The sequence below is a fragment of the Triticum aestivum genome, chromosome 6B (genome assembly GCF_018294505.1).
Source record: "Triticum aestivum cultivar Chinese Spring chromosome 6B, IWGSC CS RefSeq v2.1, whole genome shotgun sequence".
Taxonomy (NCBI): domain Eukaryota; kingdom Viridiplantae; phylum Streptophyta; class Magnoliopsida; order Poales; family Poaceae; genus Triticum; species Triticum aestivum.
This window is the reverse complement of record NC_057810.1, coordinates 31,919,777-31,987,456: the sequence shown is the minus strand read 5'-3', so window position 1 is coordinate 31,987,456 and position 67,680 is coordinate 31,919,777. Positions and strand designations below refer to the sequence as shown.

General features: G+C 45.5%; 3 protein-coding genes, 2 long non-coding RNA genes and 3 pseudogenes across 6 annotated transcripts; 2 read left to right on the top strand and 6 right to left on the bottom strand.

Moving 5' to 3' along the window:
• Window positions 1–5,246: 5,246 nt before the first annotated feature.
• Window positions 5,247–6,059, bottom strand: LOC123134569 (putative germin-like protein 2-2). Its single transcript, XM_044553796.1, has 2 exons — window positions 5,883–6,059; window positions 5,247–5,782 (listed from the first exon to the last, which is right to left on the bottom strand). Exons 1-2 carry the CDS (start codon window positions 6,007–6,009, stop codon window positions 5,247–5,249), a joined length of 663 nt encoding a protein of 220 aa, XP_044409731.1. The 5' UTR covers window positions 6,010–6,059.
• A 6,085-nt stretch (window positions 6,060–12,144) lies between these two features.
• LOC123133297 (uncharacterized) lies at window positions 12,145–15,314 on the bottom strand. Its single transcript, XR_006465213.1, has 5 exons — window positions 14,616–15,314; window positions 14,269–14,324; window positions 13,172–13,379; window positions 12,426–12,551; window positions 12,145–12,321 (listed from the first exon to the last, which is right to left on the bottom strand). It is a non-coding gene; the product is annotated as an uncharacterized lncRNA (long non-coding RNA).
• A 168-nt stretch (window positions 15,315–15,482) lies between these two features.
• LOC123133296 (TATA box-binding protein-associated factor RNA polymerase I subunit B-like) lies at window positions 15,483–19,662 on the bottom strand (annotated as a pseudogene).
• Window positions 19,663–22,017: 2,355 nt separating this feature from the next.
• On the top strand, window positions 22,018–23,217 carry LOC123135551 (probable NADPH:quinone oxidoreductase 2). The gene is made up of 3 exons (XM_044554659.1): window positions 22,018–22,330; window positions 22,411–22,602; window positions 22,721–23,217. Exons 1-3 carry the CDS (start codon window positions 22,234–22,236, stop codon window positions 23,035–23,037), a joined length of 606 nt encoding a protein of 201 aa, XP_044410594.1. The 5' UTR covers window positions 22,018–22,233; the 3' UTR covers window positions 23,038–23,217.
• Window positions 23,218–23,283: 66 nt separating this feature from the next.
• On the bottom strand, window positions 23,284–26,301 carry LOC123135550 (TATA box-binding protein-associated factor RNA polymerase I subunit B). 2 transcript variants are annotated; one of them, XM_044554658.1, is made up of 6 exons: window positions 26,021–26,301; window positions 25,666–25,859; window positions 25,113–25,405; window positions 24,873–25,029; window positions 24,290–24,414; window positions 23,284–23,676 (listed from the first exon to the last, which is right to left on the bottom strand). In XM_044554658.1, the coding sequence occupies exons 3-6, from the start codon at window positions 25,236–25,238 to the stop codon at window positions 23,284–23,286; spliced, it is 801 nt and encodes a 266-aa protein (XP_044410593.1). In that variant the 5' UTR covers window positions 25,239–25,405; window positions 25,666–25,859; window positions 26,021–26,301. The 2 variants fall into 2 exon arrangements, with proteins under 2 accessions (XP_044410593.1, XP_044410592.1); XM_044554657.1 differs by having other exon boundaries at window positions 25,113–25,859.
• LOC123138715 (TATA box-binding protein-associated factor RNA polymerase I subunit B-like) lies at window positions 25,874–27,187 on the bottom strand (annotated as a pseudogene).
• Window positions 27,188–29,570: 2,383 nt separating this feature from the next.
• Window positions 29,571–30,612, top strand: LOC123138714 (ervatamin-C-like; annotated as a pseudogene).
• Window positions 30,613–41,303: 10,691 nt separating this feature from the next.
• On the bottom strand, window positions 41,304–44,160 carry LOC123133295 (uncharacterized). The gene is made up of 3 exons (XR_006465212.1): window positions 42,134–44,160; window positions 41,901–42,026; window positions 41,304–41,707 (listed from the first exon to the last, which is right to left on the bottom strand). It is a non-coding gene; the product is annotated as an uncharacterized lncRNA (long non-coding RNA).
• Window positions 44,161–67,680: the final 23,520 nt, after the last annotated feature.

The following is a 67,680-nucleotide window of genomic DNA, read 5'->3' as shown; positions in this document are numbered from 1 at the left end:
ACAATGGACTGGGGTCATAAGTTATCATGTCTGCGAGATGTGAGTGCACATAAGTTATCATGTCTGCAATGTGTGAGTTATCATGCTATTCACACAAAAGATACCGGGGGGATATTTAATCAACACCCACTCCCCATACCAAAGTTATCAGGATCACGATACATAACTTATTAGGTTGTGATGTGTGAGTCACCAACTTAACATGCTATTCACATAAAAGTTACCACGGGGATATTTTATCACCCCCCTCCCGACGCCAAAGTTACCAGGACAGGGTACATAAGTTATCAGGTATGCGATGTGTGAGTTACCGTGCTGTTAGGCTTTGCTAACTTCCAATCGTTCCGCTTTTAGTAAACGGATCCGAACGACATGTAGTCAAACAATGCGTATATTACCATGTTATTTACACAGAAATTATCGAGGGATGTTATCAACATTTTTTCATTGGATCAAATTTACCGTGGTGTTTGCACAAAACTTATAAGGTCTACAGTGCATAAATTAGCATGTTATATGCACAAAAGTTATTGGAAGGTGTGTTTTCGGGTCTGCGATGTGTAAGTTAGCATGTTATTTACACATAAATTCCTCCGATCAAAGATACCACGACGTCTGTAAGTCATTTAACAGGCATGAGTTGCATAAATTGTCGTGCTATTTACACACAAATTACGAGGGGGCAAAAAATCACACGTGAAAAATCATGTACATATGAGTTTGTCGTTTATGTGTACCTATTTTATAGCCAGAAGGGTCAATGAAAACATAGGTTGATGAGTTTTTTTTTTCAAGTTTGTATTTGAAATGGTGTACAAAAAGTACCTATACCTAGTCATAAGAGAGAATTAGTCAAGCTGATCGCGGTCCTGGAACGTCATCTAGTAGGCTCAAATCCCACTAGCTGTTTTTTTCCTTTTCTTTTTCACTCGCATTTAGTTTTGATACAAGGTCAAATAACGTACTTGGATTAAATAAGACGCAAACGAATAGTTGGCTGGGTGGTTATTGACCTTGTGTTCAAGCGAAGCGGCCACGGTCCGAATCCTATGGGGGGCATTTATTTTTGCAGACGAGGAGATGTGTTTGGTCCCTGACAATAGAATCCACTCAGGACGTGCAATCGATATCTGACCGCTCTGAGACCGTACGCGCCTATTGCTAAAATACAGTCGACTGTAATTTAGCTTTACCGTTATCTAACAAACGGGGCAAATAGCCTTTTTCAATAAAATATAGAACACGCAAAGAGAGACAAGAGAGAGGAGAAGGCCAGTGAGCAGCACCAGCGTGGGTGTCGTTAACAAGTAGCAAAAGCACCAGGAGAAACCAAAGAGTAGGGTTCCCCTCCATCTGTAGATTGCATAAAACTTGTGGGACCATTAATGCCTCGATACTCCACACGACGCGCTTAAGAGTAGGTTTCCCCTCCAAAGAGTAGGCACCATAAATGCCAACCGCCTGCCTCATGTGGACCATTAATATCTCGACACTCCACAGGCATTAATGTCAACCGCCTGCCTCGACACTCCATAGGCATTAATGTCAACTGCCTGCCTCGATCCTTCCCCGTCTTTCCTTTATGTTCATGTGCTAATCATATCAACAATGTGCACACGGCAGCTAGATGGAATAGGTTGAAATAGAGGTTCTGCTTGCACGTCCTCCATCTTGCTGCTCCGCCACAACTTTCCCCGACTCCGATTCCCCTGCCGCCCTCCAGTGCCCCTACTACCACTCCTATCGGCCCCCTCCGACGCACATTGTGCCCCTACCCCAACCGTCCCATTGGTTGTGGTTCTTGTCACAATGAAGATGGCGTTTACCTTCAAGATGTAGCACTCTGGGAGGCAGCAACTCCACCTTGCATCATTTGCTTGCCTATTTCAGCAGCAGCGACATAAAACTGCACGAACTCAACCAAGCGGCGGCTTGCATGCTGTCACCCACCCCTCCCGACCTAGCCTAGGGCCTGTTATGTGACACTCACGCATGACCAAACCGCTGGGGCTATTTCCTGCCCGCTGCGACAAAGAGCACAGTCTCGGCTCCGGCCCATTACTGTAGCAGTGTCATGAGCTCTTCTGTGTAGTATTTTTTTTTTTTACCATTTGCAGCGGTTTTCTTTGTCTTTCTCTGGGTTTCTTTATTTTATTTGTCTTTGATTTTGATTTTGTTTTGCCGAAAAAGGGTTTCCCCCGCTTTGTATACAAAGCAACCAACCGAACATCCAACGGTAGGTGCTGGGGCGGAAGCAGCACAGTCACGCCCAAAAGAAAAGAAAGAAAAAATACAAGAGAAACTAATGCCAACAACGGCGGATCGACAAAAAAACGAAGAAGCCTCGTGGCCGCTGCACCCACCGGAGATCGCCCACCAAGCGCCGAGCCTCCGAAGCACCGGTACCAATCAGCACCTCCAAGAAGGGACGCGATGATGACGATGCTGCTGCCAAGGGTTTCCCCCGGTACGCTGTGAGGAGAGAGGAAGGGTAGCCCCGACGCCCTTCAGGAAGGTCAGGCGGTACCCACAAGCGCCACCGCGTCGGTGTCGGCCAAGCCAACAGGGATTTCTCCCGATCCCAACCTCCACCTCAGGCACTTCAGAGCTCGCCACCAAACAGACCCTCACCCAGCGCCAACCCGGTCACGAAGCTTCCCACGCCGTCTCACCACGGCACCGTGAAGCATGGTCCGCACAAAGAGGGAGAGGAGCCGGGACTAGGGCAGCAGCACCGTCGGCACGCGGGAGGGCCCCACCTCCACCGTCGAAGACGGTAGCTGACCGGACGTAATAGCAGGAACATACCAGGCCGTGGCCGCACAGGCCCGGCCAGGATCTCCGAGGCTTGTAAAGTTCCCGCCTTCGCGCTACAGCCGGCACGCCGTCGACGCCGCCGCCCCTGACCAAGCCGCTCCCCTGCCTCCCTGCACAGAAAGCCGCCAAGTGGAAGCACCACCACCACGCGCACCGCCGGCCACCACCACCAGGTCGCCGGACCGCCATCGGCCGAGCCGCACCACCACCACACGCCCGCGACGAAGAGGAACCAACGCAGCCGCCGGGGGCCCGAAGCCGGACCCCAGCCGCCGCCCACGCCGCCCGCAGCCCGCGCCACCTGCCGGACGGATCCGGCCGCCACGTCGAGGCACGCACCACCGCGCAGCCGGCCACGCCACGCCACGCCCACCTGGAGGCCGCGCGCCGCCACGCCGCAGTGCCCCGCGTCCACACCCGAAGAAGCAGCCCGCGCCGCCACATCGCGCCGGGGGAAGGACAAGCCCCGCCGCCGCCGGCGACGGTCGGGCTTCGCCCGGCCGCGCCCCCTGGCGGCGGCGAGGAAGGAGGGAGGAGGAGGGGAGGCTCGCGGCGAGCAGATCTGGGGGCCCTCGCCGGCCGCCTCACGGGTGACGACGCGGGGAGGGAAGGGTTTCGGGAGGGGGGCTGTAATGGTGGTTTAGGCCTCACTATCTTGATTTTGTTTTCATGGTTCCCACTGGGTTTCTTCAAAGAAAATTCTTTTTCTCTTTTATTTTCCCGTTTTATTCAACACATGTCTACATTTTTCGCACACATTGTACATCATTCTTACATCAGGAACATTCTTTTGCATGTTTACATATTTCAAATACACAATTAAAAATTTTTAAATATATGTTTTCATATCTTTTTTTTCATACACATTCTACATTTTTGGTATACATATAAAATATTATGCATGCTTAACTTTTTAAAATATACTATTAAAATTTTCTTAAATACATGTTTTTGAACATTTTTTTGAATACGTGTTAAAAAATCAAATGCATGTTAAAAAATGAACATTTTTTACATTGTATAAATATATTTTTAAATGTCACAAACATTTTATTGAAATGCGTGATTATGGGCCAACCTGTTTAAGTTGTCCTTGACGCTGGACGGGCTTGTATCTTGCTGCAGGTGAGACACATCAGCGCCCTGACTCCCCTCAAAATTTTCTCAAAAGAAAAAAAAAACAGCCCCCTGACCAAACTTGCCGTGTTCACAGCTTCCCTAATCTGCACGCACTTATTGCCAACGAGACTCACTTTCAGCTTGCATGTACGCACATAATCACTTCTTCTTTTTTTTGCGGAAAAAACTTTCAATATATTCATATTCAATCATGGTAGTACAACGAACACTGAAAATAATAAAAAATTACATCCAGATCCGTAGGCCACGTAGCGACGACTACAAGCACTGAAGCGAACCGAAGGCGCGCCGCTGTCATCGCCCCTCCCTCGCCGGAGCCGGGCAAACCTTGTTGTAGTAGACAGTCGGAAAGTCGTCGTGCTAAGGCTCCATAGAACCAACGCACCAGAACAGCAACCGCCGTAGATGAAGAGTGTAGATCAAAAGGATCCAACTTGAGGACACACAAACGAACACGAACGACGAACAGATTCGAGCAAATCCACCAAAGACAGATCCGCCAGAGACACACCTACACATGCCCACCGATGATGCTAAACGCATCATTGGAACAGGGGCTAGGCGGGGAGACATTTATTTCATCTTCAGGGAGCCGCCGCCGTCTCGCCTTCCTGAGTAGGATACAAACCCTAACAAAGCTTGAAAAAAGATCTAAAAACGGAGCCATCCCACCGGCAAGGGCTGAGATCCACTCCGTCTCCATGGCCCTAAGGCCACCGGAGACGGGATGGACCGGCGTCGGCGCCGGCGGGAGGCAGAAAACCTTAGGTTTTGGAGGTGGTGGCTGCCTAGGTCAAAGGTGGATGGGCGGTGATGCTTTTTTTTTAACACACATAATCACTTTGCTATGCATGCACACGGTAACATGACCCAAACTCAAAGCAAGGAAAACCAAAGATGATGAACAGCATACACAGCAAGGTTAGCTCTAACAAGAAGCTCTAACATTGGATTTGTGTCCCACAAGTACATGTGGGCAGTGTAAAGTACGTGAATCGCCGGAAGTAGTTATTCACTAACGGTCTTATATTTGTTCACATAGGGAGTACCAAACCAAAGCAAAGGAAAATAATGACAAATTTAACAAATAATTTACCTTTGCAATACACAAATAGGGGTGTGTACCACAACACATCAATGTTATACAGGTGAAAAAACATACACATGAGAATTAAAAATCCTCAACTTACAATACTATGGAGAACATGCAATGCAATCCAAATGAAGCTAAAGATCAAATAGTACTTCAACAAACAATTAAACAAACAAACACAATCGGGGACACAGACTTAGAATTGTGCTTGGATCCAATCGACGGTGTTCTTCTCCACCTGAAATGCCTTGGTAATAACATCATCTGAGATGGCAGGCTCCGATCCAAACACCGCGTTGGCTACCGTGATCACTCCGGGGTTCTGGCTGCTCAGCGCCGCGATGGCCACAGCATGAGTATTCCCATTATTGAACTGGTAATGGACGAGGCCCTTGGGGAATACAAACACGTCTCCCTTGGTGAGAACCTTGGTGAAGTGTCTGTTCTCAGGGTTCGAGGTGATGAAGCCCACATGGAGACAACCCTCTAGCACGGTCAAGATCTCGGTGGAGCGCGGGTGGGTGTGGGGAGGGTTGAGGCCGTTCGGCGCATAGTCGATGCGGACGAGGGAGATGCCCATGGTGTTGAGACCACCAATCTGCGCGACGTTGACGGCAGTCACTGCGGAGCCCTGCTTGTTGGCCGTGTTGCCGGCCACATGAAGGCCGGAGAAGAAGAAGTCCTCGGCGACGACTTCCGTCGCATCTTTGCAAGGCAGCCCGTTGACACGCACTGCATGGATTGGATGCATCCATGTGAGATAGCCAAGATGGGTGATTGCTCGACTACAATTCTATGGAGTATATGAATCAGTAATCCAGTATGCATGTACCTTGGGACGTCTTGTCAGCGACGCAGAAGTCCTGGAGAAGGCTGGGGTCGGAGGCGGCGACGCCATGCTGTGAGCACGCAAAGGCCAAGAGAGCTCCTGCAAGGAGCAGCACACGAATGGCCACCATGTCTCTGTTTTCACCTCACTAAAACAAGATACCAAGCCGTGATGGCACTGGTAGGAACGTGCTCGCTGTCGAGCTTTTGAATTGGTTGCTGTGCTGCTTGAACCGTGCGATGTCTAAACAACAATGGAGGCTGGTATTTATAGGGAGATCCTGACATAGTGTCATGTATATGCCTACATGGTTGGGTAGGACTAAGTCTTGTGATGTGGGCAGCCTGCAGAGCGTGTGCTTTTAATTTTTTGCGAGCACGGAGCGTGTGCTTAGATCTGGACAGCCTGCTACTCATATGTATATATTGTATGTAGTATGTTGGACGGCAGCATCGAATTAATATCTATGCTTGAACAAGTCACCTGTACATATACCAAGAATCCAAGGAGGCTAATACAGAACCATAACCTCCTTGACCATGGCCCCCCTCAGGATGGCGTTGCGTCGGGCGCTGATTCGGTTTACACGAAGCAGAAGGACACATCTTACATGACGGATTGTAAAATTTATTTATGATTATCTTCTTCGAGAGACCTGCATCTATTGGTGTCCGTTCATGCACTTCTGCTTGTATAAACTGAATTCGACGCCAATAGATAAAAAGCGGAGCAACACATGTTCATGACAGATTATAAACCGAATTTAGCAGTTTCTACATGCCTTTCGGTCTACAATACTGTGATTGTAGAGCAATACATGTAATAGTATCTACATGCATTTCCGTCTGGAATGGTCCGTCAGGTTACGGAGAAGCATCAAGATGAACAACACCAGATTAGAATTAACCCATTCTTATGTACAACAGTACAAGTGAAGACGCAGGTTGATATATAAACTATACTAGCAAGATGCCCCTGCATTGCACGGAACATCAAAGATGCATTTTTTTTACAAAACACCTGTTGTGATTAAACCATGCGGGAGTAATCACATGTGTAAAAACTAATGATATCTCAAGAAAGAGGAGAGATAAGGCGAGGAGGAGTCGGGCGTGGTGGTGATTGATGGTCGGACTGAGCGGAGGCATGGGGATGGACGACGCCGACCGTGGCCACCATGCTAGATTGTTCCAAAGACTTCCTTTTTTAATTGCTCAACAATGAGGTTGTGGGAGATAAGGATGAACGAGGAAACGCCTTATCTGCAAATGTGGAGAGAGGTGCGGGTATCTTTTTGCAAAATTGTCACAGTTTGCTTTCTATCCGTCAGATATAGATCGAATGGTATATATTGCAAGATGGTGGCAGGCACACCATCATCACCAACTCAGTTTTTATAAGAGTAGAGAAATTGCAGACTAGCTCTACTTATCAGTTCTCAGTACTCCATAGAGGGGTCCATCAGTGAGCTGTGATGTTCTCAGCACAAGAAGCAACCAACCCTAGAGCAGTTCGTCAACAGAGAACAGAAGCCAGCAACACGATTGGGCTCCAGGCCAATAATTCTCACCAGACGGAACATAGGCAAGATCCAAAGAGCAAGTGTGACCAAGCCTTCACCCTTCAGTAAACACACCAAAATATCATCCATCATGAACTTACAGTAAATACAATCATAGCGACAGGCGACCGCATGTGGGGGTTCAAGTCAGCATTACAAAGAGCGCAAGTTACCATATCAAAGCCATGGCGTCAAGCAGGAAGGTAATGGCTATCAACAGGATGGATGAGATATACTCCCTCCGTTCCTAAATATAAGTCTTTATAGAGATTCCGCTATGAACTACATACGAATGTATATAGATGCATTTTAAGTGTGGGTTCATTCATTTTGCTCCGTATGTAGTCCACCTAGTGAAATCTCTACAAAGACTTACATTTAGGAACGGAGGGAGTACTTGGTTACACTCACTGAAGCGGCATTTACAAAAGACATTTTAATGTGTTCTATTCTAATAGCAACATCGCAACGACAGAAAATCATCGTGGAGTGGGTACAAACAACGGCCGAGTCCAAGTTAATGAAGAGGAAAACAGGTACAATCACACCTATATATACCTTTGATTTTTCGTGGACGGCATACAGTAGACAGAACCCTTTTGTCAGATATCTCTGTTTTCTGATGCGGAGATATGATGCTCTTTTCGTGATATATTTCGTGTGTCCTACACAGACTTCTCTCTATCTTTTTTCATCTTTTCTACTTCTTGGTAGGGGGTATGACAGCATTTCAGCCTGCAAAGACGAAAGTAGAACTTGGATCAGAACTTGAAATGAGAAGAGACCAGATATCAAACTGGAAACGCTTCTTACATAACTGCATTGGCACAAGGGGCAATTGTGTAGCAGGTTTCAAAACAAGCATTTGGTGGTGTGCAGCTAAGAGTTTTTGGAACAAACTTGCCTGGTTTCTGACATGATCAATTTCGAAGAACTACGTCTTCTGCACGGCTGCCTCATGATCCCAGCTCCTGGAACACAAATCAGTACTGCCGCAGCTGCTCGGTACCAGGCTCAGGCTTCTAGTTGCGCACCCTGAGGACACCGAGGACACCATTGTAGTGGAATGGCTCTCGGAGCGTCCACTCCAGGTGCTCCAGAGTGTAGCCAGATAAGAGTGCAGCCACCCACGAGAGCCACCAACAGCCTCTACGTCCTCCTTGCCAGAGTTGTCGACGCAAAGTCATGGGCGCAGACGCAGCAGAACATCCCCTGCTGCAACAGCACGGGGGGCTGAGCGAGCAACCCCAAGATCACCAGCTCCACCTCTGGTAGAGAGGGCGCAGATGGCACAGGGACCTTCAACCCAAAAACCAAACCTTCTGCATGCTTTTTAGACGAAGCACTGGCCCCCAGGGAAGCATGAACAGCTGCAGCCTCCGCCGCACGCTTCCTGTCAGACTCTCCTAATGATGAGGCCCTCCGGGAGATGCTGCTGTGGCGAGAAAATGGCGACCAGGACGAGCGAGGGGGGGCGGGAGCTACGGCAAAGGACCTTAATGCAACAGATCAGCATGGTCGAAGCGATGATGACGATAGCGATAATGGCGATGCTGGCACCTACGGATGATGAGGGTGCAGCTGAGGGTGACGCGCTCGGCACAGCGGGATATCCCATAAGAAGAGGTGGTTGCGGTCCTGGAAGCATATCTGGAGAAACACAATAACAGAAATCAGATTCCTCTACTAGGTCAACCGAACAAATTGATGACAAAAGGATGAGCATGTAACAAGGAAACTAGTAGACAACTTTGCAAAATCAACTGAGACTATAGCTACTGAAAAGAAAGTCAATGATCTAATTACTTCTTCCTCTGAAAAGCAGAAACCTGGTAAAGTTTCCCTCCCCCTTTTACAATTGTTCTGTGTTATGGTGCAACATCATTTGTATTAAGATATCATATAGCTGATGGAAAGTTGGATAGGGAGGCAAAGATAAATATATTTATTGTCAGACATTCAACCCTGCTTATTGCCATTTGTCAGTTTTCTTGTAGTCCAAACTATTTTGGCAAATGTGTGTTTCCGTGATTATTCCTTCAGTTGACTGTAAGCAGTTGATCCGGGACAATGTAATATTATGAACTTTTAGGAAGTTGGCTACCTCGTATCTACTTCTAGAGATGTCTTACTTCTGTACTGACATTGCTCTAATTGTTAACTCTGCAGCCAGAGGCCGTTAAAACTTAGAAGAACCAAGTTCTCAGACGTCTAGGAAAATTGGGGCCTCTATCTGATTCTACAGATACTGAAAGTGAAGTTGCTGGTGTGACAAATAGCAGTATGCTTCTGCACAAGGTACGGTTCATTGCACATGCATGCATATAGTGAATAACAAGTGCTGAATGTTCCCGTTGTAAGATAGCTTGACACGCTTATGCAGTTCATATGCAAGCAAAATGTGGAAATACGAACCGTGAAGAAATGAATTCAGTGAATTGGGTGGTAACTGGTAAGCCTTTCTCCCCAAGTGTAAGGTGAATCGGATCGGCGAATCCTACCCAATGAATCAGGTGACAAATCCAAATTAAGCCTCAAGGGGAGTGGAAGGCATGTAAGAGGTACCTCCTGATGCATCGGTGGTGGAGGGGACGACGAGCGAGACGAGGCCGGCGGGCGACCCGGCGGTGGCGACGCTGCGGCTTGAGGTCGGGGGCGCCTTCGTGGGAACCTGGAGCTGGCGGAGGAGGAGGGACGAGCTAGGGTTAGGCTCCGCGGCGGCGAGGGTTCTCGCGTGCGCGCGCGGGGGGCGGAGGAATCGAAGCGCGCGGGTGAGCGAGCCTTACCTCAGGGGGCGCGATGGCGACGGGAGGAGAGGCTGACGGAGCGGATCACCGGTGCCGGAGCCCTCGCCGGCGGGAGAGATCGCGTGCGCGGTGGCGGTGGGGATGGGAGAGGAGAAGCCGAGGTGAGGTGGGAGGGGAAGGAAGGTTTTGGTGGGGGATTGGCGCTTGAGCGGGAGGAAACGGCGATTAGAAAGAATTATTATTATTATATTTTTTTGCAGGCGAGAAAGAATCAGTTCTATGGCCCACAGGTCAGCCTAACAGGCTATTGGTCTTTTTTCCCTCGTCGAGTTTTTTTTTTGGCGGGGTCGTCGGGTTTTCTTTACATCATGCCAATAGAAAAGAACACCAAAAGTTAAAAAAAATCACCCATATCGGTAGACCACCTAATGACAATTACGAGCACGGGAGCAAGTGAAGGCACGCTGTTGTCATCGCCCTCCCTCATTGGAGCGGAGTAAACCTTGTTGTACTAAATAGTCAAAAAGCCGTCGTGCTAAGGCCCTAAGGAGCCAGCGCATCAGAATAACACCCGTCGCGGATGAAAGAAAAGTGTAAATCAAAAGGGTCCAACCTATAGACACGAGAATGCAGACGAACAAAGACTGGATTAGAACAGATCCACCGAAAAGAAACACCGACCGTATCCCACGAGATCCGCCAGAGTCATACCTCCACATGCCCTACGGAGACGCTAGCCCCAAGTGGGGAAGAATCTTATTCCATCTTCAGGGCGCCGGCGCGGGCTCATCCTTCTAAGCAAAACATAAACGCTAAACAAGATTGAAGAAAAACACCTAAAAGCTGGTGTATCTAGTGCACAAGTGCTTATGGTGCTACTGAATGCCCGTTGCGCATTTTAAAATGTTCAACTTTTTTTGAAAAATAGTGCATTCAGACGACATCGCCGTATGTTGTCGCAAAATTTCAAATCAAAATCCAAAACATTGCTCGAGGTACAAAAATAGCAAATTCGACATTGAACAGTACATAAAATAAGTTGGGCTTTAGATTTGACCCAATATCACATTGATGTCAGAATTTTCATTTTTGTATCTCTTGCAATGTTTCAAATGTTGATATGAAATATTGTGACAACTTACATTAGTGTTTGTGTCAATGTGACTTTTTCAGTTTTTTCTTTTGAAACATTTTGCAGTGCACCAGTAGCACCACAAGCACCGGTGCACCAGATACATTCCCCCTAAAAAGGAGCGGAACCCTTCACCCTAATTGCCGGGAAGCCAGAAAATAATGTTTCATGTGTTTCATATTTTTCCCTTTCGCATTCAATGATGGGGCAACATTTTAGCTTATATCATGCGTTAAAATAACAGTTTAGCATGTATCATTAATTAAAAAAACATTTTAGCATATATCATGGGTTAAATGAAAATGGGTATACAATGCAAAGAATGGCCTTGGGAAGTTTTCCAAATTGATCTGCAAGTTGATATTAGGCTTTCAATTTGACCAATTAACCATGGCTTGGAGATATGAATACACAACAACAGTGAAGAAATATTTCATGTAGACATCAACATTATTTTTTCTATTGTTAGTACACTACAACAGGAACCCCCCTTCACCAACGCATTGATGCGTTGTCTTATGTCCCTATGACCGTTGCTAAGGTCAACACCAATGGATTATTATGCGTTGCCGTTGGTGGCGTTGCAAGGGTCTACAACAACATATATAATTGCGTTGGTAAACGACGTAAAAATGCGTTGGAAGGTAGCAACATATATAGTTGTAGACCAACAACACTTCTTATGCGTTGGTAGATAACCTACACAAGATAATTTTATTTTCTATACATAGCATGAATTTTTTATATTGCGAACAATAATTATTAGTTCGATACCGATTGTGCACAGGAGTAGTAATCCATTGAACAGAAATATCTCATATATTAAATTGACTCGGTTGCATTACATGGAACACATTCCAAATAGTACATACATGATTTTCTATACATCGACCATGAAAATGACATTCTACAATGTCTGGTGTCAGCGCCATTCTCCACCTTGCAATCAACTACTTAGCCATGCGTCATCCCTTTATCTTGGAAATCTTCCGCAATAAACAACTGACATGAATGCGTAAAGTATCATTATTAAATCAGGTCAATAAAGGAATAAAAACAGAGCAACATATAAAGGTTGAAGGCCATGTGTAAGTTTTAGTCACTACCATCTTCGTCTTCCCACAGTTCATCATCCTGGTCGATAACCTTTCCTATGAACTTCATGTGATCACCTTCTATGACATTGTTACGAGATGAATCATCACCACACTGCCAATCGCTCAATATTCGGTCTGAGTAGCAAAGCGCCAATGCAACAACTGAAATAAACTTAGCGTATACAGATGGAAGCCCACACGTACACTTAAATATTCTGGAGTTCATCCTTTGTTGAAGGAAGGCTATCATTAGTTCAGTTTAATCTGAATGATCACGAAAAATCCTTGTCGTTTCTTATTCCCATAAGAGACTCGATTTAATTGTAACAATGAATAGATCTGAACTAGGCATTCCACTGTTAGGAACTCGTCTAAAACTTTGTTCCCTTGCTCTTTTTTTTCTTCATATTTCGCAAGCCAAACATACATCAGGACCATATATCTAGCATTGTAGACATGCATGTCATAATGAACATGTTTTTATCTTGGCACAAAAATAAAACTCCCATCCTAAGGTCAAAGTTTATGGTCACGTTAAGGCATCTAGATCGTAATATCCAAAAAAATTGTATACTGCCACTGGGTAATTGCAACTTTAAGATACACACACACACACACACACACACACACACACACACACACACACACACAGCTCTTTTTTTTGTCCAACCATCTAAATAAAGAAGAGTAACTTGTACTAACCTCACAAAATGAAAACTTGAACTAACATAATAATAACTGATTGTGTAACTTACATTTAGGTGTAAGTTTCTTTCAACAAACTTCTGCAGACCGACACAAGTCCCTTTGATAGCACTATCGTTGTACACCAGTATTGTAGGAACATTCCTATCTGGGAAGTTCAAATACAGTCTCTGTAAATTATTTTCACAAATTTGGTTTCTGAGTATTTTGTCGCCAGTTCCTCCAGGCAAGTCTGAAAGCAACCAACAGTCTGGTATCCTGTGATAAGATCCATGGAAGTCTCAGTCAATGAGGAACTCATGATACAATTTCTTTCTAAGTTGCTTTCTGTATAATAAGCAAGTTTCGTAAACAGTTGAACCGGAAATGCAAAATGGAGCTGAAGGCCCAGGTAGCTCTTTATCTGAGACATCCATGTGCAAAACATTGGTGAAACCACCGTATTTGAGCATTGTATATAACATGTATTTGATATTCTTGCTATTTCCAAAATTTCAGCTATGAAATAACCATCACAAAGAACCGACCATTCACAAGGAGAGTACTAACGTAATTTATGCACCCATCAATGCATCCCTGCTGCTGCATATTCAAACTAGATAGTTTTCGCCAGTACTAACTACTCCTTGGTGCTAAGATATATGATGCACATCACCTCAGTGCTAGGTTTAGCATTAGTCCTTAGGTATGAGTAGAAAATCATTCTCTAGGTTCGCCTCAGATTTAACAATGATTTTGAACATGATGAACAAAACGCAATTTCCTCTCATGAAGCCACTAAGCATCATAAATCACACACAAAAATAATGAATAACCAAATATACTAAACTAAAAGATCCATTATAAAACTACTTTCTTTGATTGAGAACAACTCATTAGATCCCAAAGAATTCATCATTCCATCAAAGACTAAAATCGCGGGGAAGGTCTAAGCTATCGCAGATCTGAAACCACCACGCGATTTGCTGCCTTCCCAGAATTGCGGGAGATCGCGCCGCTATCGCAGGCGATTGTGCCGTTTCTTCCTTATCTGTCACGGCAAAAATCTGGGCCGCGATTCCCTCTCGCCCGCGATTTTAAACTATGCATTCCATACATAAAAAATCAATGGATCAATTACACATTGTTTTCTTGCGGCAAGAAGTACCTTGTGTTGGTTTTCTGTGTACATTAGTTGCATTAATAACTTCCACGATTGTATGGCTGCATCGGCATGAGTAGGCATTAGCATACAAAATATTAATAAACTATAATTCAACTGAAGTAAACTTGCAGAATCATTCCGTTTGATAACAGTTTTTTTGCAGCAAATCCGATGCCAAAACAAATTGGACCAAACAACTCACTCTAATGCTAAGCATCAATAGAATAGAATAAATTACAAGTTCAAGCTCTAGTGTGTACGCCTATCAGAGGGGTTTAAGTGGGCAGATGCAGCTTTGATTTAGGATTGGAGGGAGTCGGTAGTTAGGGATTATGGTAGTTGTCCCATACCTAGGCTGGATGAACAGAGGGACTCAGGATGTGCCGAGTAGGTCCTTTCTCTGGTAGTCCATCCATGTGTCCGATGTCGCACATGGTGACAGTATTACAAGGAGAAGGATAGAGGTACACAAGTAAGTGCTCAGTGTTGCAGCCTCAAAGACAGGACTGAAAAGGGGAGGGAACAAACCATCATCGTTAGGCATTCTCTAACTTACAAAGGATGCCGGTGCAAGCCAGCGCCGGCGGCGTTGGGTCTGGCCGAGTGATCAAGGTAGCGCAGACCATCGTCACGATGACTGGCAAAGAATCCGCCATGGCCTGCCACACAAAGAACAAGATAGGGTAAGTGAAGACGGGGTCAGGGGAGAAGTGGCTTACTGAACCGGCAGCGACGGCGGGGCCGAGGTAGCTAAGGTGGAGTAGCACCGCCAAGGCCGAGCTGGCAGCCATGCGTGCGGAGATGTAGTGGGGTAGTAGGGCGACAAAGCAGAGGAGCCGCGCTGGCGACCTGTGGCTGCGGGCCGCGTGTAGGGGCGCGGAGGATGTCGCCATGGAGGAGGGGTCAGAGGAGACCAGCGAGGGGTAGTCGGTCCGGTGAGCGGCGGCGCGGCAGGGCGCCGGAGCTAGCCAGATTCAGAGGCGGAGGCGTTGTGGGCACAGAGAAAAAAGGTTTGGCTTCGCTGCGTGGTACTTGACGGAGGAGTTAGAGATAATGTGAAGGTGGGTATGGGAGGTTAGCCTAATGCGAGGTGTGGGGAGGTGGGAGGTTGCCCAAACAACACATAGATTGATTCGTTGGTAGATATGTGTTGTTGTACAGGGGTATTCGTTGTAGTGTGTATCCCTAGCTAAATCCAGGAGTACAAAACAAATTAATAACCTAAGAAACAACCAACGCTCCATGGACATGTGGAGAAAACAATCTGGTACAACAAAATATATTACTACATACAAACAGTGAGGTGGATATTCCATAAATAAGAAAGGGTGAAAACTTGTCAACTAAAATAAACTTCATAGTGGCCTTGGTCATTTTTTACAATTGAGCCGAGAAATCTCGGAGATGATGACTATAACTTCTTGGTAAAGCTTCTTGGTCTACGGACATCTCCATGGGAATTGTTAGCACAAGTAGAGATACGGTTTACTGTTCCTGGTCACTTTGACAGCAAGATCTAGCAAGGGAGTCCGTTGTTTGAATCCTCATCGTCTGGTCCAGGATCATGAGATCCGAACTACAAAGTACAAACATAATCTCTTTTCTCAATAATAGCACGATAACTCATCACCAATTACTGACTTGGCAAATCCATCAAAAACTGCAGCCTGAAACATGTCTTTTCTCACCATTTGCTTACCTAGGTAGCTTTTGCAAGGCATCCAAGCTTCTGCCTATTCTTTCTTCTATCCAGCCAAGTCTCCTCTCACGTTTTAACACACTGGCATGCATAACCCTAATATCAACTTCTGCAAGCTTGGCAAATGAGCGTAGCAACAGGTAATAATCAGCATGTCCAGCACAAACAAGACGACCAGTCATTGCCTTCCTTCTATAGTGAAGGTAACCATCTGATCTTGGCCACTTCCTTGGCGGCATATAACAAAATCCGTGGACTTCCATTTCTGACTTGATACTCTGTATCCCTGATGATGATGATGGAGAAAAGCACCTTGCACCAACAGAAGTCCCATCCCGACCTCGTTTATTCACTCCATTTGTGGTGTGAGCTTTTATATTCTCACCCTACAGTGTCAACAGGTTTAGACATCAAATCAACAACAATCGCCACCAAAAGACATGTAGATAATCCTCGAGGTGCTACATTTGTACAAATTTTAAGTTCAAATATGCTGCGGATAAAAAAGGAATAAGAGTTGACAACAACATTAAGTTGGGTGCATTACCTCTCGTCCTTTGTACAAATCCTGGAAGATCTCTATTAAGTGCTCTTCTTCAACTGAACATGCAATCCCAGGAAAAACAACATCTTTGCAATATCTGAGATATGAGTGAAGGTCCTTCGAATAGTCTGCAGAATTAGAAAACTTCGTCAATTTTATACCACTATTAAGCATTTGGTCTAGTAAAAAGTACACCCTAGAATGCATTCACTCAGACACAAATCTGAGCAAATATATCAGCATGAACATCTATATTAAATAGATGAGAATGAATGCACATTTTTCTTATCCAATATACTTTGACATTAATTATTGTACTTCTAAGCCCTTGACATATTATATGATAATAACAAACCAGACCAACCAGGTCTAGCCCTTGGGGGCTACATTAATAGAAGGGGCATCCTTGAGCACAAGGCGAGAGAGCCAAAACTCGCAGCGGGCTGGCCACGCACGCACGTGCCATGCCAACAGAGTGATGCTCTGTTCTCACTAAAGGGGAGTTACTGAGCACCATCTGTACAAAAGAAAGAGAGAGGTGCAGCTCTGTCTTGGTTATTTTTTGAAACATGGGATCCCTTCTAGAATACTCTTTGTCAGACCTCTATGTTTGTGTAAGAAAGAATGAGAATATGTCTTTTGGATAATCCAGAGGTACTAGCAGAAAACAGTATATTACACTGGAAGATACTGCTGCATTATTTGTTGATTTCTGTAAGGGCATGTACAGAGGTAGCAGCACCAAGCGGTGGTCTCATCCCATCCACATAGATTTGTACTATAAGACCACCATTTGAACATTTACCACCCAATGGAAGCAGTGGTTTGAGGTATGACAGGAGCAAGGTCCTCTACTTCACTTTATCAAACCGCCACCGCAAGATGAGTGGAGCCAAGGCGCGGTCCTGTGACTTTTGGCAGTGAGGAAGCGGCCTCCTCTGCAGGATCCCGCTTGTGTCTGCAAGCTATACCTTTTGGCAAACTGGACCATCTGATCCTACGTGGAGTGCTGGAGCAGCTGTCCAACCTGGAGAGTTGGACATGCCCTAATGCTGCCTGGTGCAAATGCCCCATAAATGTTCAATTAGTCACTAACAAGCATAATGAAGCTCTCTATTTATAAGTGGGGAGGTTGAGATCCCGGAAATGTGAATAGTTATTTATTGCAAACAAGGGCAGAAACTCCACACATACATCTTCTATCCATTACAACAATATAAATTTTATTCTAGCAATTCTTGCCAGTTTATTACTAAGTAAATGTCCTAAAATTTGAAAATAAAGCTATAACAATGGTCCATGCTCCATACATATGCTACCCCAGTAACTGAAAATTACCATCGCAAGATAGATTAGTGGCTGTACACATAGGACAGGAGGGTATAACCTATTAAGTAGTAACATACAAAATAAGACATGCCTACCATTACGTCCTATTCTTGATATAGCTACTGTGCTAGAAGCTAGAATAGCATGTAATTGGTAACATAAGAGGTAAATATATAAATCGCTAATGGACAACATAAGGATCAAACCTGACATGAATATTTTACAAGAAAATAATTTGATGTAGAAGCAAAGCAATGGTCGAACAATTACCATGTGCAACGTCAATTTTATCATAGGCATCTACAAGAGTCCACAGCAATTCCCTTGTGCCAAACTCCTCACTGGTGCCGCCATCAGGCTTCATAGATTGCGGTAATTTTGCATGACAGTCAGACCCGCCTGCATTTCTTGCTGCCTCACAAATCTCCTGAAGAAAAAAAAAAGTTGGGTCCATCATATTTAGGGAAGATCTTACATGACTTATGAGAGTGGCTCCATATGGAATACTCACCTCCCATACCCCTTGACCATTGATGTTATACTAAACTCTTAGAGCCACTATTAGTATAGCCATTACACAGATCCGTGTAGGGACCCTAGCTGGATTACTAGACAACCATAGTTCTGGAGGCATTGCCCACTCATAGACGCGGCAAGCATGCATGAGGGAGAATTTTTTGTACCGGCAGAGAAAACTCATCCAAGTAGCGCTGAGCAATAGCATAGAAATTGACTGAAGGAAGCTGCAAGCCTATTCTTTGTGCTATGAACCCGGCGGCCGCTTCCAGCTGCCACGCTCCAATCACTCGGACTGGCCTGAACAGTTGCCTCGCATTCAGAGGGCAGTGTTTTGGACGGCTCCCAAGAAGCTTGTCCACTTCCGTAAATGCCGCCACATAAGGAAGCTTACCCTCCATCGCCCACCTATAAATGTCGGTCGGTAGGATGGCTTCCCGGGCAATATGACAGGACAGGAAACAGACAGACAATGTCGAGTGCAGCGGCAGCATCGTCCTCAATGAGCGCAGAAAGATGAACTCAACCCTTCGCCTGTCTTTCCGAGGCGAGGCTTCGTCCGCCCGTTCACACTTCTTCACCTCTTGAGGTTCCTGCTGGCCTGGACACAAAGACACTACATATGTTGATCAAGTTTGTTCTGGTCTTTGAATGGTGATAACTGAACAGGATCTTAGAATTGACACCTCCACAGGCAGAGCGCTTAATCAGTCTCTGCGCGGCCTCGGCCTCGGCGAGCACCTTCCGCGCCCACATTCCGTCGAACACCTTGGAGGCGGCCACCCAGCGCAGCCAGACGGTTCCGGCCACGCCGCAGACGAGTGCGCCCACCCGGTACCTCTCCACCAGCACTTGCAGCTGCTGGTGCAGGATCACCTGCAGCCCCTGCACGTAGCGCCGCCGGAGCTGAGCCCCCAGCTCCTCCGGGTCGGCGCCAGGCACAAAGTCGGCTCGTGGGATTCTTCGAAGGGAGGGGCAGCAGGGGGTTGCCCGGGGTAAGGAATTGGGTAGGGCGCCGGGGTTTTGGTGGGCTGGGAAACTCGGTGAAAGGACATGTTGCCCGGGGTTTGGAAATCTTGGTGGTCGACGGCGGTCGCCTGGGTGTCGAGGTCGCCGTAGCACCGCCCGCAGTAGAAGCGGCCGTCCTCGGTGTCGTCGAGGCTGTAGTCGTCCTTGAAGCCGCATCGGCATTCCAGGCGGATGCTTCGTCCGCAGCCGCCGTGGTGGGATGGGGAGGCGCCGCCGTCGTCATCCATGGGAGCGGCCGCTCGCGACCTAGCTCGCCGCCGCGCAGCGGATCACCTAGCTGCAGAACTGCTGGGTTTTTTTGTTCGGCCTGTTAATGTTAGATGGGCTGCAGTTGGGTTAGTAGGGTTGACATGGGCTTATGTTGTGGAGTGTTTTTTTTTTAAAGAAATCGTGAATATTTTTTAAATTTGCAAAACTTTCTTGAATTCGCAACAATTTTAAAACATACGAGCATTTTCTAATTCATGACAAATATATTTAATTCATGACTTGAAACTTTTCAAATTCATGAACATGTTTTTATTTCGCCATTTTTAAAAAATTAGCAGCAAAAGCCGGCTGGTTTCCTCCTTGAGACAAAATACCAAAAGGCAATAGGAGAAGAAAAAAAATCGAGCAGGCACAAGCGGGCGAACAGGCAACCCGTGCGCCGCACCCGTGTGCATTAGGGATGAAAACGGAGTAAAAACAGACGAAACTAAGTGCTACCATATTTGTTAGCGGAAATGAATACAGAAGCCCGAAAATGAATACGAAAACAGATACTACCGGAAACAGACACGGAGCGAACACGAAAACAGAAGTGGGCGTTGACCGAATCTTAAAAACCCCTTGAATTTGAGAAATACACAAAAATAATAATTTAATTAATTGGTAACATGGCTATAAAATAATATGATTATGTTAGCAACTTAGGGTAGTATTGCATTAGTACTGGACAATTGCGCATAGGCTCTAGCTGAGTACGGATGTGGTAGTAGAAGTTGGGTTTCAAATGATCCATTCTGTTCATTGTGTGTTGTTTGGTGGTTGGGCTACAGAGCAGCCATAAGCCTATAGTAAAAACAAAAATTCCATATTCACGGAAATGGAAAATTCAGTTTCCACGTCTGTTTCACTGAAAAACACCGGTTTTTGTTTCCGTTTATGTAGAAAAAAAATCCATTTCCACTTTCATTTTGTAAATTCCCGTTCCCTTTTTCATATTTCCTCCCCTTTTTCATTTGTCTTCCAAAAAGAGCAGAAAGTTTTCACTGCATTTTCATTTTCATCCATGGGAGTGGCCGCTCACGACCTAGCTTGCCGCCGCGCAGTGGATCACCTAGCTGCAGAAGTGCCAGGTTTTTTTTTCGACCTGTTAATGTTAGATGGGCTGCAGTTGGGTTAGTGGAGTTGACATGGGCTTATGTTGTGCCGTGTTTTTTTTTCAAATTTGCAAACTTTTTTGAATTCGTGACATTTTTTGAAACTTGTGAACATTTTTTTAATTCATGAACAATTTTTTTAATTCATGACGGGAAAACTTCTCAAATTCATGAACACTTATTGATTTCGCCAATTTTTTAAAATTAGCAGTAAAAGCCAGCCGGTTTCTTCCTTGAGATAACATACCGACAACAGAAGAAAAAACGAGCAAGCACAAGCAGGCGAACAGGCGGCCCATGGGGCGCACCCTTATGCACTATACGGTCCAGCACGTCGCCGCTCAAGGCGTTGTATATGAGGTCCCCGCCCTACTGCAGAAGAGGGCAGTGTAGTGTTGAGCAGATGTGCTCGTCTTGTGATGGTGGTCTTCCCCATCAACATGGGGTAGTGTGGGAGGTGGCCGCTCCACCTTGCATCATTCGCTTGCCTATCTCGATCAGCAGCGGCTACTGAAGCTACATCGACTCTACCGAGCGGCGGTTTGCATGCTCATAACTCCAAATTAGTTCCGATCGACTTCTTTGTAATAAACATTGCAATTTAATCATCCAACGTTCAAGTTATTCTGCTACTGCTAGGATGTATAGTAACTCAAAATTATATGCGTTGATTTAATGTTTTTGCCCTTACTTTTGTAAATGAAAGTTCACAAAACCACCAACACTTAGATCTGTAAAATTACTTCACGAACCTCAAATTTATGCGCCTAAATCATTTGTTGGCAAGATATGCTAATTTTGGATTTCAAATTCCAATGGTTCTGTTATGACTCATACACATCGTGACAGTATTAAATTTTCCTTCATGGCATTCATGCTTCCTTGGTTTCTTTACACATCGATGGTTTATGTGGCTATCAGGTTGTGCTTTTTTTTTTCTTCTCTTACGGCAACTGCCATTTTGGAACAACAGTATGTATGTGACCGGTTCAACTAGAGCGGTTTCCATGGTTGAACAAAAGCACAACCTGATAGCCACATAAACCATCAACGACAGCTACATATAGCGAAAAAGGTCCAGAAAATGCAGATATAGTGTAGCATAAACATGGCAGCAAACAGCTGCCATATATAAATAAATAAAATCTAGAATGTGCGCATAATCAGTATGGCAGCAAATAGCTGCCATATATCACAAATTAAGTAGAGATGCGGTTGTTTGTGGCCACTTTGTCTGCAAGATATTGCAAGAGAGTAGATCAAATGTTGTCGAATTATTATTAGAATTATTCTGGTCATTTTCAACTCCGGGTATTTGTGTGGAATTATAAATTGTGATGCGTGGAAAGAGACGGGGGCGTACCAACCATGCCAGATGGGTGGTGAGTCGTCGGTCGGGTGTTGTCGATAAGGCGGCATAAAAGTGAAAGGGCCACTGCACCAGATTAAGGCTTTTCTTCTTTCTGCACCTCCAGAGTGCATCACGCATGGCAGCTCCGGCGCCGCCAAGGACCGTCCTGCGGGTGGCGGCGATCTCCGGCTCGCTGCGCAGGGCGTCGGCCAACACCGGCCTCATCCGCGCCGGTAAGTCCCTTGCACTCAAGGTCCCCTTCCTGTTTACCGTCTATTAGTTCGTGTGGCTGACGACCTGGGTGTGAAGCCAGCTGCGGAGATCTGCAGGGAGTCCATCCCGGGCCTGCACATCGACCACGTCGACATCTCGGAGCTTCCGCTTCTCAACACCGACCTCGAGGTCAACGGCCGGTTCCCGCCGGCCGTCGAGGCGTTCCGCGACAAGGTCAGCTCGGCCGATTGCTTCCTCTTCGCCTCGCCCGAGTACAACTACTCCATTTCAGGTGCCCGATTATTTCTCCTGACTGCCACTCCGCCGGAATCCTTCCTTCCTTCCTTCCTTCCTTCCTTCCTTCTCTAACCGCATATCTGCTTTCTGCGGCTCTCCTACCTACCGACCAGGCCCTCTGAAGAACGCGCTGGACTGGGGGTCACGGCCGCCCAACTGCTGGGCCGACCGAGCCGCGGCGATGCTGAGCGCGTCGGGCGGCTCCGGCGGCAGCCGGTCGCAGTACCACATCCGGCAGGTCGGGGTGTTTCTTGACATCCACTTCATCAACAAGCCGGAGGTCTTCACCAAGGCACACCTGCCCCCGAAAAAGTTCGACGCCGACGGAGACCTGATCGACTCGGAGACCAAGGAGCAGGTCAGGAGGATGCTCCTGTCGCTGCAAGCCTTCGCCCTCAGGCTCCAGGGCAAGTCTGAACAGGGGAACTGATGCCTCCATTTGTGTCTTCAAACGAGTGGTAGTGCTCTGCTCATTAGATTGTCTGAGCAGATCGTCACAAACTCCAAAAGCCAAATCCATATGCTCCTTGATGCTCCATGGTATCTGGAATGATTCTTCATCTGCGACTGAACATTTCGGTGGCACACTAATGCAAATCTATGTTTATTATCTTGCCCCTTGGTAATTTTGTTATATGGGCAGCCTTACTATCTGTAACATGCCGGCGTCATTTGCTTAGCCAGGTAGATTCTGTAAGGCACCCAAGCTTCTGCCTGTTCTTTCTTCTATCCAGACAAGTCTCCTCTCAAGTTTTAGCACAGAAGCATGAATAGCCCTAATATCAACTTCCCCAAGCTTGGCAAATGAGCGTATCAACAGGTAATAATCAGCACAAACAAGACGACCAGTCATTGTCTTCCTTCTATAGTGAAGGTAACCATCTGATCGTGGCCACTTCCTTGGCAGCATGTACCAAAATCCATGGTCTTCCATTTCTGACTTGATACTTTGTATCCCTGATGATGATGCAGAAAAGCACCTTACACTGATAAAAGTTCCATCCCGGCCTCGTTTGTTCACTCCATTTGTGGTTCGCATGTCATCACTGTGCGCTTTAGGATTCTCGCCCTACAGTGCAGCAGGTTTAGCCATCCAAGCAACAACAAGCACCCCCAAAAAGACGTGTAGACAATCCTTAGGTGCTATATTTGTACAAATTTCAAGTTAAAATATGCTGCAGATAAAATCTATTTTTTATGAATAATAACCTTTTGCGCTTTATCTTTAATTTTATAATTTGGCTATTTCTCTAAAAATAACAGTTGTGTTGGTTTCTACAATCATTTATGATTTCTTTCATGCTGATTTTGTTCCTGAAATAATATCCATAGATAGAAGATTGTTATTGGTTTTGCACTCAAGATTCAGAAAGGCGACACCAGTAGAAATATGAAGTCCAAAATGAACATGTCCTGAGAATAAAATAGGTAACATTTTGTGAATAGCAATGTTGATATTTAAAATTTACAATTTGGCAGTTCCTCAAAATGACAATAAAAATCCAAGATGTACAATAAAATTGAGCAAGAAAAAATTAGATCATGCCAAGAATTTGAGGGGTTAAATAAGTTAAGAAGTAATCCACGATGACACAATCTTCAAGAGGCACAATACAGTTTCACCGCTTCGACGAAAAAAAAAGGAATAAGAGTTGAAAACAACATCAGGCCGGGTGAATTACCTCCCGTCCTTTGTACAGACCCTGAAAGATCTCTATCAAGTGCTCCTCTTCTACTAAACATGCAGTCCCAGGGAAAAAAACATGTTTGCAGTATGTGAGATATGAGTGAAGGTCCTTTGAATAGTCTGCAGAATTAGAAAACTTAGTCAATTTTGTACCACTACTAAGAGTTTGATCTACTCCCTCCGTTCGGAATTACTTGTCTCGGAAATGGATGTATCTAGAACTAAAATACGTCTAGATACATCCATTTCTGCGACAAGTAATTCCAAACGGAGGGAGTAGTAAAAAGGTGACACCCTAGAAAGCATTCAGTCGACTCAAAAGATTATAATTCGAACAAACATATCACCGTGAAAAATCTATATTAAATAGATGAGAATGACATGCACAAATTTTTTATCCAATATACTTTGACATGAATATATTACTCCCTCCGTTCGGAATTACTTTTCTCGGAAATGGATGTATCTAGAACTAAAATACATCTAGATACATCCATTTCTACGACAAGTAATTCCGAACGGAGGGAGTATAAGGAAAAAAAAATGATTTAGATGCAAAGCAATGGTCAAACAGTTACCATGTGCAACGTCAGTTTTATCATAGGCATCTACAAGAGTCCATAGCAATTCTCTTGTGCCAAATTCCTCACTGGTGCTTCCATCAGGCTTCATAGATGGTGATAAATTTGCATCACGGTCAGACCCACCTGCATTTCTTGCTGCCTCGCAAATCTCCTGAAGAAAAGAGTAGTCCATCCCATCATATTTGCGGCCGATCTTACATGACTTAAAAGTGTGACTCCATATGGAATACTCACCTTCCATATCCTTTGACCATTGATGATATACTGAAGTCTTAGAGCCACTATTAGTATAACCATTACAGAGACCCATGTAGGGGCCCTAGCTGGACAACCAGAGTTCTGGAGGCATTGCCCACTCATAGATGCTACGAGCACGAGGAAGGAATCTTTCTACCGGCAGAGACAGCTCACTCAAGTAGCGTTGAGCAATAGCATAAAAATTAACTGAAGTAAGCTGCAAGCCTATTCTTCGTGCGATGAACCCAGCTGCAGCTTCCAGTTGCCACGCTCCAACAACTCGGACTGGCCTGAAGAGCAGTGGCGGAGCTTGCAGCAAATTCCTGGGCGGGCTGGGTAGGCTAAATTGCATGAAATTGGTTTTTCCCCGGCCCATGGGCCGGCTATAATAGGAGGAGGTGGTGCAAAGCTGGGGGGGGCCATGGCCCATGTAGCCTTGCTGAAGCTCCGCCACTGCTGAAGAGTTGCCTCACATTCAAAGGGCAGTGTTTTGTAGGGCTCCCAAGAAGCTTGTGAACTTGGGTAAAAACTGCCACCTAAGGAAGCTTACCCTCCATTGCCCACCTATAAATATCAGTCGGTAGGAGAGCTTCCCGGGCAACATGGCATGCCAAGAAACTGACGGACAATGTCGAGTGCAGTGGCAGCATCGTCCTCAATGACCGCAGAAAGATGAACTCAACCCTTCGCCTGTCTTTCCGAGGCAAGGATTCATCCGCCCATTCACACTTCACCTCCTGCCGCCTGCACACGGAAGATACTACATAAGTACATATGTTCATTAAATTTGTTGTAGTCCTTCAATGGCAATAGCTGTTCGCCTTCACACAGAAGATACTACATATGTTCATTAAATTTGTCCTAGTCCTTCAATGGCAAACTCAACAAGGGCGTAAACTGAACACCTCCACTGGCGGAGAGCTTCAGTCTCTGCGCGGCCTCGGCCTCGGCGAGCACCTTAATTTCGGCCACTGGCGCCCACATTCCGTCGAACACCTTGGAGGCGGCCACCCAGCGCATCCAGACGGTTCCGGCCATGGCCGCGGACCAGCGCGCCCACCCGGTACCTCTCCACCAGCACTTGCAGCTGCTGGTGCAGGATCACCTGCAGCCCCTGCACGTAGCGGCACCGCACCCGAGCCCCCACCTCCTCGGCGCCACACACGAAGTCGCGCGGCTCGTCGATTTCTTCTTCGAGGGGAGGAGCGGCAGGGGCGCGCGTGGGCGCGGGAGTGTGAGCGGGGGATTTGGTTGTTCGGGGGATGACAACTCGGCGGATGTACCGGTTGCCGGCCGTTGGGTAATCGTCGCGGTCGGCGGCGGTCACCTGCGTGGAGGCCTGGACGGCGTCGCACCGGCGGCACGTGAAGAAGCCGTCCTCTTCGTCGTCGGGACCGTAGGTGTGCGTGACGCGGGCAGACCAGGCGGATGCTCCCTCTCGCCGACCAGCCCGCACGGCCCAAGACACGCCGCTCGCGACCTACCTCGCCGCCGCGCAGCTACCACCGTCGCCGTCGGGACCTGCCTGTCTGTTTAGATGCTAGATGGGCTGGACTTGGGCTTCTCTTGGGTACTGGGCTTTGGGCTAAATGCTGTGCAGTTTTGGGTTGTGGAGGACCGGACGGAGAGAGAGGCGCCTGTCCCTTCTCAAAAAAGAAGAAGAAGAGGGGATCATTTGCTCCACTTTACACGGGGTTTGATGATTTGCCCCATGGCTGTGCTAATGGCTAGTGGTCCCGACCCCATCCGTCAATTAGAGGGAGGGGGGGGGGGGGGGGGGGAATTATCAAAGTTAGAAGTAAACTAGGGCAAAAGATTCGATTTCTCGCCTATCCGATGCCAGTCGAATAGATAGATTGCAGAATTATATCTCACATATATTCATTCATGAGAGTACAACACACATTGTTGGAAATATGTCTAACACAATAATAATTGTATTATTGTATTTCTATGTTCATGATAAAGTTTATTATATTTTTGTATTATACTTGCGTTGATTCTTGAATATGACATTCAGGGGGAAACTCAATTGCATGTGTAGAAACATAAATACCAAATGGATCCGTCATGCCTCTAGGACACTCATGTATTGATAATGATTTGTTTTCATCATGGTCATTGTTAAAGTAACAAGGATACGATCAATAATGAGAGCATATTGTTATTGGCACAATAATGTTTGTTGGATAGACCCAACTTATGAATTCTTTTGCAAAAAAAGACCCAACTTATGAATTACTGTGAGATAGAATCATTGTTATGTTGTCGGTATTTTTCAGTATGATGTTAATTTCTACTTACATCCTTGGAAAATGGTAATATTGTATACCAACACACCGAATGGGTACTTTGGGGTTGCCAAACATCACACCTTAAGTGGATGACAATAGAAGTAGTTTAGGGGTATACTGGAAAAGTGCATCTTGGCGTCAATAGTTCAAGATTAGGATTTTCTCCTCCGACAATGGTGGGATACTCTACAAGCCCACTTAGTATATAGATTTTTTTTTAAAAGGAGGATGACCCCCGGCCTCTGCATCTGGCGATGCATACGACCACTTTATTAATTATTCTCACAAGACCTTACAAAGTAATACAACAGTAAGACTAAAGCCGCCGTCTAAGCACCTCTATCCAGCTGATGAAGGGGCGCAGATAGCCTGGGCCTAATACCAAACAGACATCGCAGCCAAACCTAACGTCTAAGACCTGAGAACCCATCCAGGACGCCTGCCGGGCATGGGTCTCACCGGTCCGGCGTGCACTCAGATGCCGCCGCCGCCAACTGCCACCGCTCCATCTTCAGAACTGTACTGATGCATCAATCTTGCTTGGTCTAGCTATCGTCGACGCCACCACAGCGCCAAACGGCACCTCCTCCCTGCGCGCAAACAGCTGAGCACGTCGCGGTCGCCACTGATACACCTCAGCGCCATGCTGCCAGGTATCACCAGCCGACACAGCTTGAAGTCCTTGGAAGATCTGTCGTGCGTAGCACCTGCCAACCAGGCATGACAAAGCGTAGCACCTGTCGGTCAGGCATGACTTGACATCACCCCCGAAGCTCTGTGCAAGACGAAGCCGCTCCACCTCCTGTCTATGACATCCAGCGCTGCTCCGCAAACGATGCTTCCAAGAGAGAAACGACACCGCAGTGCCGCCATCGTCCGATCTGAAACACCAGATCCTAGGGTTTCCCCTGGAGCAGCACGAGTGGGTCGACAATAGTTACACGACGATGCCTTCATCAAGGTAACGGCGAGAACGCCGCCATCGCCTGCCGTCGGCTCGGTTTTCACCGGCAACCATGTCTCCCCTACTCGCAACCGGGACAAGATGATGGATCTCGAGATCCGATCACCAAGCCTCTGGTCGGCCATCTCGGGAAGAAGATGACCACCACGTCCAGCAGTCTCACCACGCAGGGCACGCGTCGTCGCCGGCACCCCCATGGTGCCTAGAGGCCAACAAGCCCCAACGAATCCCATGCCTCGCCAGCCGCCATGGCCCAGACCCCGGCACCACCAGATCCAGATCGGATGGGTCCGGGGCCCCAAGCCGCAACCGCCACGGAGGCAGCACCACTGGACGGCGCCTAGCCCTCCAGCCCGCCGCCGAATCCTCGCCGGAGCTCCGCCACGCCACGTCGCCAAGCCGCCGCCGGAAACTCGCGCCGCCGCCAGAGAAGCCACAGCCGCCGCGCGTTGGGGAGGCCTCAAGCCGCAGCTGCACCGCCGCCAGGCAGAGGTGCCGCCACCCAGCACGCCCTCTGCCGCGCCGCTAGGCCCCGCCCAGCCCAGCGTCGTCCCACGCCGCGCCGTCCCGCGTTGGACGCCAACCGCGAGAAGAGGGGCAAGATCCCCGCCGCCACCAACGCCGGCCGGCCTTTGCCCGGTGGCGCTATGCGGTGGCGGCGGGGGGAGAAAGATCGACGGGGGGGACGAGGGGCGGCGGCTAGGGTTTCCCCCGAGGACGCTCGCGGGAGCGACTCGGGGGTCGGGACTCGGCTAAGGGACTCGAGCGCCCGAGTACTCGCCTCGCCTTAAAAATTGGGGAGATTTTCACTTCCCAGCCTCTACACCAACTAAGAATGCATACGGCCACTGAGCCAAGGCTCTCTCTGCACAGGAGATAGATAGATAGATAAATATAGATATAGAGATGGAGATGGAGATGGAGATGGAGATGGAGATGGAGATATATCCTAGATATGCACAAATATCTCGAACAATTACTACTAGATTCACCGTCTAGCTCAAAATCTTCTAGTGGCGACCTTGCCTGTGGGTCGGTCCACTATTTCAGCATTTCCGAGTCAACTAAGAATTCGGCTATATAAGTAGGACCAAAGCTACCTAGCACACTCCACACTACCCGATAGATATCTAAGACACTCGAAGCAACCACTTAGTACTTACAATGGCAAGAGCAATTGTAATGATATTACTCATGGCCATTGTGCTTGTTGCCACTACGCCGACGACACACGCCATGGACATCACAAATAGTGATTTGGCATCTGAGGAGTCCCTATGGGCACTATACGAGCGATGGTGCAAGCGTCACAATGTGGGACGCGACCTCAGCGACAAGGCCCGGCGCTTCAAAGTGTTCAAGGAGAACACTCGCATTATCCATGAATTCAACCAAGGTGACGCACCCTACAAGCTGAGCCTCAACCTCTTCGGTGACATGACTGATGAAGAGGTCGACCACATGTACGGTCGCTGCTCCAACATTAGGCCGGACAGCGGGAAGCGGAGGCAAGACCAGTTCACACACGGAGTTGTTGTCGCGCGTGACAACTTACCAATGTATGTGGACTGGCGCATGACAGGCTATGACCAACGCCCGTCGGCGGTGACAAGCGTGAAGATACAAGGAGATTGTGGGGGCTTGTTGGGCTTTTGCGGCGGCAGCAGCAGTGGAGGGCATCAACTCCATCAAGACGAGGAACCTGGTGTCATTGTCTGCACAACAGCTCATAGACTGCGACGAGGGAAGTACTGGTTGTGTTGGCGGCGGCGCACTAGTAGCCTTAAAGTTCATTTATAATCACGGCGGCATCACCACAGAGGCTAACTACCCATATGTTGCCTATAAGCATAGCTACTGCTTGGCGTCGAAACGTCACCCTGTCGTCACCATCGATGGCATCAAAGAGGTGCCGAAAAAGGATGAGGTGGCATTGATGCAAGCGGTGGCAGCCCAACCCGTTGTTGTGGTGGTTGACCCAAACGCCTTCAGGCGCTATGGAGGAGGCGTCTTTGTGGGTCCATGTGGTACGGATCAGACCCACTCAATGTTGGTGGTGGGGTACGGCACCACCGATGACCATGACCCTAAGAGACGCATAGATTACTGGATCATAAAGAACTCATGGGGGGCAAAATGGGGTGAAAATGGTTACATCCGCATGGCACGTGGAGCCGGTCCTTCCAAGGAGGGCCTATGTGGCATCCTGATGCAAGCGTTTTACCCAGTGAAAAATTAGTATGAAACGTGGGAATGATATCATGAAAATAATTTAATGGCAGTCTATCTGAAAAAGCAAACTAATGCACATGTATCCAACGACGTCTTCTTTCATTTGATTCATCACTACCTCAACTACTACTACTGCTATTGATTGTATTTTCTGATTTCTCTCTATCTTTCTTCTTATATTTGATTTCACTACTATTACTTATAAAATCACGAGTTTGGTGAATCCAAATGAACTGAGCCATCCAACTACCTATATACAGTGTCTCACCCTACACCAATGATGTATCCATCACATAATCATAATTTGGAAATATGTTAATTACACGGACCACAATTTTAAAAAGAAATTAATTTGCAGTAAGCACAACTAATCTTGGAATCAACATTATTTGCAGATAATCATGGGAATAATATAGGAATAGGAAAATGATAGGAAGTGAGATGACATGCATTTCAAATCATATAGAGAAAGAGATGCCATTTGATGCGTAGATAGGGATTTTTTAATTGAGTTTAGGCCAATATTTTTTTCCTTTGAAATATGAATGATTGATTCCTATCCCACATAAGAATAGAGATACATTCCTAAAAATCAAAGGGCTCCAAATGAATTTTTGCTACAAAGGGCACCAGACGGGCAACGTGCCGTCTGGGCACTTATATGGAGGTACCCTGCACCAAATCAAGCTAGGACGGCTGTTTGGCTAAGGTCTGGCCCTGCTAATGTACCCGAACTTTGTTTGGAGGAGCTTCCTCCAGCTTGAGCAATGAAATCCCTTTTAACCCCGCAAAAAAAAAATCCTACAATACTCCTATGAACCAAAGGTGATTGATTGGGCCTTCTGCCATGTGAAGCCCACGAACGGAACGACTAACCCTAACATTCCATCTCTCTGTGTTTTGTTAGCAGTCTCAGGCGAGCAGTCACCGCCGCCGCCGCAGCCGGCAGTAGCTCGCTGATCGACTCGCTTGCCGGTTGCAGTGATGGAGAGAAGGAGAAGCAAATGTTGCCGCTTCAGTCCCCCATATCTCTCCTCTTACACGACTCGGGACCTCTGCGACGGCGTCCGCCCTTGGTCTGCTCGCCGTCATCACGGTATCTCCATGCCCGAGGCTTCACCCATAGACAATGTACCAGGTGCGCAGGAATACCGATGCAGGGAGGCCGAGGGTCTTCATACAAATTCCAGGTAAAATCACATGCCTTCTGTTGCAGAAGCTGTGTTGATACTATGTTGGTGGAGATGAGAAAGTAGTGCAAGATGCATCCGTACAAGCTCCTTCTCAGTGGCGGTGACGGCAGCAAGAAGCGCCATATTTTCCGTGCCCACCTCCTTCCTCTAGTGGTGTCGTCTTTGCCCGCCAAAACCCAGACCTAGAATTTTGCAGTTAATTTGTAATTGGATTGGTTATGTGATTATGACTGAAGCGCCGAATGGTGCGTTGTAATCGGCCGGGTGACGGGAATCTTTTCCCTACAGAGAAATTTTGTGTTTTGTCCAAATGATAAGTGTCATACTTGCGGAACGAAGCACTCTAGACCTGACGTATTTTGCTTGTAAAAAACAAAAACCAATTTGTCCCCAAATTGACAATTCAAACACTTGAAAAGGTGTACCAAAGAACAACATTAAATTTGCTACTTGTACAACACAGGAACAAAATCCCTCCAATACAAACGTTATCATGCTATAAACGTAGCAACAGTAGTGCATCTACATCATATAGAACAACTCATCTAACAACATCCACCCGCTCCATGACTGAAAGAATGCCTCGAGATCGACACGAAGAAGCCCACCCTCCGCTCCGAAGAACACGACCATGGACTGATCTCCCCAAGGTCGCTGCTGTCTGGTTGAAGACGATCGATGTCCTTCCACAGCTCTCAAAACACCCAATTAAAATTCTGCCCCCAAGCCTCAAGCACCTCTGCGCACCAGGAACCAGCAGGTGTTCGATGGCTTCGCCCCATTGATCTCTCGCTCCCTTAAGCGAGAAAAAGCTTTGCACCCGATGGGAGTCTCTCAAGAAGAGGGTCTCTAACCATACCAAGTGCATCACTATTGAGTTCTGGCTTTACTTCATCTGGATACCAAGCATCAGTCAGTCTTTGAGTTGTATCCACAGTCACAACCTGTAACGCAGGGGCATTCTCCACAAGGTGCATAAGGAATTGAACTTGGCCTCTCGCCCCTCTGAAACCCGAGCCATGGATCAGTGGCGGAGCTTGACAAAAACCTTTGGGGGGGGGGGGGGGGGGGGCAAAGACAATTTTTTTAACCAACTACAACAAACCAAAACATTTCGAAAAGGTGCCATAGCACCCGGGTGCCCCGACACCCCCTAATCCGTGCGTTGAGGGAGTTCAAGATTCGTGCAGTTGAATAGTCAGTAGCAGTCAATTGCGGTGTCAGGTTAATTTAGCAGGCAATTTGCAGACATGCATGACTGGGACTTGGTTGTAGTCTACAGTGTAGGCCTGGCACTAGGATGCACGGGTAAGCTAGTGTTTGCCCTGGCATGAGCCTAGATGGGCCATCGGTTGAAAAGACAACACATATGCGGTGTATCTCATGCAGACCATACGACGTAACGTGCTGGTCAGACCATCAGGGAGCCCTAGGGAGTTCACATGGCAGTTTCTATAGCTTCTTGGTTTATCTTCTGTCAGTGTGGATGGGACAACTCATTTTAAACGGTGCATGCTGCATGCGTATTGAGTAGGCTGCATCCACTTGGCCCCGCCTTCCTGTGGCTGCATGTGCTCCCCAACAAGCCAACATGCAGAAGTTTTTTTAAGGACTCAGATTGTTTATGTAAAGAGCTGGCATCTCCTATACATATCTGTGGGTAGCATTTTTGTGAAATACTAGAGTACACGCATTGGTCACAGAAGATCTTAGCGAATAGTAAAAAGTAAATAGCCTTTTTTTACTTAGCTCCTGTTGCTTGAGACACACACGCTAGCAGTGTAGCCATTCATTGTTTCTTTTTTATGACACTTTTCCTTTCCCACTGCTCTACGGATCCAAGACAATGTGGGATGTATATAAACCAATTGGGTAAAATATAGGTCTCAGCTATAAGGATATGCTCTAGAAAAACAAAAAGACTAGGAGCTAGCTCGACTGTCTATCTTGCGTGAGGCAACACCATTTGACCAACCTAAGAAGCGGGGAATACATCCAGACGTAAGTGAATATCACTGGTAAAAAAACTTGAGACTTTCTGTTCCTGCTACACTAAATGTTCATGATCCAGGTACATGTATGCTCCGACCTGTTCCGGTACAGCTAACGAGAACCACCTCACGACAGTACCAAGTACAACTAATCATTGTGCTGTGCCTGACACAGCACCAAAATGGATGGACGATTGATGTACCAGCACAGAGATGACTTATTTTTTAATTTTCACCTTCACAAGGCAATTCATAGACCTGTCATATTGGCCTATTCCACTTCACACATTTGAACTATTCCCACATCGCGATTGTCACTGTCCTCGCCGCACCAACAGTGGAATCAAACATATGAGATAAGTATATTAAAGTAATACTTTTTGAGGGTCCTACTGGCTGTTACTCTATCTGAGGTGCACCGAATATACAACTCCATAGGGAATACTCCTGGCTGCTAGAGTGTACAGCGAATAAGAATATCCCTTTTTTATGTGCATTCTGCCGCATATCTCACAGGAGGTTGTAGCCAAAAGTCTGAGTTCCAAAACGACGGGATGTTTGGGTACGTATTTGCAATTGCCGGCCGATGCAAATAAATTCAGATATGTATTTATATGTATCGGTTCGTGTATTTGAGTATAAGAAATAAGAATTTGTTCAATTAATGTTAGTCATGGTCTATTACAGGAAAACAAAAAATTTACTTATTTGCAATTATATTTTAAATTTTCCCCCGAAATGTAGACTTATATGATTGGATAATGGGTACGTATTTACACTTGCCAATCGGCATACGGGCATTTTTTTTGCATGGTTTATCTTCTTTTTTTTGCATGGCGGCATACGGGTATTCAAGTATGTATTTATATGTAAAGGTTTGGGTATTTGAGTATAAAAGACAATGTTTTTTAAATGCATTAGTCAAAGCATTGAAGCCTAGGTGAAGTTAGACCATTTTCAAGACTAAATGTACGTACACAAAATGAATGTTTCCAAGCGATACCGAAACAATAGCTGCGAACCGAGTTTTGATGATAGAGATATGTGGGCTGATACATACAAATACGTACACAAGTATACTTGAGCATTGATTGGCAAGTGCAAATACGTATCAAAATGTATGCATCGCTGATACATACAATATGTGCCCATGCATAGACCTTAAGCACGGGTGCCGGAGGAGAAGCGACTGGGGTGCTAGAGTCCTACGCGGCTATCGTATGCATGATGAATAACAGCTCTGACGATTGCGATGATACTCACTATACCGCTGCAAGAGCATTAATCTCATGGCACCATTACAAGCTGGGTGCTCGTCCCGATCTCAAGTGAGGGGACATATAACTAAATGTACCTTGTATAAGTATACCGTTGTCCATATAATGTACCACATACAAGCATATCATTGTAGTGGCGGAATGTACAAAGTCCAATTATTGTGCGCTAATTGTACCAGGTACATGTATACCTAAATGTACCTGATATAAGTATACGGTTGTCCATATAATATACCATATATAAAAGTATCATTGTGGCGACTGAATGTACCAAGTCTAATTAATATGTGTTGATTGTACCAGGTACATGTATTCCTAAATGTACTTGGTACAATTATACATTTGTCCATATAATGTACCATATACAAGAGTATCATTATGGCCGCTGAATATACCAAGACCAATTACTGGGCACTGATTGTACCAGGTACAAGTATGCCTAAATGTACTTGGTACAAGTATACAGTTGTTCATATAATTTACTACGTACAAAATTATCATTGTAGCGGCCGAATGTATAAAGTCCAATTACTGTGTGCTCATTGTATCCGGTAATACGCATACCTAAATGTACCTGGTACAATTATACGGTTGTCCATATAATTTACCACGAACAAGAGTATCATTGTGGCGGCTAAATGTACCAAGTCCAATTCCTGTGCGCTAATTGTACCAGGTACAGGTACGCCTAAATGTACCTGGTACAAATATATGATTATGCATATAATGTACCACATATAAGAGTATCATTGTGGCGGCTGAATGTACCAAGTCCAATAACTATGTGTTGATTGTACCAGGTACATGTATGTTCGTGATGGGTTAATGTACCAGGCACAAGTTACGAGTGATAGTCAATATTACTACCAATATTACAACCCACCATAGTGCATATCTTTCGAGTAGTCGGCAGAGTCATCGAAACGTAGAGCTTGTATACTTACTCCATATCTGAATCTAATTTTTCAGATAGGAAGGGACAACAAAACTTAGCACTGGCAATCCATGTTGTGGATCTCTACAAGGATGTGTTCGCTCCCCCCGCCCCACCCCCCATGTGAACCCCATCCATCTCACCGCTAACAAAGAAGGCATCGTCCATTTCAACCGAGGCCGACAACGATTCGACGATCAGATGGGCGATTCAAGACCATTTTTTAGCCAATGCACGCGACGGAAGAGAACATACGTGACTCACCGCAGCTCCCAGGAGAGCTTGCAACTTGCTTGAGACACGGAGGATTGAAGGATGATAAAGTCGACATGTCTATTCAGTTGTTTGAAACACTGACTGGCATGTATTTATATTTTCTTTATAACACGCATACATGTTAACTCAATGTCCTTCTCTCCCTCTTTTCACTAGGAGGAATCAGCTTAAGATGAACAATGTCGGACCTTCGTTTCAAATAGGTCCAAGACTCCCAGGCTTAGCGAACGGCTACACATTTTCCAACTTGCACGGGACGACATCTTAGTCGATAGATTTAGACTAGTCGGAGTGAGATCTGCTAACCGCCATGCTGGGGAAGACGGAGATCGCTTGACGGGAGTTTGGGGGTGGAGTGGAGTGAAGTGAACCCGAGTGGAGTGACTAGAGTTTGGTCCCAAGAACACATGGAGATGAATATATGTGTGATAGGATGGGCCAGCGTGAGTCGGGTCTGACATGACGGCCGCACCGAGTCGGGCTCATGCCTTCCTATATTTTTCCCACATTTGGGCTGGATATAAGAGGTGTCTTTCAGCCCGAGCGTTTGAGGGGGTTTGATGTGCCCAGTTTGGGTCGGGTTTTCTTGACCAATCAGTGACCGCGTCGTCCGTCCAGATATATGAGGGGGGTTTGAAGCACCCGACTGTAGATGCTCGTAGACCACTTTCTGCGAACATAACAATCTGTTGAATATGATAATGGTCATACCTGACCGCTCAGTGTATTGTTGTACACTGTCGGAGACATTGTTCATAAAACTCAATGCCGCAACATTAATCTCGACTGATATATAGTGTGTCCTTGAGCTGTCAAAGGGCTTCTTAGCGACAACAATTAGGTCACCATGTTGGTGTTAGGTTCTAAGCTGTCAAATATCTTGTTGCATGCCCACCTGAACAATTTGCATGAATGTATCAGGTATAACTATACTGTTATCAACTTAATGTGCCAGGTACAAGTATGCATGAATGTACCAGGTACAAATATATGGTTGTCCACTTAATATACCAGGTACAAGTATGAATAAATGTACCAGGTAAAAAATATACGGTTGTCCATTTAATGTACTAGGTACAAGAGTATCCTTGTGGTGGCCAAATGTACCAAGTACAATTACTGTGCGTTGATTGTACCATGTACATGTATGTTTGTAATGGATAATGTACCAGGTACAAGTTACGAGTAACGACCAATATCCGCCCAACATGGTGCACCTCATCCGAGCAGCCCTCCTTGCCGGAAGAGTCAACGGACCACTCAAGTGCTTGTATATTTACCCTACATGTGAATCCATTGTTTCATAGAGGAAGAGACAACAAAATTTAGCACGAGCAATCCAATTAACACTTGCCGGACATGGTGACTATCATATGGGCGAATGGTATCTTTGTGGTGGATGGAGGAGTGGTCTGGACTGGCGGAGGAGGAGAAGCATCATGGATCCTGGGTGTACCGATGTAGGTGATGGAGTCACGAAGTTCAAGTATGGGCGGGGTGGTCAGGGTGTTGGAATGGCGGTCGCCGACGAGACAGAAAATAGATGCATATAAAGTTGTATTAATGGATGTGCAAGGGTCCGGGGTGCGCTTTTAAGCACGGGCCTTAAGCACGAGGTTTGGACAAGAACCAACCGGGGTGCCGGAGTCCTCCGTACGCATGATGAATAAAAACTCCGACGACTGTGATGATACTCACTATACGGCTGTAAGAGCATCAATCTCATGGCACCATTACAAGTTGGGTGCTCGTCCCGATCTCAAGGGAGGAGATAAGCTTGTGTTCGCGACATATGAGCGTGCACAATGAGAGTTGTCCGTGTTCGACGTGGACGGATGCGAGAAGCTCGTGAATGTTATTGGGGAAGTGTATGAAGGAAGTACCACGGTCGTATGAGTTGTAGGATGCTCATAGGAAAAAAATCTCCATTTTTGATTGATTATGTCAGTACTATTATTATCTTCGATTTTGTACGGTGGATTCGTCTGAATGTACGAGTTATAAGTATGTCTGAATGTATTAGGTACAAGTATATGGTTGTCCACTTAATGTACCAGGTACATATATGCCTAAATATACCTGGTACAAGTATATGGTTGTCTATATAATGTACCACATATAAGAGTATCATTGTGGCGTCCAAATGTACCAAGGCCATTTACTATGGGCTGGTTGTACCAAGTACATGTGTGTTTTTGAGATTCTATAAGACTTAGCGCACAAGACAAAGACTCCTATAATTCTAGGCTGCCGGTACATTATATAAACCGAGGCTAGATTTGTCAATGGATCATCTTATATTCAGTAGAATTTCATACAACAAGGCTTTTGCCCTTGAGATAAAAGGGAAGGGGGAGTGGGGGAACCAGATAATATCAACGTGTACAAAGAGGTGATACGACGGCGCGGGGGCCTGCTGATTTGCTTGTCTAAGGGATGCGTTCCTAGGGTTCTTCTTGCTCCAAGATGGTATTCTACTAGATGCCGACCCTCTTTGATCTGGCCATTGACGAGTTTCGGAATGCTCCGTCGAAGATCTCCACTGGGTGTTTGATGCCTGTAGATTTCTGGGATGGAAGGGATTCGGTCGTGTGCACCCCTATTTCAGCCTGAGTGGCTTCAGGAGGGTGTGATGCGAAGCTTCGTTGTATGTTGACATTATGGGACATGTCGGTATTTTGATTTCCCTAGTGAAGACAGTGGCGGAGAACGTCATGATGGTTGCAATCTGAGGCCTAGTAAGAGCGGATTGAGTCTTCAAGGCAATGAGGACTTCGTCCACCCCGAGCGAGGCCGACAACGATCCGACCACTGTATGGGCGATTCCAGACCGTTTTCTGCCAATGCACGGGACGAAGGAGAACGTATGTAACTCGCCACAGCTCCCAAGAGAGGTTGCGACTTGCTCGAGACATGGAGGTTGAAAGGATTATCTTGACGGACGCAAGCCTCTTGGATTAGCAAGCAAAGTTCAAGCGGCGCGTTGTGTAAGGGGGGCGCCGGGGTGGATTCACCATGCCTATTTTGTGCCGATAGGCGGACGTACGGGCGTCTAGTTTGAAATTCGCTAAATAGTTAACCCCGTCTTGTCCAATCACGTTGCACTGGTATTGAACATGCGCAGATACCGAAACTCGACGTGCACGGCGCTCTTGACCAGCGCGTCGCTTTAATGTCGGCTCCAGTAAAATATCATGTCGCACCTACATGTATGCGGTGCTGAAACTCTATAGTGGCGCTAACCGACATTAATGTGCGACAACTTCTTCTCCTGGGGGAGCACGCGGACGCTAGCACATGAGAGGCTTTGGATAGGTTCGAGCTATCAGACGTTTACGCAACAGTGATTCCGACGTCCCTCTTGTCTTACTTCCAGGTCTCTAGATAGAAGTCGTGTGGACATAGGAGATGTTTCAAGGGTCCCATTTAAAAATTCCCTAAAGCCATGTAGAGAAATCTATGAAACACAAAAATATTGTTCATATTGTCCCAGGAATAGGTTGGACTGTAACATTGTCCCGGGAACAGCAGTAGCACTTGTACCATGTACGTATGCCCCTAGCAAGAGTTTGAGGTACACCATGATGACAACATGCCGGTCGGTGTTCCAGGTACATGTCCTGGCCATGCTGTGGTGTGGTAGCGCGTCCCAGGTGCATGTTCATCGCACCGTGCCACACTACTTGCTGCTAACCACGGCGGGGCCCATATGAGCCACTTGATCTGTTGAGTATTTAATTTGGTGTTGCCATTCTGATGTCCAGTCTTCTTTGCCGGCACGTGGCCGTTCTTTGTTATCGTATCTCCGTGTAAATAAATGCGCCTTGAGAGTAAACCGTGGCAGGCTTATAATCGGAGGAATTAGTCAATGATCCAAACTGGAATGTAGTGATCGACTGATCGTGGTGATATTTGAAATATGGGGCAAATACATCTCAATTGACAAAAGATTTTAATTCTTTTAAAAAGAGTCAAAACTTTCTTAAACCTTTTCTGACAAACACGGCCTAGCGTCTTACTCGTGTAAAAAGGTTCGTGGACTAATGACTCTCGTGCTTTCCTCGTGAAATAAGAAAAAGCACAAGTCCAAAAGATGTGAATAATAACCCTTATATAGTATTATCAATTTTGGTTTTTTCATCCAGAATACCACGGTAGTCATTCTTTTGCGGATCTTTCGTGTGGCGGAGCCGTATCCACGCCTTGCACTCTGTTTTGTAGGGATTTTTTTCTTTCTATTTGTCTAGTTTACCTTGCACACCACAAGCACAAAGAGACAACGACAAAGCTAATGTCTACAATATAATTGCCAAGCGATTTCCAAGCACGAAAGAATCCAAACGCTTTTAAGATGGCCCCTCTTTCCGCCTATGATGTAAGAGGAGTATTTGATCTCAACCGGTCAACAGCAAGTCTGGACATGTAAACTTTCTCAACTATGGCAATTATTTTGCTAAAAGGAAATCTTTTGAATGGATCAACCATTCTTTCGCCATATCGGTATAAATTCTCATGATTCGTCACATACATCAGACTTATTTTTGGAAGAAGAAAATATATTCTTCCATAGAGACCTATCATTTCTTGAAAGTATAATTAATTGCCATTCTCCAAGAACCATCATATACAAAATTTCTTTTTCACACTTTAAATTATCATATATTATTTGTATCGGCTCAAGAAATGATCATCGAAAAAGGTTGGGAAAATAAAGTAAAAGAATGTTAGTAGTTTGACAAATATGCTATCCGGTTTACATGTATGTATTTTACGAACCTTTTGGCATTTAATCAAAATGGGCAAGAAAAATAGAGCTCAATTTGTGAGGATGTAACAGAGCTAAAAGTGGAAGATAAACAGGTTGCAAGTAGTATAATGATATTTCTTTCCTTGTATTGTCTGACTTTAAGATGTAATCATTTACTAGTTCCTTATTTATGTAAAGTGCAAAGTCTATATTGACCTTGTAAAGGAATTAACAGATTCTTACCTCCCAAGAGGTAAGACACATTCCACCCATTCGAATGGGAAAAATTGACGGCTCATATTAACTTGGACCATCTTAATTTTTTTTGAAATATGGACCATCTTAAATTTGCTCATCACGAAATGGGGCAACAAGATGTATTTCTACTGAACCTTCAAGCATGACGCTATGTATCTGACCTGGCACTAGCAAACAATTTCGTACATCAGCTGGTAATGCCGCCCATCTCCCCATCTGGATTTTCCACGAAGAATTCCGAATCCATTCTCCCAAGCGTATAGGTTATACTGTTCGTACACTTCTTGGCATGAATCAAACGACATGCCATCTACAGGAGCAAAAGTGTCTGGTGCGTGCTTGCCTTCATACTTTAGGAGATATCTTTCAATCGAGCTCAGTTTGCTCGGGGTTGCTCTGGCTGCAAGTCCATTATGAATCCAGTACCTGGACCAAGAAAACTGCGGTGAGTTTTTGTCGAAATATTCTTCAAAAATGGTTGACGCCAGTGGGGAAGAGATAATCGCATTTATAATATGTAGTGTCTACGCGGCGACAACTTAATCATATTCAGTGTCGTGCGCTGTTTTTTCAGAAACATGAAACAAGATTTGTCTGAATAAGAGTTACAGATGCTCACATGTGTTCCAACCTCCCGTTGCCTGATACGTCCTAGTGTTCGAATCTCCGGCCGCCGTTCTGTGCATCACCGCCAGGGACGCCATGCGGGAAGAGATCAGACACGCCACCATCTACCACTTCAGATCTGAAAAGGGGTTGGGGGAGGGTGCACAGGATATGAACAGATGAATAAGGAGTGGTACGAATAGAGGTGCTTCACCGCTAGAATCAATGGAGTATATGTACACTAACCAGGGGATTGCTTCAGTTTCCAGATCTGGGACGATTGATCCCAGAATTTCTAGACCATGAACAGCCGCAGGTTCCTCTACCTGGTTGGAATCAATGTGTCCCATGCCATGATGCCATCTCGGCCGATCTGCTTGGATTCCATTGGCACCCACGACGGGTGGTATGTTTCTCTGCAAGGGGTTCGAGACGAACGCAGGCTTGGGGGTGAGGTCTTGTCGTTGGTTTGAAACACGGGCCGACATGTCTATCATCTTTTTCGATGGGATGCAACCATCTCAATATCCATGTGGACTGGCTGGTGACAGAGGCTACGGATTCTGCCTATGATAAACAGTAGCGGCCCAGATGCGTTTCACATAATTTCAGTCTACTGCGCTTACTATTCACCTAGCCTACAAATCCAAACCGTGGTGCAGAGACCCGCACATATCCCAATGAGCCGCGTACTGCTTGGATGGTCATGATAACCGGGTGTCTAGGCACCCGGGACCTAAAAATCGTAACTCAAAACATTTACCTTCTTCCAGTTATCAAAACCATGCACTGTGAATACATCAGAGTCTCCTTTTGATGAGAAATTTCTGCTAGAAACGAAGCAAAATAAACAATATGCACGATGACTATCCTCTGAGTACTCTAGCCATGATGGGAATTTTTCAAACCACTTATATTGGAAGCAACCCTGATGGCCCTTTTTACCAGAAGCTTTATACTCCTTCAGTTTTGGTTGCATAGGACCTAGCAACAAATATGATGTCCGCACGCTATCTCTTTGATTTGGTGGGTATTGCCAAATTTGTGGTTGCAATGCAGGATCTCCCTCCAAGAATTCCATACCTCGCAACACAACAGGAAGAGGAACTGGATTATTTGTTTGAGGCTCTTCATCTTGATTTTCATGTTGTTGTTCCAATTCAAGAAGCAGAGGTAAAGGTTGCGCTGGTGGAGGATCTTCTGCTACTGCATCTTGTTGATCTGTCCTTTGTCTTTTGAAGTACGACTGAATGTTGCTGCTGCTGCCATTAACCATGGTCACTTGATCAATCTTATCCCGTTTTGAGATCAAATACAAATTTGTGATGCAAAACACAAAAAATCCACAATTAGACCAGATGAATAGGCATACTTAATTGCTAAATTACTAATCAAACTCCTATAGGTAGCAACAAAAATTCCAATGTTTGGTGCTGCCCCTGTTTCCTCAATTTCACTATCCTACTCGTACAGATCACGCGGACGGCCGGACGGAGGATCCAAATTCCTAGTGTCCAATAGTTTAAGGTGGGCGCAGCCACATGAGCACTTACAAATCCGCGGGAGGACCGGAGGAGTGGCCGGCCGGCCGGCCGTCCGATGTGGACGACCACCAGACCCGCGAGGCCAGTGGCGAAGAGCAGCCGACGCCCGACGACGATGCCCTTGTTCCTCCCTCCTCTGCGCTGGGATGTTCGACGGCGGCACACGCAGATCAGGGCGAGCTTCTAGTTAGCGCAGGCGCATCGAGCGAGTGCGGCGGCAGCAACACTGGGCGGCACGAGCGTGGTTGGGGAATGGCCGAACGGGCAATAGAGGCAAACAGTGTGCGCGCGTGCACGATGGGCCATTAGCCCATTACTTACATTACTAATACCTAGTAAGAAAAAAAATCCTGTTTGGGCTGGGGGGGCCACGGCCCCCTCGAGCCTCCACATAGCTCCGCCGTTGACACGGATATTCTTCAGACTAGTAAAACGCCCGTGCATTGCTACGGGCTATAATGCATATGAATCAAACAGATGATTAAGGTCGTCTTCAAGGTCGAAACTCATTTCTCCTTCATACGTCATGTTTTGGTATCAAACGGGCACCCAACGGGCTGCCCAAAATTCAACCGTCTAGATAGTCCGGAACTCCGGACTCCCCCAAATCCATCCCATATATGAGGGGAAAATGTGGTTGTCTAGACTATCCGACATGTTATCTTCAATACGCAGTCCCAACACAAAAACCACATCCCATGATGCACCCTTCCCTTTTCCTGCGAGTAAGGAGCCCCAACCACAATAAGGAGCCCCAACCCCCATCCCACTCACTCTCAACCCCCACTCTTATCACAAAATCCACTAACTCATGTTCTAAGTGAGCCAGTGATCGGCGTGGCCGTGGCAGGGCAGCAACAAGGGACAAGAGCAGAAACGGCCTTCAAATGTTATTCACCACATGCCTATAGCAATTTTTTATATAAAAATATAATGCTAACTCAACATGCACGCAATAAAAAAATGAATTACATATCACAATGAAAAGTATTTGACGACTGAAAGGAAACAAATACTATTCTTTGATGTTGTCTTCTCTATTTTAGTAAGCAACAAAAGTAAGTACATGAGTCATCCCCAACAAATGCTTCAACAAAGTAGGCAGTAGCAACAAAACTCAGAAACTAACCAATTGCTAGCACTATAGTGTATGGCGTGTGTAATACATTATATCATATTATAACATTTGCATGAATTACCACATGAATTAAACATCAAGTAAATTTGCATACTAAAATTATATCTCCACACACAATTTCATCCAGAACAAAACAGGCATATATAGCCATTTGAGGGCATATGTTCTTGGAGGAATAAGTGTACGACATGACTGAATACGACCTAGATATTTACCCTTTAGCTTACATACCTTGTCCTTCATTGTTGTATCTAACACTATCTCTTATGAGAAAAAATCCATTGGAGAACATGACATTCAAGCATAACATCATAGTCCATGTGCATAAGCGCACATGCAATTTTCCACAATGCCATGACGAACAAAGAGCAGCTCTTCACTATTGTCATCTTCCCTGTGGTCCAGCTCTTCCTCGCATGGTTGTACTTAGTTTCACTACCACAATGCTTCTCATCTTAATAGGGACAATACATAACACTTGCATATTTGTCCAAATACAATCAAGAAACTTGATACACTCTTCTATTGGAAGCTGCAACATAGTTCTTTCTCTAACATTAAAACAAATGTAGCAAAATGTTCTAGTAAAAACATTAGTAGGTACATTTTCTTCTAAAATTTGATGATATAGCACACAGAAGCATCAGTAAAAACATTAGTAGGTACATTTTCTAAAATTTGATGATATAGCACACAAAAGCATTATGGAGGTAAATACTCGTAATAGGTGAAATACACAGTATTCCTGGTCTTTGAAATTTGAAACACATATCCGTTGTTATTTTCAATAAAATTAAAGGTTTAAGACATTTATCATGACTCGCAAGTTCTGTATCAGTTTTATGCATCCTCATTGTTACAGCTCAAGGAACACATTAATATTTGCAATAAATGAAATACATGTTATTCCAAGTCTTTGAACTTTGATACACATGTTGCACTGTACTTTTCAATCAAAGAACGAATACATGTTCTTAAAAATACAAGAAAACAGAATATTGTGCAAGGATTGATGAAGAGGATGGTTATCACTAAATTAATAGAGGCAACAAATAAAGCAAGCATGCTACACGAGCAATTGGGAAATCAATCAGAACAGACAAAAAACATTACAGTATTATTTAGACTGGAAAGTTACATGCGGTAACGAAATAGTATTTACATGGATATAAAGAAACATGTGGGAAAATTGAGTATTCCATCTATAAATAAATATAAGAGCGGTTAGATCACTACTTTAGACCGACACCTCCATAGACCGACACACGGCCCGGAGCATCGCGCAGCCGCCGGCGAACTCCGCCACCGCCGGCACGCCTCCGGCAAGGAGAACGACACCCAAGATGAACCAGCTCATGATACCAATTGTTGGTGCCTAGCCTACTCACTGTACCACGGCGATCACCGGAGACAAGGAAGAAACAAGAGAGAGAGGGCACGAGGTTTCCCGGCGCACAAACGCCTCCGGCCGCACGAACAACCCCTTGTATTTCCGGCGAGCTCGAACTCTGCCACACACACACCACCCCACGGCGAGCACATATACACTCCGAGAGGCTACATCTCTCTCTCTCTCTCTGGCTCCTTTGGCTCTACCACCTGCCAGCACCTTAAGTAGTAGACAGCGCACATACACAGCTCATGCGCCACACCGGCCACTAAGCCATGCCCACACGCATTAGCTAACCACTGACTACATGCACTACATGCACGCCCATACACTCCGCACTACATGCACGCCCAACGGCTTGGTTAACCCAGCTGCTCCACTTACGGCGGCACGGCACGAACGACCTGGCCGAGTCTTCGCACGAACCATCCAGCCACGAACGGCCAGCTCCGCGAGTCCAACCACGAGCGCACCCGTCAAGATTAATGCTATCAGTTTTGTCAGACAATAATAGTGCATGTATCTGATAAACACTTGCCTTGTATTACTTCCAGTTAGAATGATTCTTCATAAACAAACCTACATAGTTCAGTTAAGAGTTTGTAATAATGCTCCGAGTCTGAAAAAACTAACAGTAACTAAAAGCAAAATATAACAACTGCCTAATACTTCGATAAGAGCACAATCCTCCAGGAAAACACCTTATTTGTTCGATACCAAATAATGAGGAAAAAAATCTTTGGCTGCGCGTTTCTTGCAGGTTTTAATATCTCTAAACATGGTAGCTTAAAATTTGATCATGAGTAACCACAAATAAATTCTGGTTACACATAAAAATAACTATGCAAAGAATGTGTAGCATTGGAAATACAAAGTTTGCAAAAAGCTAGTGAACATACAACACCTTCTCTGTGTTAGCTTCCAAATAGATCATTGTTCAATAAAACATCATGAGTTTCAACTCGTTCGGTATTAGACAATGATTTACTTGATGAAGTAATAAAAACCAGTGACAGTGATAAATTCTTGTCCATGCAGAGTGCCTGCAACTGAACAAACAAAAACAGTTCAGTGAGAAATTCTCGTCCATTGATGGTGCAGTCAGCCGCTTTGATCCACATTAACTTAGAATACATTAACTTCATGTATGCTATCTTGGCATACATTAACAACATGTGAAAATCTTTACAGGTGTCAGATTGGAATTGAGGTGCATCCATATTGTCTTTAAAAAATAGCGTGTGCAGTAAGATGTTAGTGATTAGTACCGCCAAACAAAAGAGGTTGCTGACCTTGCACTTCGACTGAAACACAAAAAAACAGAGTGCTAGCAGCTACATGAAACTGAAATCTACGTCTTGGCTAGTTAACAGAAGGGAACTGACAACATCAATGTAAAACACTACAGTTCTAATAGCTTATAATCAACTGCTGAATAAATGTAGTTTCCAGCCAAAAGTTCATCAGTTAGGGGCCACATTAACTTAGAATACATTAACTTCATGTATGCTATCTTGGCATACATTAACAACATGTGAAAAATCTTTACAGGTGTCAGATTGGAATTGAGGTGCATCATATTGTCTTTAAAAAAATAGCGTGTGCAGTAAGATGTTAGTGATTAGTACCGCCAAACAAAAGAGGATCCTGACCTTGCACTTCGACTGAAACACAAAAAAACAGAGTGCTAGCAGCTACATGAAACTGAAATCTACGTCTTGGCTAGTTAACAGAAGGGAACTGACAACATCAATGTAAAACACTACAGTTCTAATAGCTTATAATCAACTGCTGAATAAATGTAGTTTCGAGCCAAAAGTTCATCAGTTAGGGGCCACTTTAACATCTCGCCACCGCTACTTGATAGGTTCTTCAAAGAAATCCTCACTTTCAAGTTTACATTATTAGATCCAGACCAGTAGAGCAGAATAATCAAGCATATCAACTACCACAGAAAAGGCAAGAAATTGATAGGATGCCCCTCACCTTGGGGTTCAGGTCTTTCCTGCTTATTCCTGAATGCCTGATCAAAAGCTGCAATTTGAAAGCAAAACGATGTCAGCTCAGATACAGGGTATAGCAAAAACCATCACAATTGCAGCATAGAAAAATAGGGAAAAGTAACACTTGATTCAACCATCCGCTTGCATCATAGCATATCCTGCTTCCTCGAGCATCCAATCGAAAGGTATACACGTCCCTGGGTAACTACACTAAGATTTCAGAATGTGAAGAATCAATGAACGGAGATGGCAACATTGCTCCTTTATTGCTACAACGTCTTCTTGGACCCACAGCAGCATGTCATCCTCAACTATCACCCCTTGCCCCTGTTGTTGACACACACAATTCATCACTTCCTGTACTTCACCACATTTAGTAGGAGAGAAACCCCTCCTCGAGGTCCCTTCAGTTCCCGGCAGGAGCTGCAAGAGAAAGGGATCGAGTGCAAGTGCAGACCTATGTCTCAACCCTCTCTCTCTCCTACTTCCGGCAACACTCTGCTGCCAAATCCTGCAGGTTCGGCAGGGAGGAGATGAGGACCATACTACAACTCTGGAGCTCTTAATCCCTTTTGCGGAACTGGAGTTCGCCGGGGTTCAGCTCGTACTCCGGTTCATCGCATTCCACCTGAAATTGCACAAGTAACATTCATCACCGGCATAAGGTCGTCCGATGCCTGAAAAATCAAATAAAAATACAAGAAATGAAGGGATGAACATCGCTGACCTCTGTGCTAAGACATGGACGGGCAGCCTCCTCCACCCGCAATTGGGGTGGCCTCAAATACGCCCTCTGCGGCCGCCTACTTGGGGACGAACACCCGTGTTTGACGCCGGGCTCCCCTTCTGCCGTTGCCTCCCTGACCTTCACGCACCAGTAGAAAAAGGACCTTACGTGAGACACATTAGTCCCGGTTCGATTTTGGCCCGGTACTAATGGTATCATTAGTACCGTTCGAACGGCTATGCATTAGTGCCGGTTTGTGTTGAACCTTTAGTACCGGTTCGTGCCACGAACCGGCACTAAAGGGGTCTAACCTATAGTCCCGGTTAGAGACACAAACCGGGACTATAGGGCAATTTTCAAACTTGAAAAAATCATAACTAAATCATCCTAATTCAGAAAAATACATATAATATACCAGGCACAGGGATGACTTATTTTTTAATTTTCACCTTCACAAGGCAATTCATAGACCTGTCATATTGGCCTATTCCACTTCACACCTTTGAGCTATTCCCACATCGCGATTGTCACTGTCCTCGCCGCACCAACAGTGGAATCAAACATATGAGATAAGTATATTAAAGTAATACTTTTTAAGGGTCCTACTGGCTGTTACTCTATCTGAGGTGCACCGAATATACAACTCCATAGGGAATACTCCTGGCTGCTAGAGTGTACAGCGAATAAGAATATCCCTTTTTTATGTGCACTCGGCCGCATATCTCACAAGAGGTTGTAGCCAAAAGTCTGAGTTCCAAAATGACGGGATGTTTGGGTACGCATTTGCAATTGCCGGCCGATGCAAATGAATTCAGATATGTATTTACATGTATCGGTTCGTGTATTTGAGTATAAGAAATAAGAATTTGTCCAACTAATGTTAGTCATGGTCTATTACAGGAAAACAAAAAAAATTACTTATTTGCAATTATATTTTAAATTCCCCCCTGAAATGTAGACTTATATGATTGGATAATGGGTACGTATTTACACTTGCCAACCGGCATACGGGTATTTTTTTTGCATGGTTTATCTCTTTTTTTTGCATGGCGGCATACGGGTATTCAAGTACGTATTTATATGTAAAGGTTTGGGTATTTAAGTATAAAAGACAATGTTTTTTAAATGCATTAGTCAAAGCATTGAAGCCTAGGTGAAGTTAGACCATTTTCAAGACTAAATGTACGTACGCAAAATGAATGTTTCCAAGCGATACCAAAACATTAGCTGCGAACCGAGTTTTGATGATAGAGATATGTGGGCTGATATATACAAATACGTACACAAGTATACTTGAGCACTGATTGGCAAGTGCAAATACGTATCAAAATGTATGCATCGCTGATACATACAATATGTGCCCATGCGTAGACCTTAAGCACGGGTGCCGGAGGAGAAGCGACTGGGGTGCCAGAGTCCTACGCGGCTATCGTATGCATGATGAATAACAGCTCTGACGATTGCGATGATACTCACTATACCGCTGCAAGAGCATTAATCTCATGACACAATTACAAGCTGGGTGCTCGTCCCGATCTCAAGTGAGGGGACATATAACTAAATGTACCTTGTACAAGTATACCATTGTCCATATAATGTACCACATACAAGCGTATCATTGTAGTGGCGGAATATACAAAGTCTAATTATTGTGCGCTGATTGTACCAGGTACATGTATACATAAATGTACCTGATACAAGTATACGGTTGTCCATATAATGTACCATATATAAAAGTATCATTGTGGCGACTGAATGTACCAACTCTAATTACTATGTGCTGATTATACCAGGTACATGTATTCCTAAATATACTTGGTACAATTATCCATTTGTCCATGTAATGTACCATATACAAGAGTATCATTATGGCCGCTGAATATACCAAGACCAATTACTGGGCACTGATTGTACCAGGTACAAGTATGCCTAAATGTACTTGGTACAAGTATACAGTTGTCCATATAATTTACTACGTACAAAAGTATCATTGTAGCGGCCGAATGTATAAAGTCCAATTACTGTGTGCTCATTGTACCCGGTAACACGCATACCTAAATGTACCTGGTACAATTATACGGTTGTCCATATAATTTACCACGAATAAGAGTATCATTGTGGCGGCTGAATGTACCAAGTCCAATTACTGTGCGCTGATTGTACCAGGTACAGGTATGCCTAAATGTACCTGGTACAAATATACGATTATGCATATAATGTACCACATACAAGAGTGTCATTGTGGCGACTGAATGTACCAAGTTTTCCGTTTTAACAATTTTTTAAAATCACAAAATTCCAAAGAGAAAATAGAGTTTTTGGGCGTTTTAGACGTTTTTTAGACGTTTTTAGCGTTTAGTGCTAGGGATTAGATTTCAGAGTTTAGGGTTAGGTTTTATGGTTTAAACCCTTAGTTTTTACTGTTTAGCATAGAGTTTCCGACGTTTTAAGTCCCGGGTTTAGGGTTTAGGACAATTTTTTAAATGACAAAATTGTAAAAGCAAAAAAAGATATGCTCTAATTTATGTTTTTTTTTGAATTTTGGTTAAATCTTGTCAAACCGGTCAAACAACTGATTCAAGAAATATAGTGTTACTAAATAATTACGCAATAATATTAGTGTTACTAAATAAGTATCTCAGTTTTTTTGAATTTTGGTCAAATCTGGTCAAACAGTGGTCAAACTACTTATTCAAGAAATATTAGTGTTACTACATAATTATTGTTTTTTAGAATAATAGTTTCAAACTCAAACAGTGAAACGTGTGACTTCATGCTCAAGCTAAACTCCTGAGGGTTAATAGGATTCACATCTTACTATTGTCAGGAAAACAACAAGTGCAGACTTTGAAACGAGGGAGAATAGAACCCGGAAGTTAAGTGTGCTCAGGCTGAAGTAGTGAGAGGGATGGGTGACCGGCCGGGAAGTTAGATGATTTGGAATGAGTGATCCACACTCGAGCAGTTAAGATGGGCGATTAGAGACTAAATCATCAAATAATTCAGAAAATTGAAAAAAAATCAATTTTTTTTTCCAAAATTTTCAAAAAATAATTAAAAAAAACCTTTAGTACCGGTTGGTGTGTACTAAAGGTCCCCCATACCACGACGCGAGCTCACGCCACGTGGTAGGCCTTTAGTGGCAGTTCGTGCCAAGCCGATACTAAAGGGGGGAGGCCTTTAGTCTCCACTCTTTAGTGCAGGTTGCAGAACCGGCACTAAAGGCCCTTATGAACCGGTATTAAAGCTCCATTTTCTACTAGTGATGACACAGAGCCCCTCCCTCCGATCCCATTCGCCAGGGAGGCAGCGCGTCCTCCATCGTAGATAACGAGTCCACACCTAGATCCCTCCTGGAGGAGGGAGGAACAAGGGCGGTGGCATGTGCTCAGGGAGGAGGTCGGGAGTGTCGAGGTCGCGGCCGGGAGTGAGGGAGGAGGTGGGGGCGGGACGGCGCCGGGATCCAGGGAGGTTGGGGGTCGGGCGGCGCCGGGATCCAGGAGGTTGGGGGTTGGGCGGCGCCGGGATCCAGGGACGTTGGGGGTCGGGCGGCGCCGGGACTGAGGGAGAAGGTGGGGGCGGGGGCGGCGCCGGGAGTGAGGGAGAAGGTGGGGGCGGGGTTGCGCCGGGATCGGGGAGGAGATGGGGGCGGGCAGCGCCGGGAGCCAGGGAGGAGGTTGGGGGTTGGAGGCATCGACCGTAGGTTTTTTTGGGGCACTGTTTTTTTTTCGCGGAAGGGTTGCAAGCTAATGGAGGTGGGACGATAGATGAAAATAAACCAGCGAATTGATGGAGGTGGGAGGATAGACGGAAAAAAAGCCAGCGAAAATTAACTGCGTGGACTATTCACCAACTGCTCCATTAGGAGTAGAGATGCCTATATTCACACGGCGGGATCTCTTGTCTGAAAGGTCCCTCATTTGCAAACCACATGGTAGAAATCCCATTAAACTGCAAACGTACGTATACGATGGCAAGATCAGCATCGAATGCAGCAGAAATACCATTCAAAATGCATGTAACGGCTCACATGCGGAATGAAAATAAAAGATGGCAAAAGAGGAACCGTTCGGGAATATTACTCACATGTGCTTCCAACCTTTCAATGAGCGTAGCAACCCTTAGAAAGGAAACTATGTAGAGAATTTTGTCAAAATCTTCGTGAGATATCATCAACATTATCTGCACATGCCTGAGCCGAGAAAACACGCGAGGACTATTTAACACCCATCGGGTCTGAAAGATAAAAGCAGAGGTTATTATTATTACTACATACACAAATGAGTTGCACACGCCAAACCCTAACTTGAATATTGTCGAAATGAAATACCTCTAGGTGTAGAATTAGGACATCTAGTGTCAGGTTTGGTACATCTGGAAGCCCGTGGAGGAGTGACCCGGCAGCATGCCGAAAAACTGCACCACGGAGAGGGGCCCGTGGAGGAGTAAACAACCTTCAAGTAGTGCAAGTGCGACAACGGCTGAACGACCCTCAGCTCATCGTTCAGGTGGCATCTGACTAGGCTCAGCCATTCGAGTCTACAGCAGCTGCCCAAGATATTCTCGAGATCCTGCCTGGTGGTGCCTTTCAGTAAATAGAGATCGAGCTTTCTTAGGTTTGGAAGACCTACGAAGTGGGAAGGAGGTTTGAAGCATACAAAGCTCAGTTGCAGACACTGTAGGCAGGATAAGCTTTCCTTGTCCAGGAGATCGAATGGGAACGTGTAATGATAGCCATGTCTCAGGAGATTGGATAAGGGTGCCAAATTAAAAGCTAGCGTCTTTGTCCGGGACGATATAGCAAACCTAATCCAATCGTCGAGGTGATGAACTAGCTTGCTCTCAAACATAAATTTAACCTCGAGATCATCGGCAAACTTGCCACGGTGCTTCCGTAAAACCGCGTTAACACGGTCGACGAATACCTGGGCATGTTGCTTCACCCTATGGGTATGGGCACCGTCGAAACTTAGTCTGGGGCAAGCTGTCCACATAGACCTCCACTTGCTCGCCAAGACGCTGGTCCGAATAACCTCTTTTGCAGGCAGTTTTGATAAAATTGAGCATAAGACATCCTTCAACAACACCAAAAAATACTTCGGCTCAGTGAATCAACTTATTTGCCCTTAAATAAAAGTTATAAATAAAAACATAACTTAAAGTTAAATCAAAATTAAGGGTGTGCAATGTTAACATGCTACCTCTGGAAGGTCTTCAAGTTTGATGTTTGGCCTACCCTTGCCATTGGTGGATCTGGTCGCTGGTTTAACATGGACATGTTCCTCTGGTTTGGCTCCTGTGCTTGTCAGATAGTTGCCCATTGCCACGGGCCACGGCTGGAGCCAAAAACATTGTGACATCAGAGAAACAAGAGGATAATGAGTTATGAAAGTTCAGTCAAGACAAGTAGAGTAGCATGTGTAAACTCAATTCCGCATACTTACTTGGCTATTCCCCACAAGAAGCAAAACAGAGGTGGGATAATCCCAAATAGGGTTGGAAGCAGAGGCAAGCTGACTGACCTGTTTATTCCCCGCTCAACTCGCCGCCCTCGGAATGATTGACTGACTCGCAGATCTGAGGCGGCGGACCGGAATTTCAGCCGGAGAGGGGCGCGCAGGAGCAGGAATGGCGGCCGGTCGGCGACGAGCGAGGCGGGCGGTGGGTGGACTTTCCCCCTCTGGCTCCGGCGGAGGCGGGCAACGGAGGAGAAAGGATTGATTTCCCAGCGCTTTTATTTTGGGCTGTGCAATGCAGTGCAGGCCGAGTCCGACTCCGGCTCCGTTAAGGAAGCCGAAAGTGTTCCCGAGAATCATCTCTCTGCTTTGAAGTTCCAGATTTGCTGTTTCTAAAAAAAAAGTTCTAGATTTGCTACAAAAACATAAAAGTTCTACTAAAACCCTGGATTAAACAATACGATTTTTCTGTGATCTGTTATTGCACATCTAAGTGAGTCAGTCAAACATACTTCACTTTTGTAAGTCGTCTAAGACAGCTGAAATTGAACTGTTTTAGGTTTTGTCTTATAAATGTCTGAAACGTCTTACAAGAGTCAACGAAGGGAGTAATAAAGAAAAGAAGAAAAAGAAAAATCCGTATGAATATCCGTGTAAATCAATAACATAGAACTTAGACGTGCGATACTTTGAGCATATCTAGATGTGCTTTAGCAAATCTGACGCGACTTTTCTAACTGTCGGACCACATCATTTCCGCAACACTCCGTCCATCGTTGGATCGTGATCTTGCGGGGGCGATGTAAGTGCGGTTTTCTAGGGTCGCCATTGTGCAGGCGACATTTCTGAACCATATTCATCACTAGTGCCAAGAACCAAATTCTAGTTGTTCGGTAACAGGCTTATCACACCAACCAATCCATCCAAGAGTTATATGTTTTTTGAGTTGAAGACAAAACACCTTTTTAATATGTTGCTTTGTACTAATTGAAAGTGCTAGTTATCGAGTAGGGGGAGGGATGAATAGGGTTCAAAGATTGGCAGTTAAATCAGTAACTAAACATGATACAACGGAAAATGATCTACACTAGCCATGCAAGAGTGTCGAAGTACAATACAGGTAATGCACGAAGACAACTAGTTGCTAGGTAGAACAGATCAGAATTGGAAAAGAGTGTGAAGACTACACTAGGGCAATAGCACCGGTTCGTAAGGCCCATTAGTGCCGGTTCCATAACCGGCATTAAAGTGTGGGCACTAAAGCCCCCCCCCCCCCTTTAGTACCGGTTCAGCACGAACCGGTGCTAAAGGGCAACCACGTGGCACGAGCCAGCTCCGGGGGCCTGGAGCCCTCGGTACTATAAGGTTTGGTTTTTTTAGTTTTATGATTTCTTTTTCATTTAATTTTGTGTTTCCATTTTAATTCTTTTTCATTTGCTGGTATTTTACGATACTACACATTGTACACGTTATATATATATATATATATATATATATATATATATATATAATTTCTAGTAAAACCAATCATGCATATATATATCATCAATGTCTCACAAACCACCATATTAATTAATTCACACATACACACATGTATAGCTATATACAATTTCTCCTACATATGCATGTTGCCTTCGGAGCCAGTGGCATTAGCCTAATTGGTGCCTTCGGAGCACGATGACAATTGGAAGTGGTTTTCATGGGGGCGGTAGCGGGTAATAGTATTCTCCCTTCGGATTTATGACCTGGTCGAGCAAAAATCCCGCTATTTCCTCTTGAAGTGCTTCTACGCGCTCCGTTTCTAGGAGCTTCTCCCGCACCTCTTTGAACTGTTAAGAAGGAGATCAATATGCATGTGTATTAGTTGTGTGACTAGATATCGATAATGGTGTAAAAATTGTGAATAGTGTTCTGACAAGCGTACCCATTCCTGTCTTTGAGATCTGCTCCTTTCGGACGCCATCATGCGAATGTTCTCGCAAACGCAGAATGCACACAGATCAGTCCCCTGCGCCTGCTTCAGGGCCTTTACGAGAATGGAATTTGATCAGATAATAATTAATCAAGCATGATAATTAAAGAGATGGCAGCTAGCTAGCTAGCTAGTACTACTTAATTACTTACCTTGGGTCGAAACCATTTAAGCTTTTTTTTCCATTCGCCTTCCGTGACGCTGATGAACCTTGCCCAAGCCCTGCCCGCCGACAAAGAAAATGAATAAAGGGGTTATTAAATAGTTCATATCATGAAATGACGAACTAAATAGGCCGAGATATATAGTTAATAATGATTGAAATTACCTGTTGACTATCCCAAACAAGATGTTATAGTCAGTATTTGCTTTGAGTAGTGAGTCCAGTATTTCAACTGTTCCGGCGTCAACTTTAATGATACACAAGATCCAGTGAAATCTGCATGCACACACGTTTGCATGTCTTAATTAAGCGGGCATATGTAAGCAAAAACATGTAGCTAGCTAGTAGGCAAAAACAGAGAATTTGTAGTACAAGACAGTGTGACTCACTGGAAGTTGTAAGGAAGTAGTATATCTTCATTGTATTTGAGGCGCTTCAAGAACTCTAGCATGTTGTCCTCTACGGCCTTTTCATGATGTGGATTTATTAGCCATGTGTATTCATTAACGGTGTTTGGGTCAATGAACCCAATGCCAAAGCGTCCACCTTTTCTCATTTCATACATCTTCATCCTGCATAATACCACAGAAAAGAATATAGTGAGGATAATTACAGGTAATGATTGATCAAAAGGATCACTACAGCTAGCTTGAGACTTAAATTACAGAAAGAAATCACTTACAGACAATAGCAACTGACGATAGATTTGTCGAGTGCGTCTTGATTGTATAACTGAAACAGTTCAGAATACTCAACGGACAGAGCTTTCTCATGGAAGTAATGCTCCTCCTTGACATTCACCATGAGGGACAATCGATTGGAAATCTTGGTAATGTTCATGTACCATTGATGCAATTCATACATTCTCGTTGGGAGGTTCTTGACCTTGTCTGGCTCGACCAAAGGTTGGCCCCGGACATATTTCCGTTTTATTTCATCCTCTGTAAGCACAGGCATGGGCTCGATCTCGAGGAGTTGTCCAACAGTGATGTTGAGAACTTCAGCCTGCATTATATGGTCCTTGGTTATTACCACATTGCCCACCTCGGGAACGTAAACTGTTTGCCCACAATAATATTGGGCGCGCGTACTGTCACGTGTTGTTGGCACAACAAGCGAGGGGATCGATTGCGCCGCCTGTTCTCCCAGCTGGGGAATGGTTTTCCCGCATTTTTTGACAGCTGCTTGTTGTTTGCTCGATCCCGAGCTCGCCTCCTTACGTAGACGTGCTCGATTTAACTTCCTGATGTGGCGCTCATAGTCTGTGTCAACAGGCTTGGGAGCTGGTGGTTGAGCCATACGAATGAAGTGGTCAATCGTTTCCTCAGGCACTTTCTCCCTTGGCGGCGGTGGCGGTTTCGGTGCAAAATGGGCTTCCACCTCGGCCTTCGATATGGCTGCGTTTTCCTCCTCGGACTTGTCATAAGGCCTCTGCGGAAGAGGCGTGAGGCTTGGACCATATTTATATCGCTTGCCTTCGCCTGTACTTCCTGTACTACCTCGACTCGTACCGCTACGCACCATAGCTGCGGGGTGTCTCTTCTGCGATTGCTGAGGCGGCGGAGACGGCTGACGGGGCTGAGTTGGACGAGGAGGAGTGGCCTGAAGCTGTGCCGGACTTGGAGGAGGAGTGGCCTGAGGTTGTGCCGGACTTGGAGGAGGAGTGGACGTCTGACGCTGTGGCGGACTTGGAGGAGGAGGAGTGGCCTGACACTTTGCCGGACTTGGAGGAGGAGTGGCCTGACACTTTGCCGGACTTGGTGGACTTGCAGGAGCGGGAGTCTGCTGACTCGGTGGCGGACTTCGACGAGGAGTCGGCTGACGCGGTGTCGGTGGCCTTCGAAAGATGATGCAATCCTTTTTCCATAGGATGATACGATGTTTGGCCTCTCCGAGAAAGTGCTCGTCGTCACCTCCAGGAATGTCAAGCTGTAGCTCCGAATATGGGTCCACCACCTCATCAACCAAGACACGAGCATAGCCCGCTGGAATCGGGTTGCAATGGAAGGTTGCCTCGGGGGGATTTGTAAAAGCAACGGCGTCCGCCACCTTCATGGATATGTTCTTCATTTTGACGTGTAGCTCGCAGTTAGTGTTCTCCGTGATGTCATCCACGGGGTATCTATCCAGCATTGCGTCGTCCGGGGCGGAACCCACGCTGCTTCTCGGCATGGATGGGGCGGTGCTATCCAATGCTGGATCATTCGCTAGCTGCTGCAGCTGCTGAGACCCCCTTTGCTGGGTAAGTGAGTCGATCTGCTCCTGCTGCCGCTGGAATTTGACTGCCAATTCCGCTTGACTTGCTTCTAGGCCTTGAAGGCGTTCATAGTCCCGCTTCCTCTGCTCCTCCTCCATCTTCCTCTTCTTCTCCTCCGCAATCTTCTTTCTCGCACGGGTTCTGTAGTCGGTGTTCCAGTCTGAAAACCCCTCATACCACGGAATAGCGCCCTTGCCTCGTGTTCTTCCCGGGTGTTCAGGATTTCCCAGGGCACGCGTAAGCTCGTCGTTCTCTCTGTTGGGCTGGAACACCCCCGATCGTGCCTCTTCTATTGCAACAAGTATCGCATCGTCGGCTCCCTTCAGACTTGCCCTCGTCGAAACATTGCCTGTCTTCGGGTCCAACTCCCCCCATGCGCATAGAACCAAGTCCTGCACCTGGGGGGCCAGCTCTTAGTAACCGGAGTGACACCTGCATCCTCCATCTCTTTCTCAGACTTATCCCACTTAGGCATTGCCACCGCATAGCCACCTGGCCCCAGCTTATGGAACTTATCCTTTTTTTCGGCATTCTTCTTGTTTATTCTCGACCGTTCCTTAGCTAATTCCGAATCCTTGAATTTCACGAAATCGTCCCAATGAGCACGTTGGTTCTCTAGTGTTCCCTCGAATACTGGAGTCTTCCTTCCTCCCTTGACGTACTTGTCCCATTCACGATTCTTGTGGTTCTTGAATGCAACCGCCATCTTCCTAAGAGCAGCGTCCTTGACTTTCTGCACATCTGCTTCTGTGAAATGATCTGGTAGGGTGAAATGTTCCATGAGAGTATCCCAAAGCAGATCTTTTTGTCTTTTGTCGACAAAAGTAACATCTGGACGTGGAGCAGCGTCCTTTTTGTCTTTTTGTCTTTTGTCTTTTGCTGGCTCTCTCCATTCTTGAAGGGAGATCGGGAGTTGGTCCTTCACAACAACTCCGCACTGACGAACGAACTTGTCCGCAATCTTCTTAGGCGCTAATGGTTCGCCATTAGGTCTGATTGCCTCGATATTGTACTTTACGCCCTCCTTCAACTTTTTGTTCGGGCCTCGTTTCGTCCTTTTGCCTGAAGATTTGCTCGATCCGGATGGCTGAAAGAACAAAGATCGATTCGTTAATATATCTTCAAGTCATTTAAAACATGTGATGATCACCAGATGCCTGCTTATATAAATATATATACCTCGCCGGTCTTTGTTGTTTCAAGATCAACATTTTCTTCGTCATCATCATAATCATAGTTCATGACTTCATCAATTCGGTCGTCGCGATCGAATATCATATCACCCTCTCCGGTGTTGTTTAGAAATTCGGAGCCGTCATAATCTTCTTCATTCTGATCATCATCTGGCCCGTGAGGATGGCGTATCATATCGAACATGGCCTGTTCTCCCTCTCTGCCGGTATTGTCCGCCATAGCTTTTATTTAACTAATCCAAAAGAAATATAAAACAATTTAGTATTCAAATTACATCATCTCGAATAATAGATATAATCTCGAATACATCGTCTCGAATAATAGATATAATCTCGAAAACATCGTCTCGAATAATAGATATAATCTCGAATACATCGTCTCGAATAATAGATATAATCTCGAATACATCGTCTCGAATAATAGATATAATATCAAATACATCACTGGCTAGGTAGCTAATGAAGATCGAATACTACAGAAGAATCTAGGACACTCGCGGTTCCTGCGGCGCGGGCGGTGGACACCCAAAGAGAAGGAACCTCACAGGATCATAGCTGAAGTGAGATCCCTGAAGAAACTTTCAGGTATTGGAGAACCTGCCGCCCACTAACGCAACCATGTAGCGATGGACATGCTCGTCCTCCTCCCTGACACAGCGATGTACCACCTCCGGTTGGGCCGGCTCCCTCCGCGCCGAAAGTGGCCCACGCGAACGCCACCAAACGAGATCAGGGTCGACGACAAGACCCGGGGCCGGGTTCCTCATCAAGCGGCACGCCCCTCCAGGCAGCACCTCCCAGTGCCAGCCCGGCGGAGCCCAGTCCCGGACATGGGTCAGACGGACGTCGTCGCGGACGTGTCGACGGCGAGGATGCGGGTCGGGCATCGTCGAGAACAAATACTAGCTATATGCCCGCAAAAAGTAACATTTTTTTAATGATTGGATTTTGATAACTAAAATTTCTAACATTTCTATATAACTAACATTTCTATAACATTTCTAACAATGCTATATATAACTAACATTTCTATAACTAAAAAACAGAAAAAAATTATAACATTTCTATATATATAACTAACATTTTTATAACTATTTCTATAACTAAAAAATAGAAAAATTTCTAACAATTCTAACTTTTTTATAACTATTTCTATAACTAAAAAACAGAAAAATTTCTAACAATTCTAACATTTCTAACTATTCTAACATTTCTAACTATTCTAACAATTCTAACATTTCTAACTATTTCTGAAAAACAGAAAAATTTCTAACAATTTCTAAAAAAAGAAAAATTTCTAACTATTTGTATAACTAAAAAACAAAAAATGTATGTGTGTGTGTGCGCGCGCTCACCGGCGAGGCGAGGGACGAAGGGGGCCGGGCACGCGGCGACGGGGACGGCGACGGGCGCGGCGATGACGGGGATGACGACAACGGGGACAGGGACGCGGCGGCGACGACGGGGACGGGGACGAACGGGCTGGGGCAGCGACGACGACGGGGACGTATAGGGCGGCGCCGACGACGGGGACGGGGACGACGCGGGACGGGCCGGGACGGGGCGGCGGTGACGACGGGGACGATGGGGACGGGGACGATGGGGCGGCGACGACGGGGACGGGGCGGCAACGGGGGCGGCGACGAGGGATGGAGACGTACGGGGGCGGCGGGCGACGGCGGAGAGGAGAAGAAGCCAAATGAGAAACTGAAATTTTCATAAGTGTTGTTTATATAGGAGGGGCCTTTAGTACCAGTTTGTGCCACCAACCGGTACTAAAGGCCAGTTTTGGCCAGCCCAAGCGGCGGGAAGCGACCCCCTTTAGTACCGGGTGGTGGCACAAACCGGTACTAAAGGCCCCCCCTTTAGTACCGGTTTGTGCCACGACCCGGTACTAAAGGGGGTGCGCTGGCGCAGGTGCAGTGCGGCAAGTTTAGTCCCACCTCGCTAGCCGAGGGGCGACCGCACTGGTTTATAAACCCCCATGCGGTCGCTCTCTCGAGCTCCTCTCCAAAGCAGGCCTACTGGGCCTACGTGTTCTTTGCTGTGCTGTGGGCCCACTTGGCCTTTGCGGGCCTGCATCCTGGCCCAACAACAGGTTGGGTTTCTAGTCGTATGCAGGCCGCTCTGGCCTAGTAGGCGGGCTTTTTTTATTTTTTTGCTTTATTTATTTTTGTGTTTTTTTTGTGTATTTAGAGTTTCTTTGTGAATATTTTTGCTTTAGGTACAAAAAATTACAAACTTTCTGTTAGTGCCCGTAGTTTTCAAATTTGAATAGTTTAAATTTTGAATTATTTGAAATTAGTGTGAATCACTAGTTTGTGAATAACTTAACTTTAAAAATCAGTAAAGGCATGAAAGAATTTGTTTGCACATAAAATTTCTTCGCGTTTCAAATGCCAAAACACATAACTACCCTAACTATTACAGAGATTCCCCTCTGGGTGTGAAACACAGAAGAAAGTGATGATAGTGAAGCCGATCACATCCCAGATCTTTGGGTGTGAAACTTTTTCTTCGCGTGTGTCCCTTTGCGCCGTAACCATGGAAAATCTTCATCATTTAACGGGATGCTCGGGTCAATATTCACTGTGAATGGAGCAATTTCATCAAACTTTTCATAATCTTCTGACTTGTCTGTCTTGTCATCCACTCCCACGATGTTTCTCTTCCCAGAAAGAACTATGTGCCGCTTTGGCTCATCGTACGATGCATTCGCTTCCTTATCTTTTCTTTTTCTTGGCTTGGTAGACATGTCCTTCACATAGAAAACCTGTGCCACATCATTGGCTAGGACGAATGGTTCGTCTGCATACGCAAGATTGTTGAGATCCACTGTTGTCATTCCGTACTGCGGGTCTTCCGTTACCCCGCCTCGTGTCATATTGACCCATTTGCACCGAAACAAAGGGACCTTTAAACCACGTCGATAGTCAAGTTCCCATATGTCCTGTATATAACCATAATATGTTTCCTTTCCCGTCTTGGTTTCTGCATCAAAGCGGACACCACTGTTTTGGTTGGTGCTCTTCTTATCTTGGGCGATCGTGTAAAATGTATTACCATTTATCTCGTACCCTTTGAAAGTCATTATATTCGAAGATGGTAACTGGGACAGCAAGTACAGGTCATCTTCAATAGAGGTGTCATGCATGGTACGTGTCTGCAACCAGCTGGCGAAACTCCTGGTTTGTTCACGTGTAATCCAGTCATCAGACCGCTCCGGGTGTTTGGAGCGTAGCAAATTCTTGTGTTCATCCATATACGGAGCCACCAAGGCGGAATTCTGTAGAACTGTGTAGTGTGCTTCAGTGAGAGAATGTCCGTCCATACATATTATTTGTTCCCCTCCTAGCGTGCCTTTTCCATCCAGTCTGCCCTTATGCCGCGATTCAGGAACACCAATCGGCTTAAGGTCAGGAATAAAGTCAATACAAAACTCAATGACCTCCTCATTTTGATGGCCTTGGAGATGCTTCCTTCTGGCCTAGCACGGTTATGAACATATTTCTTTAAGACTCCCATGAACCTCTCAAAGGGGAACATATTGTGTAGAAATACAGGACCCAAAACGTTAATCTCTTCGCATAGGTGAACTAGGACGTGCGTCATGATGTTGAAGAAGGATGGTGGGAACACCAACTCGAAACTGACAAGACATTGCACCAAATCATTCTGTAACCTTGGTATGATTTCTGGATCGATTACCTTCTGAGAGATTGCATTGAGAAATGCACATAGCTTCACAATGGCTAATCGAACGTTTTCGGTAGAAGCCCCCTCAATGCAACCGAAGCAGTTGCGTCATAATCACGTGGCAGTCATGAGACTTTAGGTTCTGGAACTTTTTCTCTGCCATGTTTATTATTCCCTTTATATTCGACGAGAAGCCAGACGGTACCTTAATACTGAGCAGGCATTCAAAGAAGATTTCCTTCTCTTCTTTGGTAAGAGCGTAGCTTGCATGACCCTGATGTATGCCGTCTTCTCCGTGCATACGTTGCTGGTCCTCCCGTGCCTCAGGTGTATCTTTTGTCTTCCCATACACGCCCAAGAAGCCAAGCAGGGTCACGCAAAGATTCTTCGTCACGTGCATCACGTCGATTGCGGAGCGGACCTCTAGGTCTTTCCAATATGGCAGGTCCCAAAATATAGATTTCTTCTTCCACATGGGTGCGCGTCCGTCAGCGTCCTTCGGAACAGGTTGTCCGCCAGGACCCTTTCCAAATATCACCTTCAAATCCTTGACCATATCATGTACATCAGCACCAGTACGGTGGCGAGGCTTCGTCCGGTGATCCGCCTCACCTTTGAAATGCTTGCCTTTCTTTCTTACGGGATGCCTGCTCGGAAGAAATCGACGATGTCCCAGGTACACATTCTTCTTACAACTATTCAAATATATACTGTCGGTATCATCCAAACAGTGCGTGCATCCGCGGTATCCCTTGTTTGTCTGTCCTGAAAGGTTACTGAGAGCAGGCCAATCATTGATGGTCACGAACAGCAACGCCTTTAGGTCAAATTCTTCCCCCATGTGCTCATCCCACGCACGTACACCTGTTCCATTTCACAGTTGTAAGAGTTCTTCAACTAATGGCCTTAGGTACACATCAATATCGTTGCCGGGTTGCTTAGGGCCTTGGATGAGCACTGGCATCATAATGAACTTCCGCTTCATGCACAACCAAGGAGGAAGGTTATACAAACATAGAGTCACAAGCCAGGTGCTATGGTTGCTGCTCTGCTCCCCAAAAGGATTAATGCCATCTGCGCTTAGACCAAACCATACGCTCCTTGCGTCATCTGCAAACTCCTTCCCGTACTTTCTTTCGATTTTTCTCCACTGCGACCCGTCAGCGGGTACTCTCAACTTTCCGTCTTTCTTACGGTCTTCTCTGTGCCATCGCATCGCCTTGGCATGCTCTTTGTTTTGGAACAAACGTTTCAACCGTGGTATTATAGGAGAATACCACATCACCTTGATAGGAATCTTCTTCCTGGGGCGCTCGCCCTCGACATCACCAGGGTCACCGCGGCTGATCTTATAGCGCAATGCACCACATACCGGGCAAGCGTTCAAATCCTCGTACTCACCGCGATAGAGGATGCAATCGTTAGGGCATGCATGTATCTTCTGCACCTCTAACCCTAGAGGGCAGACATCCTTCTTTGCTTCGTACGTACTCTCGGGCAATTCGTTGTCCTTTGGAAGCATATCCTTTATCATTACCAGTAACTTTCCAAATCCCTTATCAGATACACCATTCTCTGCCTTTCATTGTAGCAATTCCAGTGTGGTGCCCAGCTTTTTCTTGTCACCTACGCAATTCGGGTACAACAATTTTTTGTGATCCTCTAACATGCGATGCAACTTCTTCTTCTCCAAATCACTTGCGCAGTTTCTCTTTGCATCGGCAATGGCCCGACCTAGATCATCAACAGGCTCATCTGATGCCTCTTCTTCAGCTTCTTCCCGCATTGTCGGCTCAGCTTCTTCCCGCATTACCGGCTCAGCTTCTTCCCCCATTGTTGTATCATCGTATTCAGGGAACCCATGGCCAGGATAGCTGTCGTCGTCCTCTTCTTCTTCATTGTCTTCCATCATAACCCCTCTTTCTCCGTGCTTGGTCCAAACATTATAGTGGGGCATGAAACCACACTCAAACAGGTGGACGTGAATGGTTCTTGACGTAGAGTAATTGCGACCATTCTTACAGCCAACACATGGACAAGGCATAAAACCATCCGCCCGCTTGTTTGCCTCAGCCGCAAGCAGAAAAGTATGCACGCCCTCAACGAACTAGAGAGAGCATCGGTCATTGTACATCCATTGCCGGCTCATCTTCATTACACAACACCGAATAGACCAAATTAATACAAGTTCATACATAAAGTTCATACAACACTTAAATGCAACAAACAAATAAAACTCTCTAGCTAAAGCATTTAAATGCAACAACAGATGCGATCAAGATCGCAACTAAGGTAACAATTGATCCAACAGCATAATGATACCAAGCCTCACTATCGATGGCATATTTTCTAATCTTTCTAATCTTCAAGCGCATTTTCTCCATCTTGATCTTGTGATCATCGACGACATCGGCAACATGCAACTCCAATTCCATCTTCTCCCCCTCAATTCTTTTCAATTTTTCTTTCAAGTACTCGTTTTCTCTTTCAACTAAATTTAACCTCTCGACAATAGGGTCGGATGGAATTTCCGGTTCACATACCTCCTAGATAAAAATATCTATGTTAACTTGATGGGCATAATTTGTCATAAACACGAAATGCAACAAATAGTTCTAAAAGAGAATATACCACATCCGAATCATAACAAGGACGAGGGCCGACGGGGACGGATATCAAAACCATGGCACTATGTATAACAAACAACGTACGGGTAAGATAATTATACGAGTAACTATATATCCAAATCACACAAACATCAATTTTTTATATAAAATTTCATGAACAAGAGGTTCACCACAAGGTGGTGCCGGCGACGGGACGGTGCGGGCGATCGACGGTGGTTACGACGGAGATTTAGAAGGCACTAAGTAAAACACACCTACATATGCAAACTAAGTGTTATTTTGACCTCAAATTGCATATAAATCAAATACTACCACATATAATTCCTCCCAAATTACTAAAACCCACAATTAATCACTATATAAACCAATGCAAGAGCTAATCTAGCAATGAGAGATGAAAGGACAAAGTTGCTAACCTTGGTGATCATTTGAATGGATGGGGGCCTGCAAATCTTGACAAATTTGGGGCAAATTTTGTGATGAACTCGAGAGGAAGAAGGGAAGAACAGAGGAGAGGGAGAGGGGAAAGAGGGAAGAACAGAGTGCGGGTGGACCAAGGGTTTATATAGGACGACCTTTAGTACCGGTTCGTGCCACGAACCGGTACTAAAGATGCTGGAAGGGACCCACTCTGACAACATCCTGCCACCACTTTCTTTAGTACCGGTTCGTGGCACGAACCGGTGCTAAAGGTTCGCCACGAACCGGTACTAAAGAGCTCCTCCCGCCTAGCCGTTGGAACCGGCACTAATGGACACATTAGTGTCGGTTCTGTTACAAACCGGGACTAATGTGTCTCACGTTTGACCCTTTTTTTACTAGTGCTAATATGCAATTAGAGTAAATGTCTTCACACAATGTCTTTGAACAAAACAGGCGAGCAAAAACTTCACGAAGCTAAACAAGAAGTAAATGAGTGAAGTGATAGAACCAGTTGCTCGGTGAAGACAAGGATTTGATAGACCAGTTCTAGTTGTTGTGACAACTATACGTCTAGTTAGGGAGGCTGACATTGAACTTGGAAGACCATGTTTTCACCTTATTCCCCTTGGGCTAAGACCCGCAGATCTTGCCCAATCACTCAGGTAAGTCTTCAAGGTAGACTTCTAAACCTTCACAGACTTTGTTCATCGGTAATCCACAATGGCTCCTGGATGCTCAGAACGAGACGCCTAACCGACTGGAAAATCACAGTCTTCAAGTGTAATAAGTCTTCAGTTCACACGGAATAGAAAGACTTCATTGATGCTCAAAACACTTCAAGCATATCTAGATGTGCTTTAGCAAATCTGACATGACTTTTCTACATGTCGGACCACATCATTAAAAATAAAAAAGATTTTAGTAAAGTTAATCATAACTATTTTTTCTTCTATTTATTTCTGAGTAGTTTTTTATATAGTTTGTGCAATGCTAGTTAATTCGCTTCAAACCTTTCGGAACAGTGTAAACTGCACAGCACATAGCTCCGTGCAGTCTACCCTATTCCTCAAGGCTTGAAGCGAACCAACGTGTAGGTGAGCACTGAGCCTCTTCTTCATCGTCTCTGCACTCAGGGCTTATAAACAGCTGCGTGTGCTTCTCGCTTGGCGAGGTGGGACTAAAAAAACAGCTGCAGAAAGAATCA

What these genes read in the sequence shown, in the direction of transcription:
- LOC123134569 (XM_044553796.1), bottom strand. Translation starts at nt 6,009, where the DNA reads ATGGTGGCCATTCGTGTGCTGCTCCTTGCAGGAGCTCTCTTGGCCTTT. An exon ending in CGCTGACAAGACGTCCCAAG is followed by an intron (nt 5,783 to 5,882) that starts GTACATGCATAC and finishes CAATCCATGCAG; the next exon opens with TGCGTGTCAACGGGCTGCCT.
- LOC123135551 (XM_044554659.1), top strand. Translation starts at nt 22,234, where the DNA reads ATGGCAGCTCCGGCGCCGCCAAGGACCGTCCTGCGGGTGGCGGCGATC. An exon ending in CACCGGCCTCATCCGCGCCG is followed by an intron (nt 22,331 to 22,410) that starts GTAAGTCCCTTG and finishes GTGTGAAGCCAG; the next exon opens with CTGCGGAGATCTGCAGGGAG. An exon ending in GTACAACTACTCCATTTCAG is followed by an intron (nt 22,603 to 22,720) that starts GTGCCCGATTAT and finishes CCTACCGACCAG; the next exon opens with GCCCTCTGAAGAACGCGCTG.
- LOC123135550 (XM_044554657.1), bottom strand. Translation starts at nt 25,238, where the DNA reads ATGAGTGGGCAATGCCTCCAGAACTCTGGTTGTCCAGCTAGGGCCCCT. An exon ending in ATGGTCAAAGGATATGGAAG is followed by an intron (nt 25,030 to 25,112) that starts GTGAGTATTCCA and finishes TCTTTTCTTCAG; the next exon opens with GAGATTTGCGAGGCAGCAAG. An exon ending in TAAAACTGACGTTGCACATG is followed by an intron (nt 24,415 to 24,872) that starts GTAACTGTTTGA and finishes CTAATTCTGCAG; the next exon opens with ACTATTCAAAGGACCTTCAC.